Source organism: Parasteatoda tepidariorum, chromosome 4, assembly GCF_982258835.1.
Source record: "Parasteatoda tepidariorum strain Cologne lab strain chromosome 4, Ptep-v5.0, whole genome shotgun sequence".
Taxonomy (NCBI): Eukaryota; Metazoa; Arthropoda; class Arachnida; order Araneae; family Theridiidae; genus Parasteatoda; species Parasteatoda tepidariorum.
In genome coordinates, this window is record NC_141758.1 from 8876892 (window position 1) to 8937839 (window position 60948).

General features: G+C 29.6%; 4 protein-coding genes across 7 annotated transcripts in view; all 4 read left to right on the forward strand.

Moving 5' to 3' along the window:
• The window catches only part of LOC107439236 (protein phosphatase 1 regulatory subunit 16A), an 88297-nt gene extending 79490 nt beyond the window's left edge, over positions 1-8807 (forward strand). For all 4 annotated transcript variants that reach the window (XM_016051756.5, XM_016051757.5, XM_043046235.3 and 1 more), the window contains 2 exons: positions 291-402; positions 6285-8807. In XM_016051756.5, coding sequence (XP_015907242.1) covers positions 291-402; positions 6285-6899 — 727 coding nt within the window. In that variant the 3' untranslated portion in view covers positions 6900-8807. The remainder of the gene's footprint in view (positions 1-290; positions 403-6284) is intronic.
• A 20613-nt stretch (positions 8808-29420) lies between these two features.
• On the forward strand, positions 29421-31367 carry LOC147810629 (uncharacterized). Its single transcript, XM_087160446.1, has 2 exons — positions 29421-29806; positions 30264-31367. Exons 1-2 carry the CDS (start codon positions 29654-29656, stop codon positions 31365-31367), a joined length of 1257 nt encoding a protein of 418 aa, XP_087016572.1. The 5' UTR covers positions 29421-29653.
• Positions 31368-31712: 345 nt separating this feature from the next.
• On the forward strand, positions 31713-33108 carry LOC147810630 (uncharacterized). Its single transcript, XM_087160347.1, has one exon. The coding sequence runs from the start codon at positions 31948-31950 to the stop codon at positions 32983-32985; it is 1038 nt and encodes a 345-aa protein (XP_087016473.1). The 5' UTR covers positions 31713-31947; the 3' UTR covers positions 32986-33108.
• A 9898-nt stretch (positions 33109-43006) lies between these two features.
• LOC107439235 (uncharacterized) lies at positions 43007-60544 on the forward strand. The gene is made up of 8 exons (XM_016051755.5): positions 43007-43471; positions 48964-49143; positions 50160-50378; positions 50486-50721; positions 54700-54959; positions 56005-56150; positions 57504-57625; positions 60342-60544. The coding sequence occupies exons 1-8, from the start codon at positions 43361-43363 to the stop codon at positions 60427-60429; spliced, it is 1362 nt and encodes a 453-aa protein (XP_015907241.3). The 5' UTR covers positions 43007-43360; the 3' UTR covers positions 60430-60544.
• The last annotated feature ends 404 nt before the right edge of the window (positions 60545-60948 follow it).

A 60948-nucleotide genomic window follows, 5' to 3' on the forward strand; every position in this document is an offset into this window, starting at 1 on the left:
AATTTTACTCTAGGTGGAAAAAAGTTGCCAAACTGACTATTTATAGAAAAGCTAAATTAATTTTTGAAATATTTAAGTGATTCGTCTCTTTTAAAGCCCAGATAATTCTTCACGTCAGGATGGTATATATAATTTAAATTTAAATTTTGGTTCAAGTGTAAGGCACTCAAATTGTAGCTTTTTTAATTTTCCTCGGCAAAAGAAATTCGAAAAACCATTTTAAGGTGTTAAACTATGTTTTAAATAATTATTATTTCAAATGAATTATGAATCTGTTCTTTATTTTGCAGTCAGTCTGTAAGAAGGACGAGCATACGAGACAAAACACTGATATCTCGTCGAGAGGCGAGAGAAGAGGCAAGAATCAGACACGAGCAACAAGAACAGAGTGGAACAGACGAGGTAATATATGCGCCTTTCTAGAATATCTGTTATGACGATATAGATTGCTACCACTGCTATTAATGCTGTGTTTTTTTTATTCTTCTTTTGTTTTTTCTCTCCTATTAAAGAATCAAGACCCCAAATCAAAACCGGTTATTAAAGCAGTACCAAAATTTAGAGTTTGATTTACTGGAAAAGGTGAGAATTATACTCACTCTTTTTCTCCCTTATCCCCCATCCCCTCATTTTTTATCTCTGTTGATAATTATATGTTACTGTGAATGACTAAAATGGGTTAACTTCCAACCGGTGAATGTTGACAATCATCTAGTCGCTTTGGTAAATGTTCGAAATATACATTAGGTCTAGATTACCACTGCCCAGTATGTCCTACATCAATGTTTTTTAAGGTCTAGTGCCACTACCCAGCATGCATTTAACCGAACGCTGACGTTTCTCCTAATCTTTCCTCAGCAGATAATAAAATATGGAATCAATATAATAATATCAACGAATCAATTAATATCAAGTATTTCGGACATTTATCAAAACGACCACGTGATTGTTGACACTCTGGGTTGTTCACGGTAAACATATACATAAATGAATTATTTTTAAAAAAATGGCAACTATTTTGAAAATCAAGTGAAAGTAGTTTTAAAATACAGTCTGCCAACTCAGCAAAAAGTCCACTATAAGGGCTCTTTGAAAACATATTGTAACAGTATTGTTAGAAATAGTGATAGCAATAGTACGTACTTTGCTTTATAAATTATTAACAAACTAAATTTGTTGAATCTCTTTACAAAGAAATTTCCTAACAATAAATTTTTTTTTTCTATAAAGAAATTTTTAATCGGTCAGAACATCAACTAGCATTCAAAATATTCACATTTAATGAATTGCTTTACTTTGCTTTATAAATTATTAACAAACTAAATTTGTTGAATCTCTTTACAAAGAAATTTCCTAACAATCAATTTTTTTTTCTATAACGAAATTTTTAATCGGTCAGAACATCAACTAACATTCAAAATATTCACATTTAATGAATTGCTTTACTTTGCTTTATAAATTATTAACAAACTAAATTTGTTGAATCTCTTTACAAAGAAATTTCCTAACAATTAATTTTTTTTTTCTATAACGAAATTTTTAATCGGTCAGAACATCAACTAACATTCAAAATATTCACATTTAATGAATTGCTTTACTTTGCTTTATAAATTATTAACAAACTAAATTTATTGAATCTCTTTACAAAGAAATTTCCTAACAATAAATTTTTTTTTCTATAACGAAATTTTTAATCGGTCAGAACATCAACTAGCATTCAAAATCTTCACATTTAATGAATTGCTTTACTTTGCTTTATAAATTATTAACAAACTAAATTTGTTGAATCTCTTTACAAAGACATTTCCTAACAATCAATTTTTTTTTCTATAACGAAATTTTTAATCGGTCAGAACATCAACTAACATTCAAAATATTCACATTTAATGAATTGCTTTACTTTGCTTTATAAATTATTAACAAACTAAATTTGTTGAATCTCTTTACAAAGAAATTTCCTAACAATAAATTTTTTTTTTCTATAACGAAATTTTTAATCGGTCAGAACATCAACTAACATTCAAAATATTCACATTTAATGAATTGCTTTACTTTGCTTTATAAATTATTAACAAACTAAATTTGTTGAATCTCTTGTAACGAAATTTTTAATCGGTCAGAACATCAACTAATATTCAAAATATTCACATTTAATGAATAGCTTTACTTTGCTTTATAAATTATTAACAAACTAAATTTGTTGAATCTCTTTACAAAGAAATTTCCTAACAATTATATTTTTTTTCTATAACGAAATTTTTAATCGGTCAGAACATCAACTAACATTCAAAATATTCACATTTAATGAATTGGTTATATCCTCTAGTTTGTGGGCAACCTTGTTGTACTAACGTTGATTTGGTTTTATGATGTTTTATTGTTATAAGGGCCTTTTGGCACAAACAATTATAATAGATGTAAAATTTGCAAATTTTGATACTTTGCACTGTAACTAGCAAATTGTAAAAACATCAGATGCTGCCATATTTTGTAATTTTTCAATTTATTTTTATACATGCCTCGGATGGACTTCGTCGAACCGCTATGAATTTTTTAATACTTTCATTTTTCCCAATAATCACCAAATCATGAGTTTTTTAGGTTTTATTTCCGTCTCTTGTGAATAAAGTTGAATTTTAACGGATGCACTTTCCCATGTGCCTGTTTTTTTTTCAATACTAATGACGTTGAACTCAATTCTAATAACTATCAGCATTCTTATAATCCATTTAAAATTGAAAATACCGATTTAAACATAGGGTGAGGAGTACCTAACTCGTATAGCTCTTTCATTTAAATTGAACTTTATAGAATGAGAGGGAAGAGGGGGGTGTGAGAGATTTACGTAGCATAAATTTGCGATATAATAATAATAAACATGATAAGATTCTGAAAAAAAAACGACTAAATTTAATTTGTGCAAAAAGAAAACCTGGATAAGGAAAAAACTATTCACTTTATTTCCGTATGTTACCGTGAATGACGGAAATCAAGAGAATGTCGACATTCACCGGTGAATGTCAACTATCACAAAGTCGCTTTAGTGAATGTCCGAAATATTTGCCATATCAGATTTGATATTAGTTTATTCGTTGATATTATTGTATTTATTCGATATTTTGATATCTTCTGAGGATGAATTAGAAGAAATATCGGTGCTCGGAGTACCGGTGAAATGCATACTGGGGCAGTGGCACGTGACCTTAAAAAACATTGATGTAGGGCATACCGGGCAATGGCACTTAACTAAGCCTAGTTTCGGGCATTTACTAAAGCGAGATTGTCAACTGTGGAAGTAAATAACCATCCATTTCGCTCATTCACAGTAAACAACAAATATACAGTTGATCGAGAGTTGATGAAAATCAATCAATGAGCAGCTTGAACTATTGCATCACTCCCTGGATTCCTCCCCCCAAAAAAACTTTGAAACTGATTAGAATAAATTATACTTAGTAAAAAAAAAATAGTGCGTGGAGTCCCTCCGAGCGGAGGAAGTTAAACTTCGCGAACCCGCGACGTTAATTGTAGAAGAATCAACAGTCGTAGAAGAATCACTAGTTCTATTCAACGACTCTTTTTCCTGCTCCGCTCGCTTCCGTGCTCTGTAATAACGGTAATATTGTGCATTTTTCCCTCCTGGACCTCTTGAACCAGTGGAAGTGCTTGTGGTTGCCTCATCCCTGGAAAATGTATTTGTATTAATAATGTATGTGAATGCGTCATAATGTAATTTCAGAAGAGAAAACCTAACAATCAATTGATATTCACAAGAGACGTACCTTGACATAACCTTATAAATCCGTCGCATTGTTCGTGGGATTGTTTTCACTCATTTTTTACAATTGTTATCCACTAAATTTGAAAATAAAAAATACTACCCTATTAAATTATATGTGTATCAAAACAAAATAAAAAAAATATTTATAGAAAAACAATACTTTTATTACTTTTATGCTCGTGAGAACCAAAACAATATGGAAATGAATGAGGGAAAACTGGATCCTACCACGTGATTTCCCGGCCAATATAAATGTAGCGTTAAACGTTTAACGCAACCTTGTTGGAAGTCGCATAAGAAGTATAACTTCAAAAAGTGGTAGTATTAGCAATTGTGAATTTTTCAACTATGTAGGTACATTATTTCACAATTATTTAAATAGTTATTTTTACTATTTAAATCATGTGTGCCAACTTCTTTTATAAATCACAGAGGTTTTTTTTTTACCATTTGAAGAGATATTAAACTTATTGATAAACAATTTTACTTTTGATTCACAATGATTTCCTCCACCACTCTATGTAATTAATTTAAACAAATGTTTAAAATCAAGGATTGACAATGAAGGTTTGAAGTGCTGGAAAAATGAAACAAACCCTATGAGCCTACAAATATATTTACGATGCAAAAGAATGATAAATAAATATATTTATTTATCAAAAATATTTTGAAATCTTGGTTTTCTTTCTTCTCAAAGCAAAACAAGTCATTTATTGTTACAGATTTCTTTTCATTTTCTAAGAATTCGTATCAATCTAAAAATGTTCCTCATTATTTTAAAAGTTTCGAGGCCTTCCTCAAATGTTTGCTCTAATTGGTTTTTGTTAAGTTCGGGTGCATAAACATCAAACCTATTGTTCTAGGCACTTAACACAAATTGTAACAAAAGCATATTTTCTTCATTATTATCATCAGAAATTTCTATATTTTTTGTTGTTGCTTCGATTAACAAATTAACATCAATTTTTCTTCTTCAAATGTCTGTAGAAATTCTGAATCTTAATTTTGCCTTTTGCTTCCATAACTATGATGACCATTCAATTTTTGGTTTGTCAATGTGTTTTGTGCAAGGATATTTTTATTTCAGATTTTTGAAGTGTTGATTAGTTTACTTTACACAAAGATATATTAAGTTTGTTTATTTTTTGTTTTAAAAATATGCAGTTATTGGTTCTTGCCATTGGAAAAAGAATGTTGAATGTAATTAACTTCTTTGAATAGCCAGATCTATTTACGATTTCAATTTTATGATTTCGATTTCAGTAATAGTTTTGCGCTCGATAGGCGAACGCCCTTACAATTTTCAAGAGTTATAGCATTTTTCATCATCCTTATATTTAATTAATTCATTTCATGATATTTAACTACGACTACTGTATGCATGGCTTCAAATTTGTAAGGTCGACGAGGAAAATTGTATGTCTTTACAATTTAAAAACTCCTTGAAAAAGTATTTTTTTTTTTTTGTTGCAATAATGGACCCTATTGCACAAATTCATAAAAGCGGACCCTGGTTGAAAGAATGGGAGTAATTATTTCACAATTTCACGAAAAACGGACCTTTCACAAAATGTCTGGACACATCCCTGTCTATATAACATACTCTCACTTGAATATTGATTTGTGACTACTGACCTATTCGCTTTTTTTTCATCTAAAACTAAATATTAAGATCGTTTATTATGGAACCCTCTATAAATACCGTGTCCTGCAACGGACTTACTTATTTGAATCTCGTCATCCAAGAATGATAGAAGAATGAAACAAACGATATGGTTAAATTGTAAGAGTTTTATACAAAAAAAAAAAAATTGGAAATCTGTTAAAAAAGTTGCCAATAGATGGCGGTACAAGCCATCTATGACCAGAACTATCAATCTAATCCTTGAAACGTGAAAGGAGACTGTTATACCAGATAATTAGGTACCATGCATTCTATTGAACGCCATGTGCTACCGGAATATCACAGATTATCTTATAGTCCTATGCCATTCATATTCTTTTCAAACAAACTCTGTATAGCGTACACCACCATCTGTTGATAAGTTTTGTAATTAAATTCTAAAACTTAATCTGCATACAATTTTTGCAACTGAAACAATAAGCATACAGTTTGTTTAATTTCTATATCCTCCTTTGTTGATGAAATTTAAAACAGTCAGTCTACCGCTGGGTACAGTGTAACTTCTAGCACAATCCTCATTTTTTATCCTTTTAGTGTGAGAGAATAAAAAAAACCATTTATAAAATTTTTATCCTTTAATGCTGCCAAAATATAAACGAGCTAAATGTCGGAGCAGTCTGTATGTAAGAAATAGGTACCGTGAATAGTCAACATTCATTTTAAGAACTTTTTATATTACAATTATTAGATCAATCCATTTACGATTTTTGTGAACTTTTATTATGATTTAATATATATTCCTAATTTATCTAGAAAGAAATAGTTTTGTTTTAAATTATGACTTAAAATTGTTATTTTTTCTATTTTTGAAATTTTCAGGAGGAAGAAAAACTACAGCAAGACATGAGGACAACGGAAAAACAAATTCTCTCCCCCGGTGTTGTTGATTCCACCATCCAAGACATCCCCTGCAAAGAAACCATTCCATTCGGAATGCACAAAAACAATCGAGACTCCGCAGACGACGAACTCGCAACGCATTATGATCAAAACGAAGACGATGTGGAAATGCACACTCAATATCTGAACAATCTGAACGAAAGCATGAACAATGAGTTCGCGAAACACGACGATTCTTGTGATCAAACCATCTCGACCCCTGTCATCCAGCATGGTCAGCCGGAGTCCGTAAAAGTCGAAATTCACGTGACTGTTAACACAAACCCTCCCTACCCACCAAACCATGGCACTTTGGCAGACCTCAAGAAGCACAGATCGGACATGCGTACCAGGAGCAGTTTAATGCTGACCCCTTCTCAGCAGGAGATAGCGGAAAAGATGGGCAAGAAGAATGGACATGGACACACTTTCAGCACAACCTATGTGTACGACAGGCCACCGTCGCCCACAATATCCTTGCGGCGATTCTGTAGTGATCCCTCTGAGGTAGTGGGTGGTGAAGTACCCAAACAAGGTTGCTGTTTGGTGATGTGAACAATACCGTGCATTTGTCTTGCCATAATATTATCTTTTGTTGTTCTCTTTCTGATCACATGTTATCATTTTATACCAATTTATTTGATGAGGTTAAAGTTGAACTAAATAGATAGATTTGACGACATATCATCCATTCATATGTGGTAGATATCGGGTCATTCTCACTGCATGCGATTCACGCTCATCCGATCACTGGCGAGGGCCAATGAGAAACAGATTGATGAAATCTATTCTCTTGCTAAAAACTCGCCAATCAGTTTCTCCATTTCTCTTGATGATGACTTGAATCGTATGCAGCGGGAACGGTCTCTAAGCTACAATTAAGTGTATAACTGGCAAGTTGTTTGCCAGCTTAACAAGAATCTCCTATAAAATAACTATTTAGTGGACATTTCCCCTTTCATATGCCACTAATAGTTCGATGGACAACTAATAGTTCCATGAGATGAAGGTGACAAGCATAAATAATAGAATCTTATTTAGGAATGTAAATTTATTCGTAGCTTTCCAACAATTTGTTGTATTTAACGAGAAGCATAATTTTACATGTAACAAATTAAATTTAAACAAAGTTGAAATTGGGACAAAAACTGCTAATATTTCAACAATTATATTCCATGTTCGATAGTATTCTACAATTCATTTCGTATACGTAATATATTTATTCTTATGAACAAGAACTATGAATTTTATTGTTAAGAATAGCTCATATAAATATCAATTCGTCCATTATCTACTAGTTGGATTTCATATCAGATATTTCTTTAATTTGTACAAAATTTATATTCTATGCAACACTAATAGCAAAATTGGCTTTTTTTCGCTTAGAATAATGCTACAAAGTGTTTTATTACTACTTTAGTAACAAAATTGGTCTATTTTTCCGATGAGAATGAAGTTAAATATCATTTTATACTACATTCATAAAAAAGTTGTCAATTTTTTTTTCTTTGCTGAGAATCATGTTAAATATTGTTCTATGCTATATTAGTACGAAATTGGTCTATTTTTGTTATCAGAAGAATAATGTTAAACATACACGAATGTCATTTTATTAATTATGTACCAATTCCATGTGTGTCTTAATAGAATATTCTAATTTTATAAGTCTTGATTTAATTCCGTTTGCTATATTGGAGAAAAAAAAAAGACAACTATTCCATTGCTGAGAAGGGCCGATTTTGATTTTTTTTTTTGCTTAAATAATGTGAAAGCTCTTGATGAAAATATTTTTGTGACTTCATTTTCTTTACTAAGTTTTTAAAGAAAGAGGACGATTATGAAAGAACAATTTTTTGTTAAATTTTAGCAGCTTTGAAACCCAATGAAAGTAGGCTTGTTTATTACCCGGAAAAGGTATAAAACAACTGGTAGTAAAAACGCTTTATTTTTTTATTTTTAATTCAGGAGAAGTAAAAAAAAATCAGTCACTATTATTGCTTTCTTAACAGTTATAGTATACTCTGACTTGTTAGTAAATATGTATGTTTTTATAAAGAAATCAAAGTGTTAGTCAGGAATTTCTCCTAAAACAACTGTTAACAATTAAATGTTCTTACTACCAGCTTTGTATCTGTCTTTTTTTTTTCGTAAAGTGTTAAAGTGTTTCGTAAAGTTCGTTTGCTCTGTTAATCATACATTTACTGAAACAATATACTGAAGAACGAATCTTAGAGCTTATTTTTCAATTATTTTCATTTCACTTGGTCAGATTTTTCTATCAAAACTTTTTTGTAAATCATGGTGAAAAATTGAAGAAATCCCTTCTTTTATATTTATTAACCTAGAATATTTACCGGTAGTATTGAAATTCATTCGCTGCAATGTTGTATAATACAAATTGAAATGTTGTTATAATGCATAATCAGTCGTTGTAAGGATTTGTTATTAAATATTTTATTTAAAGAAGTGGCTTATAAATTCACAATATGCACCCAAATACAATGTAGGGTCAATAAACTTTTAATTTTGGAGAGTTTGCGTGCTTTAAAAACATATACGTAGCTCAAAATGTGTTTTAAAATGTCTCGTTTTTATTGAGGCCATTTGCTTGAAATGTGTATTTTATTTTTAAAAAGCGTCCTTCTTTTAATGGACGGTGGCCAAATGTGCGTTTTGGAAAACGGGCAAAACATAAAATACGTTTTTTAAGAAAATGGACATGACTCAAATTATGTATTTTAGAAAGCCAATACTGCCTGAAATGTGCATTTCAGGCAGTGTTTGCTATCGGCAATTTTTTTTCGGAAATTTAACAGCAATGGAACGTTCACTTAAAATGATCATCGAATTTTTTTTTAAATATTACAAAAACAATAGTGTTCATATTAGTTTGAAACCTCGAATAGACTGCTGTAGTCATTTTTCTTAAACATGCATTAGTTTCCATTTTTTAAAACATGCATTTTAAATTATAAATCTTTTTTTTAAATAGGAATTTTGAGTTGTGTGCATTTTTTTGAGTAAGCAGGCCATTATATCCATTTCCTATAAAAGTATTTTGAGCTCTGTGCAAAATGAAAATCTCACTAACCACATATTTTCCACATATTACAGATAAATCAACAGAGAAAATTATTTTAAAATAACTCGTTTTTTACATATCTAAGTATTTTTTACTATTTAAAGGTAATTTTTTTTAAAAACACAATTAGTAAAATTTGCGATATTTACATTGAAACTTAAGTTGTTTTTCCCAACTTTTGAATTGAAATTTATTTTTGACTATCTCCTTCCTATTTAACAAATCAGGAAATTTTCTCTTTTTTATTCAAACTTAAGTTAGCTGATGAAACAATATGCCCTGCATTACATTACTGTATTATGATAATTCTCCGCAATATTTATTCTAATTATAGTTAATTAGGTGACTTTCTAAATCCATTAGAAGTTCTCCTCGCTATGTTGGTACTAAGAGTGTCACTTGTTCATCTATATATGCATTGAATGATAAAAACATTATTATTATTCCTGGAATTGAAATTATTAATCTAATAAAGGGTGGTATTTTTATGTGAAAATAATCATGGATTTCCGATTCACTTTAAAAAAGATAGTTAAAATGCAATAAATAATATAAAATCGATTTTAAGTGTGGTATGAGGAGGTTGTATTATTTTTATCGCTGCATTCATAATGATTCATGAATTTATAATTATCATCGATTTCTTAATTACTTTAAAAGTATTGCCAAAGAGAAATTCAAACAATATAATATCGTTTTTAGGCATGATATAAGAACGTAAAATTATTCTTGAATTATTATCCTGGATTTCGTTGTAGTGACAGGTGTACTCATAAATTCGATTTTAAGTACATTGAGGACTTTGAATTTGATTACAATTTAGATATTTTATGGAATTTTTAGGAAGGCATATGGAAAGATTTTTGACTACAGATGGTAAGAATATTATGTTTTGAAATAGTAATTCTCGACCCGTTAGTGTTCTCATCTACGGTCAGTTTATAGCATACAACTGCAGACCGCACAGTATCAAGCTGAAGCGGACAAAAAAGTTTTATTTCTATTTTATTAATTATAAATGTAGGAAAACATTGAAAGGTGAGAGTGATTAACATTCTTAGCCTTTTTTTTGTTGTTGCGGCACACTTTTAACGATTTCGAAATTTGACGGCACACAATGAAAAAAATTAGATTAAAAGTTGTTTAATTACCTATTTTACACTGTGTTAAATAGTTTGCGATAATAATTTCGAATGTGAAATAAAATAATGTGTACTACAAAAGCACATTTATTAAGGGATTAATTATTTCTTTCGACCCATTTTTTATTAGTTAGTAACAGTTATTTATTTTTTTTGCTAGTTATTAACTGTTAGCTTGTTTTCTATAGTTATTAACTGTTAGTTTTTTTTACATTAACTGTTATTTTTTGTGATTTCTTGTTAACTAGTTTTTTTTGCTAATTATTAATTGTTAGCTTAATTTTTGTTAGTTATTCTTTGTTAATTTGTTTTTTATATCTTTGTTTTCTTAGTTATCCTTCGTTAATTTGTTTATTAATTGCATAGCTTACTTTAGTGATTAGCTCTTACAACATTTTTTAAATTTGTGCGTCACATACAATTTAAACAACCATCTTATTTTAAGACAACCCTCTTATTATCAGAGACAAGACAATCGTCGACAAAGATTTTCACGCGGTTAAAGCGTGGAAAAATAATAAAAAGTATTTATATAGGGGAGAGTCGGGTAGCCCCGCTCACTTAAGGAGTATTGCTTATATTTCTGTATAATACTGAGTAATAATCAACATTTTTGTATGTTTCTATTGTTTTATCATCTAATTAAATAATGCAAAAAGAATAAACCAAAAAAAGAATAGTTAAACTTAAAAAAATAGAAATTTAAAAAAACATGTTTTTCAGCTCTTTTCAAAATGTGTCGGGTAGCCCCGCCCAGTTACAAAAATTGTGTTTTTCGGCTATTTTTCAGGTGTAAATGAGAATGACCAATGTATTGACAATAGATAAACCTCATTTATCATTTTTATCACAAAATTATTTTATTCATTACATATTTATATACTTTTAGTGAATTCTATCATTTAATAAAAACAAATGTCATACTTTTTATCATTATTAATCTATATTAATATATTATAATATTAATATATGTTTATATTAAATATTTAACGAAAATAATTTAATTTAAGTAACAATAATTAATAACAATAGTTGTTTTTCAATATAAACTTATTTGGTTGATCTCTTCTTATAAACTTAGTATAAAATACTTCTTATAAAATTACAAATTCACTTTGTATTTTGATTGCATTCAAATGCTTCTGTAGATTGATTCGTTCACAAATAAGTGAAAATAAATAAGTAAGCAAATAGCTTATCATAATATTTATGATTTCTTGATATTAAATTTAATTTGGATACATCAATTACATTTTAAAAATATTTAATTTTTCATTTTTAAATTTATAAATTTATGTTTCATATAATATTAAAACATATATTTGTTGTTAAAAATGCATATAACATTCAAATTTGAAGCAATAAAATAATAATCTTTGAAACCGTACATTTATCGACGAAATAAAATTGGGCGGTGATACCCGACATTCATGTGAGCGGGGCTACCCGAAATCCAATTTTTTTGTAAATTTGTAATTACTCGAGCAATTTTTTACATACAAACTTCTTTCTTTGTGAAAATTAAACTTAAGACTACATACTTTAATGCTGTAAGTATAGAAAAAAAATATTTTTTTAGTATTAAAATGAAGTTTAATCGAAACATTCAACCAATTTTTCTTAAGTTCATGACTACTGTATTCAACATATTTTCAAAACTATTGTTTACCATGTTTCCAGCTGCATAAATACTTGAAACTTTGAAAACAATCTTTTTGTAATATAACAATTAATGTCCGATGGCCCTTTGACTTGAAAAAATATTCTATACATATGAAATTGACAGTGGGCGGGGCTACCCGACTCTCCCCTATATATATGCACTTTTCTTTAATTTAAACTTTACTCATAATTAAAAAAAAGCATTATAATTTTTATTGTATCATTTCTAATATTTGGCGGCACATTTTAAGAATTTAGCGGCACACAAAAGTGCCGCTGCACAGTGGTTGAGAATCACTGGACTAACAGCTAAAACTATAATACTATCCGGTTTCAACCCAAAGTGACACATTTATGTAGTGTCTCCAGGTTGTATTATGTCTATGTGTGTCATACGTAAGTCTGTTGGTTATCTCATAGAAAAGTGATTGCAAGATTTTGCGAATTAAAAGATGAAATAAGAATTTTCATATATGAACATGCACCTCCATTATCTCAAACATTATTGGATGTTGAAAATTGTGTCTGAGTGAGCTCGACACATCGCTGCGAGAAACAAGCATAATTATTTCCAAGGTACCGAGAAAAAATGACGACACTCTCTTAAAATTGAAATTTCGGGATGATGCATTAAATGTTGAAGATATTGAATGTTTTCCTAATTTGCATTATACTTTTGTATTAAGTAACGCAATTCTCGATCTCTCTAATTCTTTTAAAATTGATACCTCCTAAGATCTTTCTTTTCTGATGCTGCGACAAAAAATGCAGGAAAAGATGGGATGCTAAAGATGACATTAAACTGTCAAAAATAAATATACGCAAATTTATTGAAACTTTCCCCCCTTTTTTTCTTTTTTTTTCTTGACCAAACCGTTTTCTGGTATATGCTCCGAACGAACTTTTTGTCAAAGTGACGAAATAACCTTTGTTACGTCTGTAAAGAAACGAATTACGTCAATGGTAATGAAATATTTCTTCTTTTATTATCTCAGAAAATAATAATAACGGGTGTGCCTAATATATTTGATCTTCTAATAATTACTTTATCGAGAGCTCCATATAGCTGGGTCACCTTTAAAACACAGGAAAGGCAAATATAACAGAGAGATATGTTATACCCATGCCTAAAGTGAGATTTAAACCCCGGATCTTCCTGGTACGAGCTCAACTCCATGTCCACCATACGTCCCGGTCGGTTTATTTCGCAACTTTATTTTCAATCGTTCAAATTTCATCCTAGATTTGTCATTCTAATCTCCCACAATGCACTACGATGAGGCTTCGGGTAGAGTAAACATTTTCGTCATACATTAGAGAGTTCCAGTTTATTTACAAATCTCGTGATTTCGTTAAGAAATAATTCTGAAATTTGACGAAATATATCTCAAGCATTGCTGAATCGGTCAAAAATTAGAGTTTCCTTTCTGAAAAGTTTAGGTAGAAGATATTTACTAATATTCCAGGCTTAAAAAAATACTTAACAAGAAAAGTCATGAAGAAAAAAAGTTCACTTTTTAGAATTGTTATAAATAGAATTGTTTAAATAGTGTTGTTTTTGTATAATATTCATAGTATATATTTCGGGAAAAAAATCATTAATACCGTTCATTATACTACTAAGATGTTTGTATTAAGTAAAAATGAGGATACAATCTTAGGTTTGTAAAATTAAATATAATTAAGATCTTATGTTCTTTTCGGTTTTTATTTTATTTTATAAAAATAGATTCTTTTCTTTAAAAAAACGTTAAACTTATAGAGTGTCTCAAAGTGTAAGACGCTGAATACTCCTGTGTTAATAAAATAGGAGTTTTTAAAAAATTAATAATTTTTAAAAAATAAGTTTTCTTTAAAATCGTAATTCGAACTGAAATAAAATAAAATAATCCTATTTCAAAATTTTTGTAAAAGAATTCTTTAACTTTCTCTAGTTTTACTTCACTAAAAATTTCCCTTTAATTATTCATTTATTTTTTGATAAAAATAAAGATTTTTGTTCTCATTGCAGAAAATTAATATACATTAAAATCTTTCTAATAAAAAAGTATTTCCTGTATTTTAAATTCATATAATATCTTTATTATTATTATTCAACTTAAATTACTATTATTTTGCTTGCGTTTTTCTTCAAGAAATAGGTTTTACAGTCATTAAAAAAAGTTAAGTTTAATTGATGTTTCAAAATAAATTTGTTGTATTTTCCAGAGAAATATTTACTTTTTTTTTTCTTCATGTAAATACACATAAAATAATTTTAAAAAAAAATCTATAACTCATTTTTAAATATCAAGAAATGCGATTTAAAAAGTATTTATCAGTATCAATCTCGCAGTCATGACTCAGATGTCTTAATCATTCGGCCATACATCCGTTTACCCAAGTCGAAATACGTGATGGTCCCATCTAAATATTTTGATGGTTTATGATGATTTCAGTTCGATTTTTGATGGTCCAACAATATATGATGGTCATCAGTTTCCACCAATTTTTATAAAATGCTCATGGGTTTCGGTTTTCCAGCAAACTACAATCATTGCATGTTGGAAATGCTGCTTTAATATTATGATGGTTGACCATCAGGAGATGTTTGATTTTCATGGGTCAACAAAATTCCCACACCTTATGATGGAAAATATTACCTATTGATGGTTGAAATCCTTAATTATATTAAACCACTAATAGAAAGCCATTAAAAGTTTTGCACTTTTAATAAAAAATGATCTAAAACTTTAAAGGGTTATATTATAATCCAGCAGTCGTGTCAGCAAATTCTTAACCCAGCTCAAAGTTTCGTTTTTATAGGAATTTTCTAGATTTGTATTTCACTAGCAGGTAAATATTAGATATTTCGTTATACAAAATTAGTGCCTGTAACATTTCTTTAGACTTTGCTGAAAAGGAATTTATAAGTATATCAATTCCCTTAGGTTAAAAATTCCCTCTATACTGGGTCAAGTCAATATCGAGATGTGAAGCACATTCAAATTTCTAAACAATGAAATAATAACTTTTAATTTTTTGTAATGGTCTGTCTTTCACAAAATATGTACTAATGGTTTAAACGAGTGATCTCAAAAATGCTGATCAATCAGGGTTAATTATTAATTAAGCTACGAAGCGTACTTTCTCTGAATAAATCTACCTTTTTTAAACGGATTTGAATTTTTAACTATCTATAAATAGAGGAAGAAACAGCAATCTGGAAAATATGGTGCCAATAGCTTCGGCAGTTTCGATCCCTTATTGCTAATTTCACTTTTTATGCGTTTCCCATACCTCAAAAATATTTTAAATTATTCGAAAAATTTTTGCATACACTTATAGGTTTAAGCCAACGAAAGCAAAAATGTTAATAGTTTTTTTATTATTTTTATCACTTTTTTAATAAGGGTCGAAAAATATTAAATTATAAGTTATAGCAATTTTTAAGCCATTTCAAATGACAAAAATACAAAATTTGTGCGAAATCGGCTGAATAGCTTCTGAGTTATAAATTTTTAAAAAGTTCTCATTTTTAAATTTATTTTTGAGAAACCATTTTACCGATTTCTTTCAAAGTTTGTATTTGTGTCATTTTAAATTAGATAGTTTAAAATGATATACGTATTGGTATAAAAAAGTTATAATTTACTCGATACTTATTAAACAAAATAATAAAAATGCATTAAAAACTATTTTTATCTTAAGAGAAATTAAACGTATAATTATGTGCAAAAATTTTAAAAAAGGGTTTGATCAGTCTAATGACTAAAAGCTTCCCCTGTATACCTTATTTTTGAAAGAAAAAAAGCATAATGATTAATCAATACAGCAAACAATAAGTAAAATATTTAAGTAAGTATATATTATCATCAGTGTTATACGGGGGTAAGTACAAAATAATGAAAATACTTCTATACTTCTTAAATTTTTTTCATATTTCTCAAGAAATACTTAGAGAAAAAATTAAAAAATTTCAGAAGTGTTTATATCATGCGATTTCCTATAGGAGAGAGTCGGGTAGCCCCGCCCACTTAAGGAGTATTGCTTATATTTCTGTATAATACTGAGTAATAATCAATATTTTTGTATGTCTCTATTGTTTTACCATCTAATTAAATAATGCAATAAGAATAAACCAAAAAAGGAATAGTTTAACTTAAAAAAATGGAAATTTAAAAAAACATTTTTTTTAGCTCTTTTCAAAATGTATCGGGTCGCTCCGCCCAGTTACAAAAATTATGTTTTTTGACTGTATATATTGACAATAGATAAACCTTATTTATCATTTTTATCACAAAATTGTTTTATTTATTACATATTAACATACTTTTAGTGAATTCTATAATTTAATAACAACAATATTTGTTGTTAAAAATGCATATAACATTCAAATTTGAAGCAATAAAATAATAATCTTTGCAACCGTACATTTATCGACGAAATAAAATTGGGCTGTGATACCCGACATTCATGTGAGCGGGGCTACCCGAAATCCAATTTTTTTGTAAATTTGTAATGACTCGAACAATTTTTCACACATAAACTTCTTTCTTCGTACAAATTAAACTTAAGACTACATACTTTAATGCTGTATGTAAGATAAAATTATTTTTTTAGTATTAAAATGAAGTTTAATCGAAACATTAAACCAATTTTTCTTAATTTCATGACTACCGTATTCAACATATTTTCAAAACTATTGCTTACCATGTTAAGAGCTGCATAATTAATTGAAACTTTGAAAATAATCTTTTTTTAATAATGCCCGATGGCCCATTGACTTGAAAAAATATTCTATACATATGAAATTGACTGTGGGCGGGGGTACCCGACTCTCCCCTACATGTCTATAAAAATTAAAGCTTTTGAAAATTTCAGGGATCGACAATAAATTAGAAACAAAAAAAATTTTTAAGCCTACTATGTTAAAAATATATCGATAATAATCTTCTAATTAAATTTGGTTGTTATATTCCATAACTGAATATAATAACCGAACAATTTCGTAAACTTATCTTAAATACTCATGGAGATATGGGCATTTTTTTAAAACTAATTATTTTGACTTGCATTTTCTTACTATAACTATAGAAATATTCAATGAAATTGAAAAATCGTTTTTTGAAAATTTTTTAATGAATTATAAAAATATCATTTTAAAATTTGAAAAAGATTAATTAAAAATTACGCAACATATAAGTGTTTAAAGGAATTATTTCATACTGCGCTTCCGCGGCAAACATTTAAATAAAAATGTTTTCATAATTTTTTCATTTTTTTAATCATATTTAATAAAATAAAGAACAACCTATTTGAACATCTTGAAAATGTCATAAGTTTTTAAAAATATTTAAAATAGTTTTCGTACTTTTTCTCTTTTCTTTTCTGCTAAGGGGTTTTCCATCATTTATAAAATTGTTATATACAACTGTTATATATAACTATTATATATAATAAATTTATTATACATAGTAAATTTTATTTTTTATTATATAACGAACTTTAATTACAAATCATAATGCCCTGAAATGATGATACGGAACAAAATGAGATGATATTAGGAAATAAAACACATGAAATAATTTAATCGGGAAAGATTCTATGTAATGTCTAAGCCATTTTTAATAAATCTGATTGATTGATCAAAATATAATTTGAGGAAAGCCCCTTACCACTAAAAGCTTTCTTTAAATTTTCCTAAACTACTTAGATAACTACTAAGACCTTTTTACATTTTTAAGATATCCAAGTCGGTTTCTTTTCAGAAGTTTCCAAATAGAGTTTAAAATAAATGCATGAAGAAAAAAATTTTTTTTAATGTTTTTTGTGCTTGCACCGTATAAAAGGATTACTTTAAACACTTATATCTTGCGCCACTTTTATTTTTTTTAAATTTTATAATAATATTTATATTATTATCGAAAAATTATAGAACGTTCTTTTTTAAATTTTATTGAATATATTTGCTGTTATAGTTAGAAAATGCAAAGAAAAATAATTAATCTAAAAAAATGTCCAAGTCTCCATGAATATTTAAGCTAGATTTACGACATTTTGTGCATTGTTGCAGATTTTAACCAAAGTAATAGATTTACGTTACAAGTTTATCGCCATAGTTTTTGATATAGAATATTCACGAAATTTGTTTTTTGTTCTTAATTTATTGCAGTCCCCTCAAAGTTTTAAATGCTTTAAACTTTATTGATATGCATGAGAAATTGTATTATGTAAAATTTTCTAAAGTTTCAAAATGCTTCTGGAGAAATAAGAAATGTGTTAGTATAGAAGTTTTTTTTTTATTATTTCAACAACTCCTGTTTTTGTTTTTCTCTTTCAATATTAAGTGTTTTCTTTATTATAATTCATTACAATTATTCATTACTATTGTTCAATACTAATATTCATTACATTTAACAATGAGTTTTTATTCTAGAAAATAAGTCGAAATTCGTAATTTTTGCAAGTATATATATACAATATAAGTACCTGCAAAACCAACCTACCTAAAACGTACCTAGAAAATATGTATACTATAATATATTTACAATAGCAAAAATAAATTTAAAAAATCTCAAGAGAATGTTTGAAACCCTGACGGTAAACGTAAAGATATCGCATTTCGAAATGAGCTACTCTTAAGTAAGTTATTTATTCTGATTTTATTTTTGTAAAAACATGCAAAAGCTTTGAAATTTCTAGACGAAAAACACTCTTTATTTGAGAATTTTTTTTAAGAGAGAAATTTCTATTTAACTATGAAAAACATATAATTTAACTTAAATGTTAAGTTGTGTAGTTTAAGTCTTTAAAAATATTTAAAAAAAAAGAACATATACGTGAAATCTACGATGCTGCGAAACTTTTCTGTATCGGTACAACAACAAATTGAGAAAAATCGAACACTTACAATTTTTAATAACGTAGCTATCTTTAAAGATAAAAAACTAAACCCTCATTTAGTTAAATAGGTTTAATCTTGTTTAGTTAATAGATTTAATAAATAAAAAATCAATAATAAAATATTTTTCATGGTCCTGAAGCATAATAATTAGCATTTTACATTTAGTTGCACCCAATATTATCATCAAATAAAAACATGCACATTATCTTCCTTTCAATAATACACAATAATACAGACAAAAAGGTGGGAGGAAAATTACCACAAAAGTTTTATTTAATATCATATGCATTCTAACTATTTCAAGAAATTTTTCTTATGGATATATAAATTATTAAGGGTTTAACTATTAAGAACAAACATCGTACCTAGATACTAAAATTATGTTTGCGTAGAAACTAGAATTTTACAGAAAAGGAAATTCATGAATAACAAAATATTAGTAGAGCATGAGACGCAAAAACTGGATCTTGCCTGTCATTCAATTAGCTTTACTTGTTTTCTCTTATAAAAAACTGCCTGTAAAAGCCTGCATTTATTATTTTATGAGGAAATATCCATTCATTAAAGCTCAGAAACAAGAGTAAAAACTCAACATTCCATTTTGCATTCCACACTTTCCTGTTAATTCCTTTCTTAAATATCAAACAATTCATTCAAATGTTAACTATTCAAATTTCATCCAGGAAACTTTCTCGGACTCACTTGCGTGCAAATAATTTGAGCATTTAATATAATAGTGAGTATTAATAATGATTTTTATCTAGACTGGAAAAATCAAAACTAATTAGAATTTAATAAATCTTTCAAAATAATCATCTATAATACAAGAAACTAGGTTTTTTTTATGAAGATTAGTCTTGTTAATTCAGATTCTTTTTTTTTTCTCTGTTAGCTCTGAAGAACTGACTTGACTCAATAAATCAAGGCTAATTTCAAGCATGAGAATCAACACGAAGCTTTTTATACAATCCCAAAATATTCACACTAGTTTCTGAAGAAAATTTCTATGAAGAATTCATTCATCTTATGAAGAACTGTGAACTTTTCTTAACAACGCAACATTTTTACACATTTTTAGACATCAATAACTTGCTTAACTTAAAGAACTTGATCTAAAATTAAACCTAAAAGGATTTTGTAAAAAATGAAGGCATATTTTCCAACTAAACTTAAAATAGCAGTTCTACCCGCTAGCAGAGCCATAGACATTGAAAAAATCAACAACACAACCATTATCTCGGGTTTTGATAGTGAACTTATAAAACTATTGTCGCATGCACTAAATTTCGAATATGATATTTTTGTTCCCTCAGACAATTCGTACGGTTCCATGGATGCATTCGGAAACTGGACTGGAATCGTTGGAATGGTCGCAAGAAAGGAAGTGGACATGGCATTCAGCACTATAAGTATTACAGAAGAGAGGTCATCTGTTGCAGATTTCAGCGTACCCTACTACAATCTTGAAAAAACATTCCTGATGAATCACGCTTCATTCTCGCAAAAAACAACAGCATTCGCGTATCCTTTCAGCGGACTCACGTGGATTTTATTCTTCGCCGTACTCCTCATTGTGACAGTGCTATTTCGAGCTTTGATTTCGCCGAAAGATTCCATTATTTCGGTTTTCTTCAATTTGTGGGGTTCTTCTTTTGGACAAGGAATAAGCTACAACCCTCGTTCAATGTCCAGGCGGATACCACTTGGAATTTGGCTCCTTTATTCATATGTTCTGATTCTGGGTTACAGCTCTGTCCTGCTATCGTTTTTGACATCCCCAATCAAAATGAAACAAATAAAAGATTTCAAAGATCTCTACACCGAAGTCAGAAAAGGGAAAATGGAGTGTCTAGCAGCTGGAGGTACCTATGAAGCAAATTATTTGTCGCAAAGCATTGTACCTCATTTGAAAGGATTAGGGGAATACATTCAAAAGAATAAATGGTACTACTATTCTAATATCAGCCACATTGTTCCGGAACACGTAGCAATACTCGGGGCACCCATTCTATTTCAAGTATTTTTGGGGCCGCCAGAAATGTACTTTTATTCGAAAGATGTTTTTGGAAATTTTCTTTCAGGTGTTGCCATCAGAAAAGGTTTTTGCTGCAAAGAGCGCTTCAATAAAATTCTACTCCGAATTTTAAGTGGCGGCATATATAAAAAAATCTCGGAAGATGAAATTTTTAAATTCTTATTAGTGAGAAATTTGAACAGTAATTATTCTCAGAGTACACCTGTCTTACCTTTAGACTTATCAGATTTAAATGGTGTTTTTCTTATTCTTGGGGTAGGCTGGGCAGTAGCTATTTTTACTTTGATAATGGAAATCACTTACAGCGTATGGTCGAGCTCAAAACCTGATATGTAAATGACTTTTTGCTTACACAGCCCTCATTATCACCTTTTTACAAGAACAATATTATTACAAGTTTTGAAATTAAGTGCTACTAAATCCTATTTTAGCTTTCTTTGATATAACTACTACTTGCATCTATAAACATTACTTTCAAAATACTTGAGGAAAAGCTCTTACATCGTAGCTTTTCAAAATCTTACAAATATTGATTTTTTTAAAAAAATAATTGTATTAAGACAAATCTAGTGGATAAATTAGGAAGCTTTTTTTTTATCGGACATTCATGCACAACAGTAATTTCGCTGTCTACTCGTGTTAAATCTTTAAGTCAAAAGATTTTTTTTTCTTTAAATTTTCAATGCAAATTTTGAGCAGACTGTGATTAGACAGCGCAGAACTAAAGTAATGTACAGATGAATAATACATCATAAATATTATAAAATACAAATATTTAGCAGCTTATTATGTAATGTTTTACTTGTTTTTGAATATTTCTTGGAGCTTTCAATGACACTTTGTTTAAAACGTTGCAGAGTAGACTAAATTGTACATCGTTCATGAGCAGTCTTAAAACGGTGCATAGCATGATTTAGGAGGACAACTATTGAACGGGTCATTTAAACCTTACTACAAATGGCTGAGAAATATTTATAAGGTGCCTTTTATCCTTTACTAAATTTCCTACCACGCAATAGAGACTTGTAATGTATACAACAATTGAGACAACATTACATCAATTGAGACAGCATAGCATAACAATTGAGCGCTACAACAATTGAGAACTCTGCTTAACAAGATTTAACTGTTCTGGTGGATCTGAAATTTAATTAAACTGACCTTTTGAGGGCTGAATAAAGAAACGGAATTATTTCAGTTTATTTAAATCCTCATGATGAAATTTATTTTTCTTACTCTCAGGAAGAAAAAAAAATGTGATGAAAAACTAAGTGAAAAGCCTTCTAATTAGTCAATTTATGAAGTAATAATTGTCAATTAGCAATATAACCACATGTCTCAATACCTTTTATGTCAGAGGTTTCAATCAAAAGAATTACTAAAAGTTAAGAAGAAATTTGTATATACATCCCAAAAACATATGCAGCCCTTAATAAAGTCACGCATGAACTTTATAATTTGTACCATTTTGTTCCATTAAAACTTTATAAGCTTATAACATTTTAACTCTGCTTGTAAATTTAAGATCACATTTCGTATTATGCTGTTAAACAACTGTTATATATATATATATATATATATATTACTTAACTTTTTTTCTTAATCATAAATTCACAATAGTTTTGAGGCTTGTACATATAAGGGAGCACGAATCCCGTATTCTAAATCGTACCATTAGCAAAAAATAAATAAATAAATAAATAATAATAATAATATTCAGTACTTACTGCACTTATACGATAACCAAAAAAATAATATAAGTAGGCGTATTTTATTATTAAACTATTTCGAATGTAATATAATAAATGTAAAATATGTGAAATGTTTCGAATGTGTTAATTATTTTTGAATTATAAAAATTGATGCGTGAAAAGTGGTATGATTTCCTCAACATTAGCAGGTTATAGTTATTTTGTAATTATCTTTCAATTTGAATTCTTAAAACTATTTTCAGAATTTTTTTTTCAATCAATATTACAATGCTTATGAAATGAACGTAATAAATATTTACTTATTTATAATGTTGTACCACGTCATAGTGAAATATCTTTTTTACCAAATTAATATTGTGTATCAGATAATTTTGCTCATTTTTTTTCATATTCATGATGCAACCAATTCAAGATGTCTACAAGTCTCAGTTGGTTCGGAAATATTTTATCAGACATAAAGGACTATTCTTATACGAACCGTTACTCGTAGAAGTATGAAAATTTAGACATAGCTTTTTATATTTAGATAAATTTCTCCAAATAATAAAGAGTAGCAATTCTTAATGGTAAAATAAATTATCTCATGTAAAGAATTTTAAGAAACAACTTAAATTTTAGATCGCATTTTATTCTCTTTTTTTTTTTTTTGTTCTATGGAGTTCATCAATGTGTGCAGTCAACGGCTCATTAAATGATGTAATCTAATTAAAGAAAACAAAAATCTAAGAAATGTTTTTGTTACATTAAATAGTTTTCTACGAAATGAATTATAACCTATAACTTATGTAACCCTCTTTGATATTGTATTGATGTTTTAATGTACTTGCCCGCTACAAGAATTGCTAATGTTATAAGCATTTTAATATCCGCTACAGCAATTATAAATGGTATAAGCCATTTTTAAGTTTTATTTGCGTTTCCATGTAGCAGCATGCTTCGGGAATTGCTAATGATATGTGTGTCTTTTTGATGTTTTAATGTATTTACCCGTTCATAGGAATTATAAATGATGTAACCCTCTTTGATATTGTATTGATAATTTAATGTATTAGCCAGCTTCGTGAATTGCTAACGTCATAAGCCTTTTTGCTGTTTTAATACAATAATCCACTTTCAGCAATTATGTATGATATAAGCCATTTCTTAACTTTTAATGACGCTTCAATGTACTAGCAAGCAATTGCTGGGAAACAGCAGCGTACGCTTGTTATCGAAATCAAAGAATTCGACATAAAGAGTTTAACGAAGGAGACCTTGTTGTTGTTTTAATTCCAGATAGTGATAACAAAGTTTATGCCAGATGGAAAGGTCCTGCAACTATAATTAAAAGATAATCTACGTAGAGCTACTTAGTGCAACTTCCCGACGACGACATCAAACATGTTCACGCTAATAAAATAAGAGAATTCAAAGCATCAACAAATAACGTAGGAGTTATTTACGATGCTGATATAGACTTTAGTGACATAGGAAACGTCCCGAGGATTGCTCTAGTAAATCCCGATCCAGTCATTGATGTAGACCTAAAGCATCTAGATCCAGATAAGAGAACGGACATACTAAAAATTCTTTGAAAACATTCCAACCTTAGGTCTGGTGTTCCACGAATCGCAAATGTTGGAGAACATAACATTAAATTAAAACTAGGAAGTGCTCCTAAGAAACAAAAACCTTTTAGGATTCCAGAAGCTTTGAAGGAAGAAGTTGATCGCCAAATAGAGGAACTACTACAACTTGGACTGATAGTACCATCCGAAAGTGAGTATGTGCATTCGGTAGTATGTGTCTCGAAGAAAGACGGATCGGTTCGTTTGTGTGTTGATTACCGATATTTGAATGCACAGACTGGAATAGATTCATTTCCAATGAAAAATTCTACTGATTAGATTTACCAAGTGTCTAAAGCCAAGTACATCACTTTAATAGACCTACTGAAAGGTTATTGGCAATTGAAGCTTAACCCTGCTTGCCAAGACCTGACATCATTTGTAACTCACCGAGGACAGTATGCTTTCGTTGTTCTACCATTTGGACTAGGTAACGCAGCTGCTACTTTCCAAAGAACTATGAACAAGGTACTCTCAAAACACCGAGACTATGCCGAATCTTACATAGACGACATAACGATTTACTCTGATGACTGGGATACTCATCTCAAACACCTGAATGCAGTTATGACTACTCTAGAAGAAGCAAAATTTTACCGTTAATTTCAAAAAGTGCGATATACGTACCTTGCGAGTTTATATAAGTACCCTTTTTTTATGTTTATTTTGATATCTATTAATATGACTTGAGTTAAAAATTTATTTTCTTTAACCTGAGTTGTGGTTTAATGTTAAGTAAAACTGTTCTATGGTATATTTGAAAATGCTTAAATCATTAACATAAGATTATTGTCTGTGAAGTGATAATTCATACGTAACTAATTCATTTATGAATGCTATAAATTTTGTTTTAAACTATTACTAGTTTTTTTTTGGGGGGGGGGGCAGCTAAAATTTAATTGTTAAACGAAAAGTAAACAATTGTTTTCTCTTTTTACGCAGTTATTGATTGAATTTTGCTATATTTTTGTCATACAAGTAATTTTATGTTAATTTTTATGTGTATTAATGTTTGTGTTGGTAAATTTTTAAGTATGTGTTAGTAAGTTCTGTAATATAATAAATATGATGTGTTTGTTAATACTAATTTGATTTGTCTTCAGGAAGACTCAGAGGAAGGGAGAAGGAAGGGAGGTGTCGGGTAACTCTAGCAGCTCCCCTCCTCTGCGCGCATGCGCATTGTCCGATCCTCAGTAGTGATGGGCAATAGTAGGTATTTTCGAATAACAGGTTCCAGCTGTTACAATACAAAATAATACCTGTTGCAAATACCTGTTCCAAAATAACAGGTCTAAAGAAAAAAATTTCAACTTTTTTACATTTGAAAGATAATTTAATTGTTGTTGTTGTAGTTAATTTACGCTGCACTAGAGCGGCACAATGGGCTATAGGCGATAGTCTGAGAAACATCCCTGAAAATGATCCGAAAACAAGCCATTACAATTTTGATCCTCTGCAGAGGGGGTGTCACCTCTGCTTCGGTAGCCCAACGACCTGCACGCGAAGTCGAGCGCTTTACAGTAGAACAGTTTAATGAGGACCAATACCGCACACCCCGTTCCCTACGCACACTGATCCAAGTGATCACCCACCCGCACACTGACCGCAGCCAGAAATGTAGTTTAGAATGACAAGTATTTTTGTAGCAGATACATATATTTCTATTAATTTGACAAAATTAGGAAATACATATTTTTCTTTCTAAGAGTAAGAAAATATCGCGAAGTTTGTTCTAGTTCTTTTTTAAGCAAAAAGAAAGAAGTTACACATTAATTTCTCTTTTATTCTCTACTGTTTAGGCTCGGTGAAAAAATTATATTTCGTCCTTTTTTATGTATATAAATATTTTTCTTTTTGTGATTATACTTAAGATCAGGTAGTTTAATTTGGTTAAAAACACTTGAAAAGCATTTTCGTTAGTGTAATCAAATATAATGAATAATAATAGATACAATAATTTTTGTTACAAAATATAGTTCTTTTAATTGCATTTTAGGAGAAATGAGTGAAGCAGAAATTTTTTTTTTTACAAAATTTGCCGCTTTTTTACAAGTATTAATTTAGAAACAGATTTATTACTTGTTTCTAAAAAAAAAGATATAGGAGTTCACTATTACATTTTGTTTGACGATATAACCAGAATCTTTTCATTTCTACGAGAGGAAAAAAAATGGAACTTTAATATTGAGATAAATTAGAAATTTAAAAAAAAAAAAATTCTGAATTTAAAATACAACATAGTGTATTATTATTTTTAAATAAAAACAATTTAGGAATAGCACATTATATTCTGTATATGGGAGAAAATAACCAGCATTTTTTCATTTTATATAAAGAAAAGAAATAGGGCTTAGTTGTCTTCTAGAATTTTAAGTTGACAAAAATGAAATTAAATATAACCTAATACCTAAAAATTATCTAACTACATGCAGTGCAACCTTGTCGCAACTTTTTAAATAGTTCGAATAACATCCTTTGATAGTTTTAGGCTAAAAAAGTATTTATACTAAAATGTAATTGATTGAGATTTACCAATTTGCACCAGATAAAACATTTAACTAATTAAATATAAATAGAGCATAATCCCAGACTTTTAAACATTTTTTTAAAGTAAATATTCAAAATAAACACCAGTATACGAATTAAGCATAATTTTTAAAGAAACAAATCTTTTTAACAATTCTTAACTTTTCTTGGATTATTTAAATAATATTTTTCTTTCAAAACAATTATCACATTAATATCAAAATATCACATACTATGTAGCCTTAATGGTAATTTTAACGTCAAAAGAAAATTCAAAACAAGAAAAAAAAGAAATTTGCCAAATTAACTGTAATAGACTTTTTCCATTCCTGCAGAATATTATCATTTAAAAATATATTATTTATTTTCTTCAAAAATTCAAAGTAAATGAATCTTTTAAGCAACAAAATAATAGGCAATGGCAGAGAGACATCTATTTCTATGCGAGTGGATGAAATTCAACTCAATTTCAAATCGCTCTTCACATAGAACACTGATTAAATTATTACAAGTAACTACGAGGAGGGAAGTAAAGGACACGCTTTCATGCAAAGACATGGAGAGAGTCAATTCGTAACCTCGAAGGTCACGGTCGATCTCGACCTCGAAAAGGAAGCCGCCGATAGCAGCGAAAGCAAGGGTGGTGGTCCGAAAGTTAGGGGACCAATGGCGTAAAGAGTTGTCTGGATTCTCAAAGTAAACTACTTGATTAGATGTCCCCCAAATGACGATTGTAATTATTACAGTAGATACAGTAGGCGGAAAAAAGAGACAATAAAAAAAATTGGAGCATTTTTATGTAAATATAGGCCGTAGTTACCCTATACTAGGCAATTCACTATTTCAAACAAAAAATCCTGAATTTTTCATTAAATGTATAAAATATATAACTTTAATGACCCCTAAAACTTTATAACTAAGCTTCATTATTAAATCACATTCATAAAATATTTTGCTTAAAAAAATATTTACATATTATTCTACTACCCTTCATCTTCTCAGTACTATTGTACTACCCTTCATGCTTCGTCATAAGTTCAGCATTTTAAAGTTGTTGTTATTGTTAATTTACGTCGCACTAGAGCTGCACAATGGGCTTTTGGCGACGGTCTGGGAAACATCCCGGAGCATTTTAAAGTAGAAGATATAAAAAAGGATAAAGATTGGGCGGAAAATATAGTGTTTGATAATATAGATTTCCTACAAAGAAAATAAAGTGCTTAAATATAGCTTGAATTCGCATACTAAATATAGTTATAACAATTTTAACACATCCATCTTATAAGGAAATAAAAAGTTAAAATATTTATTGCCTTGAAAAAAGAAAGAAAAAATAGGTGAAAAAGAGAGAGAGAGAGAAAGACTAAGGAGAGAAAAAATGAGACAATAAGACTCTTATTTTGTAGGAAATTTTTTTCTATTTTACAATATCAAAAAATTAGGAAAAATATTTAAATGCTTCTACTTTTTGCATCGCAGAAAAAAAATTAAAACAAAAAAAAATGCAATTATTACCAACCGCCCCCCCCCCATATGCCCGAGCATCAAAAGAGCAGGGGGACAGGTCACCGCTTACCCGACATTCCTATAAATAAACTTAACCTGCAAAATAGTAAGCAAAGCTATCACAAAATTCTTACCTATTCCTGAATACAAATTTGTTCAAAAATACTAACCTGCTTCACCTGTTCCAAAATACTAGCCTGTGGCGAAATACCATCGGTTCAAAATACTGCCTGTTCCAAAATACTAGCCTGTGACAAAATATCGCCTGTTCCAAAATACTAGCCTGTGACAAAATATCGGCTGTTCCAAAATACTAGGCTGTAACAAAATATCGCCTGTTCCAAAATACTAGCCTGTGACAAAATACTGCCTGTTCCGAAATACTAGCCTGTGATAAAATAACAGGCTATCTTTATATAACGTTTGTTATGGCTTCGAATGTTGTTGAATTAACATTGATAAAGTCTTCATAGAAAACAAAAACAATATTTATTGGTAATATAAGTACACTTGTAACTTACTACATTCACGAACAAATCGTATAAACGTTCTACAAAATAATAATGTTTACATCACGAAATCGAAACTGAAACTAAAACATAACCTCTGTTGCCATTCTTCGTTTTTACAATATATGTGCGCTTACGGTGGCCAAGCAATAAATTTTCTGCAAGATAATTGAATGACAATTTTTGACTAGTATTTTAGAACAGGCCTTTGGAAGTAACCTGTTATTTTTATAACAGGTACGATTAAATAACAGGTGACAAATACCTGTTCCAGAAAATATTGGCCATCTCTAATCCTCAGGCAGTTGCACGAGGGATACGGAGGCAAGCCAATACCTGCTAGAGGAATCAAGCCCCACAACGGGTTACTATAGGCGATGATGACGTAGTAGAGTTAGGCCCAGATGAAAACCAGTCAGGGTAGCTATTTTTTCGAAAAAATCCGAATCTGATCAAACGAGCCATTGGCGATATTCTGAAGTATTGTAACCTGTGTACGCATTCAGCCAATTGGCGAATATTTTTGATTAGAATTTGTAAACAACCGTCGGTGTTATGATGTAAACGTTCTTCGTAAAATTTATATTTATTCTACAAATGTTATAAATTTCAGCATTAATTTAATTCTTAGTGTTATGAATAATGGTATTTAAATGTTGTGTACCAAACTGTAGAGGAAATTACAAAGTTGATGGTACAAAAGTATCTGTTTTCGGATTTCCCAAAGATGAAGAATTACGTAAGAAATGGCTTGCCGCCATACCAAGAGATTTTGAAGTTACAAAGAATTCTAAAGTGAGTAATATTTGTTTTTATTTTTAAAAATGTAATTATGATTCTTTATTATATTTTTACTTAGAGTAAATTATTTTAAATTGTGGATAAATTAATCGTAATAATTAAGTTGTTCTTATCAATCATATCGAAACTATTGTAATAAATTTTGTGTATAATGACAAAATAACTATATAGCTATTTATATATATATATATATATAGTTATTTTTATAGAGTTTTATTTTATAAAAATATTAATAATTTTAGTATTTTATTAAATTTTTGCTCAAACTTTAAAACATTTTTATTTGACCGTAATATAATGTAACTGCTTAAAGCAAATTTTTTTTTTATTTGATTTTGAAATTTAAATCTCTTAATTTTTCTACAAAAATCTATTAATTTTTCATGCATGAATATAGTATATAATATTTATTTTAAATGCACATATAAATAATGTATTCATTTTGTTATAGGTATGTGAGATGCATTTCAAGGAAAATGACATTAGGAAAGCTGTGGAATTTGTTTGTGAAAAAACTGGAAAGAAAACAGTTGTGCCCTATGAACAACCAAGGTTAACAAAGGAGGCTATTCCATCTATATTTCCTGGATGTCCAGAATATATGACCAAAAATGAGCCAATTCGAGAAGAGCCAGAGAGAAAAAGAATAGAAATGTGCCAGTTGGAAAGCGTCCTTGCTGAAAGTTTAGAACTTTATGAACAGCATAATGTAAAATTTAAAGTAGATACTCTAATTGAACTGATAGAAAAATCTAGTTTAGTGGATTTAAATGATGTTTTTAATCCGGTAAGTATTGAAAATAGTTTTTCTTTTGTGAAAATCAAATTTGTTGATCAGGTTCCCACATATATTACTGTAATAGTTGATCAAAATCTATCTTTAAGTGTTTTTATTGATAATGTAAAGATTAAGAAACTTCATGATTTAACATTTCCTCTAATCATCAGTAATGTTCAGCAAATTTCAAATGTTTTATGTTATTTAAATAAGTCTAATGATCTAAAGTTTGATAATATTCCAAATCTTATTAACTCTATAACTGTCCAACTTACAGAATTAGAAAACTTAAGCTCAGATAGTCAAAAATTAGGTATTAACTTTCTAAAAGAGCAGCTATCTTTACTTTTTACTCAAAAAAATCAAAACCGATACTCTACAGACTTTCTCATTTTTTCTTCATTGTTTTTATCTATATCTCCTCATGCATATAATTTTTTGAGAAGCAGTGGTTATGTTATTCTACCGCATCATTCAACTATAAAAAAATTGATTATGTCATATGATATTAGTCCTAAAAATGAATCCACTGAGGAAAACTTCTTATCTTACATTAAACAGAAATTTGATTATTTAACTGATGCAGATAAAACCGTTACTGTTATGATAGATGAAGTCCATTTAAAACCTTTTTTTGACTTTAAGGGTGGCGATATATTAGGAGCATCATATAATTCTATTGAGGCTGCTAACTCTGTATGTTTATATGGTGCAGAGTGTGGAATCAAGTTTCAAAGATGTTGTAGCAATAATGCCAGTAAAAACCGTGAATGCTGATGCACTCTATGAGTTTATTAAAAAGACATTAATTGGTCTTGAAACTATAGGTTTTCATACATTTTGTGTCATAAGTGACAATAATTCTATAAACCGCAAGGCAATGTCCAAATTTTCAACACCTCCTAAAGTTCAGGTTGAATATCCACACCCATTTGATAGCAGTAGAAAATTATTTTTTATTATTGATAGTGTTCATATAATTAAGTGTGTTAGGAACAATTGGCTAAATCAAAAAAATTATAATTCTTGTATGTTTTATCCAGAATTTCAGGTAAATGTTACTAATGATATTGACACTAATGATAATGTAAAAAATGTACCATTAAAAACTGCTTTATTTCAAGCTTTACGTAAGTTACACGAATTTGAAAGGTCTAATTTGGTTAAGTATGCACCCACATTGATTACAAAATCTCTTTTTCCTTCTAACATTGAAAGACAAAACGTAAAACTTGCTTTAAATATATTCAATAGACAGTTAATAGGAGCTATAAATTCACTTAAGGAAAAATGTAATATTTTAGATCTAATATCAACAGCAGAATATATAGAAATTTTTGTAAATTGGTGGGATATTATGAATGTTAGAACAGTAACTAAAGGATTTCATGAAAGGAATGAATATCAAAAGCCCTTGAGATTAAAAGATTTTTCTTTTAGATATTTAAGCGCATTTCTTGAATGGTTATCATTATGGGGCAAAGCTATTTCTGATACTGGTAGATTAACCTCAGAAACTCACTTAGCTCTATCTTTAACAACACAAGGCATACAAAAAATTTGTCGCTATTGCACTGAAGAGTTAGGTTTAAAATTTATACTGGCAGGTAAATTTCAAACTGATAGTTTAGAAGCAAGATTCGGTAAACATAGACAATTAGCTGGCGGCCAGTATGATATATCAATAACTCAATTATATGAATCAGAAATGAAGCTGAGGCTTCAATCTACTTTGCCATTGATTTTAAAATCAAATGTTTTTGGCTATGTTAAAATAGATTTAAACAATATTGAGAACGAATCTGAATTTCTTAACAGTAATTTACTATGCAATAACAAATTTGAAATAAATGTAACAGAAGAGGATTTGCAACAATCTAATAGAATTATGCCTGTTATTGTTTACCTTGCTGGTTATGCCGTTCATTCAACATTAAAATTCCTTAAAAATTGCCCTTTTTGTAAGTTATTGTTAACAAGAGATGAAGAAATGCTTTATCATGAAAATAACATCTTGATTCACCATCAAGATCGTGGTGGACTAAAGTACCCTGTGGAGGAAGTTATAACTATTGGTTTGTACTCTTATGTAATTATTTCAAAACTATTAACTGAATTTGAAGAAAATTTTTTAAAAGTTCATAATCAGAGAATTATTTCTTTAAACATAATCAAAGCTGTATTGAATGATGAAGAGAAACACTTAAATTTTGATTATTGTGATAATGAACATTCTTCAGATGTTGTCATTCATTGTATTGTAAAGAAATTTGTAAACATCTTATTAAATAACTATTGTAAATTGAAAAATGATAGCATTTGTTATGCCTCCCATGCAAAAGCTAAAGAAAGAAAATTAAAAACACTTATGAAATCCACTAAAAATCTAAGTTGATAGGTAAAAATTATACTTTTTTAAATGTTACTCAAAGTTTAACATATTTCAGTAAAATTTGTGTTTACATTTTATTTATCATTTTTTGAATTTGCTACTTAATAAAATATTTATTATGTAAGGTTGTGATGGGTAAAAATTATACTTTTTTAAATGTTACTCTAAGTTTAACATATTTCAGTAAAATTTGTGTTTACATTTTATTAATCATTTTTTGAATTTGCTACTTAATAAAATATTTGTCAAAGGTTGCTTACTTTATTTTAATTTATCAGTGTGATGGGTAAAAATTATACTTTTTTTAAATGTTACTCAAAGTTTAACATATTTCAGTAAAATTTGTGTTTACATTTTTATTTATGATTTTTGAATTTGCTACTTAATAAAATATTTGTTATCTAAGGTTGCTTACTTTATTTTAATTTATCACTTCTAACAATCACACTTCCACAGGAAAAAAATACAAATTATAATCATGCTTTTGATATGTTTTTTTTTCTATCTAAACCTTGTTTGAAGACTGCATTTGATTTTCTAAATTTTCCCAAGCTCATTTTATGTCATTGTTTAGATACAATTTCTAGTTCTAATAACATGCAAAACATAATCATTAAAATCCGAAATAATCATCTACTAAAAATTTAAGTATCGTATTATAAAAATTAGATCCCTTCTTAGTTTTATGTCAAAACTATAATAATAATAAATGTGCAAAATCCCTTGAAAAATATATTTCTTTGTTTTTAATCCATACATTTTAAAACAAAAAGCTAGATAAAATTTTCCAATTTATAAAATAAAACTGGTATTTAATGCTTAAAAATATATTTTTTTCATTCACACATCAGTTATTTTTGTTAGAGTTGCTTTATTTTTATTGTTAATCATTTCTGAAAACAAATAAATTAAGCATTTTTGCACAATTTAAGAACATTTAATCTAGACAAAAAAAAAAAAATATATAGAATAATTTGTAGCAAGTAAAAATTAGTAGAAGAGTAACGAAAAAGTGTCGAGAAACGGAAGAAAAAAAAACCCGTCATCGTCAGAAGTGATCAGCGAATCTGGGCCTAACTGTATGAGTCATCGTTTTGCGTCCTTCGGCTTTCTTCCCATCTAGGAGGTATTGGGCAAGCAGACGTAATCAAACGCTCTGCTTATGCTACGATGATGTAGTTTTAATGTACATATTTTATCTTCATTCATTCTTAATAAATACCTTTCTTTTATCTGATATTCGCCATCATTTCTTCCTATTAACAATTTGAAAAAAACCCTATACTATGAAAACTTAATAACTTTTTTAGAAGCTATGCCAGAAGAAGAACTTTCTCCCAAATATTGAATCGAAACTTTTAGATGAATATAGAATATAAGTGACTAATCGAAGCGCAACCGTCTGATAGTTTGATCTGAAAAATGCGAATTTCAAAATTAATATTAAAAAAAAAACATGAAATGTCCCAATAAATACTGGAATAGAAAAGAAGTGTGGATTTTCAATTTGACTGCCGATTGGGAAAAAAAAAAACTTTTTGTGGCGAGAATCCAGCTGGAATTAAATACTGAAGACTCGTTGACTACTTAAAGTGCTGAAAAAGAAAAATAAGCATCCTCAAATTTAAAAATAAATAAATAAAATAAACTAAAAAAGTTAAAATAATGGATTTAGAGTTTCCGATAAGTGTGTGTCACACGCAATACGTCAGGAATTTTCTTTTCGAACGAAAATGTGTTTAAATAAACAAAACGATTCAAGGATTTTATCATCCATTAATAAAGTTTTCCTCAACTGACGGTGTTGTGTGAAAGATATAAATTCCAAATATATAGGTTTACATAAATTTCGATTCAACGAAAATCGGTTAGTTCTTAAATTGTCTCGTAAATTTAATATGGAATCAGCAAATTAACTATTCAAGTTTTATTTATTTATGGATTTATTTGCTTCACCATTGTTTTTTGTTTTATTTCTGAAATAGTATTGATTCTTTATCAAAATTTTCTATAACAGTTGAAATTTAAAAAGAGAATTCATGCTCATATTGTGAATAATTTAAAATGCAATGATATGGTTATTACAGTACTATTAGCATTTATATTTGATAATATTTCTATTTATTGATGTTCAATAGTTTACCATATTATTTGGTTTAAATTAAAAATATATTTAAAATTTAAGGTTTTCATATTTTATTTAAATACATATATTTTACTTCTGATCTAGTAAAATCCTTATCATAATTAGTATCGAAATTATTGAAAGGAATTATTATCTTTTTATTGCATTATATATCACGTTATTTATAATTTATTGATTGTTTGGGTAAAAGTAAAATTTTGTTTTATTGTAATAAGTAAAAGATGTTAAATAAGTAAAAGATATATAAAAATATAGATAAAAGAAAAATATAAATAAGATTAAAAACTAAATATTTGAATTTTAATTTCTATATGTAATATTTAATTATCGAGCTTTATTTTTAATATTTGAATGTCCTTAAATTACAGAAATTATACATTTAAATAAGTTATAAATTTTATACGGATTTAACTGCAGTATCAGAAAATGCAGAGACTAATTAAAATAATTTGGAAGATGAATTAAATACTTGTTCACTAAATTTAAGTATAAATCAAAATAAACAAGAAGATAAACCAGATATATTAAACTTTGAGCCCGACATTGGTATTCAATTCACAGCCTGGCACAAACATTTCGGGAAACAAACAAGAGATCCTAAATTAAATAAAAAATAGAAATTAAATAATGTTCAAAAATTTATAAAAGGTTCAGCTTTGAAATTATTTATTAATAACTGTTTAAATTGTCCTTCTTTTCAGGAAATAGTCGAAAGTTTTCAAGAGAATTATTTTTCCCCACCTTGTGGCTTTAATTATTTTCAAAATTTAAAATTTTCTCACCAAGCTCAAGACCTGAATTCATATTTTACAGAAAAGGTAGAGTTAGGTCAATTGTCCCTACAAATTTAAAGACGTTTAAGAACCCCAAATCCTAATTGTTTCTAAAATGATTCATGAGATCCCCACTCTCTTACCCCAAATTAAAACTAAACAAAAAATATCGGAATCTTAATTGAGTGGGTATAGACAACAATTTCAAGGATGGATACCAAGAAGGTCATTCATTAATAACTCAGTTAGTTCAAATTATTAGAATCCGAGACAAACTTTTTCTCTGCCAAGTCAAAGTTTAAACCAACAACCCCAAATTAGACCTAAATTTAATAAATAAAGTTTATTAAACATAAACAACAAGCACGTCATTTCGCCCAGGCTTCTCAGGAGCTACTTCCTAAGCTATGCACATTTTGTGATAAACTTGGAATTACCAACGTTTATTATTGGGGCCAAAATTGTGTAAATAAAACAGTTTTCTTTACTGCTGAGAATCTAACCCAGCAAAAAAAAGAAAGTGACCAACCACAAAATTGACAGTATCCGAATACATCCAAAATAAAAATGAAAACAGTAAAAATGACAAATACCCGATTGTGGCTAATAAAACTATCTTGTATGTAATCGTAAAAAACTTTTAATAAGCAAGATAAAAATTAAATTATGAAATCTAGTTAGTTGTGTTTTTGCCCTGGAACTCACACCACTGATATTCCAAAATTAATTTTGCTCTAAAAACTTAATATTTAAAAAAAAAAAAAAAATCTTTAGAATTAAAATTCATAAGGTTCTATTTTCTCATAAAAATAAAAAATAAAGAAGCGATAATCATCACACTTCTAGATGGCTCATATATAAAAATTAAAATTACGGAATTTGAATCTTTAATCAGCTGTTAAAATTTAAGAATTTTGCAAGTATGGAGTTTAATTATCTTTAAAACTAATTAAAATAAAAATTGTTTATGTTACTTACCAAAGGCAGTGCTTATAGCTGAAATAAGTCTAATTTTTGTTTATTTACTTTTTATAAATAACAATAGATTAAATAATTTTTTGACTTGTCCACAAAGTATCCCCATGACATGTCTACTCTAGTCCCTAGTCATAGAGCTATTGACAAAAACATCCTTTTTTTAAAAGAAAAAAAACAGTATTTACTAAAATAAACTATGTTTCATTTAACATGAAAATAACCCTTTCAAATTAAACGAAATATCCGATCCATGCAAAATAATGATTCATACGCTTTGTCAAATAAATTTATAAAAAGCAGTCACTCTAGCCCCCTCTTCCCTACATCGTAAAATAACCCCCACGATACGTGTGCGAGCTCCTTCGTCACACGAATTCTCCCCCTCTTCAGTGGGCGTAATCCTTAATCAATCTTCAACTGTCAAAATCGGAGAAGGAAAATCGGAGGGGTGAAGAACTAAGATGAGGCTTGGAGAGGGGTGCTAGAGGATTATCCTTTATCGCCTTTTATTTGCAAATTATTTATAACAAGCTGATTATAATGCTGATTAGTAGAGGAAAGCAAGTGCTTTTTTGAAAGTTATTATCTTAAAATTTCAAAAATTTATTCTTGATTTAAGTTTATTAATTTCTTATTAATTATTATTAATTTCTTATTAATTATTATTAATTTCTATTAATTATTATTAATTTCTTATAAACATTGCGTAATGTTTCTTAAATATAAGTTCTCAAAGGTTTTAATGTTGGTTTCAATTTTTCCTTGGTTTACATTTATGCGCATTTTAATTTTTCTTAGTTATGATACTCAACTTATACCAGTTTTTTCATTATTTCGATTGTAACTTAATGATGTTAATGCTAAGTTCTCCTAATTGTAGTTATTTAGTTTAATTTACGTACAATGCAAATTTTTATAAATTATAGTTATTTTTTATTAACATTTTGTAAAAAAATTTGAGGAAAATTTTCAATTTTTTAAATGTCAAAAGTTTTCATTATTTTGATGTCATGTCATTTAAACTTATTTTTTATCTCTATCATCTTTATTTATTTATTCGCTAATTTACAATTATACTACTGTTTTATTAAAAATATATTTTGTGAATATTTGGATTATATTTGATTTTTTATTATTTTTCAATCATGGCTATGCGTGGAAATTTAACTGTAGCATAACTCTTATACGAATAATTTCGTAATCTCTTCTTAAAGAAGTATATGTTAGGGAAATCTGTTTTTAACGGTTAACAAAATGTATTAATAATTATACGAAATACATATAAGAAATACACATGGAAATCGAGAAAAAAAGTTATATATTCATTTATTTAAATCGAAAGTCTTATCTCTTTACAGGAAGGGTTTATAAAATGAAAAATTATGCTCGGGCTTTCAATAGTTGCACAATATATACATCACAGTATATGTCATGCCCTGCGAAAGATTTTATTCATTGCAAATTTTTCTTGCTGAAAAGCAGAAAATTTTGTATTTGCTGTTATTGTATTTGTTTATTATGCTACATACATACATACATACCTTACCTTTGAAAAAATTTAGTCAATAGATATTTGTGTCAGTAAGTATTACAAGTAAGTACAGTCAGTATTTTTACAATATAAGGCATATTTTAACGAACTCTCAATCTTTAAAAATGACTTTTCATTTCAAATCTTAAGGATAATAATTAATGTAGTACAAAAACTAATCGAACCTTGTTTCTTTATTATTATTAATTTTTTTCGTCGCCATTAGGGTATAATATAATCTTTTACTAACAAAAACCTACTTTTTGTATTAATTAAATTTTCTTTCCTATTGCTATAAATGCTATAATTATCTATTAATTAGTATATATTAATGTTATAATTTAAAATAATATTTTAATGTTATAATTTAAAACTGAAAAATAAATCTTTATTTATTATTTTCTAAAAAAAACCATCACTGCTTTTGTCCAGTAAGTGCCAATGCAATAGCCAAGGTGTATACAATCGCCGATGTCGACAGAATAATTTCGTCAACAAAACTTTACGTTAATAAAATATACAAAATAGAATATTGCTTAAAATTAAATTTCTTTATTCTTAGTTTGCATATATTTCTGGTTTTACATACTAAAGTTAATTATAATTTTGAAAATTTAAATTTTTTACATAATAGATTTATCAATAGGGTGAGATGAACACGTGCGAATATATATATAATATATATTATCAAAATAAAAGAAGAAAAAAAATATATAAAGAAATTTTGATTATAGATATTTCTAATTTCCGTTAAAAAAGACTTCAGATATTTTATTTTGATTTTTTTGATTGCCATTATTGATAGTAAAGTCGTACCCCAATTTTCACTAGCATACTACTAGCATTGCAATTTTTAGCTGTACACAGGGCTGACGATTCTAAGATTGCTCAGTAATCTCTTAATTTATTCCTTTCCTTGTGCGTCAGACATAGTTTAATGCATTTTTTGTCAGTATACCTGGTGTAGTAATTATTTTTGTCTGACTTTATTACTTTCTACATTTAGTCGTGTAAATTTGAAATGCATTTTCCTCACATTTTAATTTTCAAACTTCGTAGGTTACTTTGATTTTTTGTTAGTTAATGAAAATCCGAAGAAAATGATATTTTTTGAAAATTTCTCTATAATAATTTTTATTCCTCGGTCTTTGTTATTTTTCAAACATTTTTAAACTAAATGGTACTTTTTGCTCATTTTTGGGATTAATTTTGTAACCCGGAATTCTTAATTCTTATTAATAAAATAAGTCTTCGTGAAAACTCTGTAATAGTTTTAAGGAGTAAAACAAATTTTTCAGATTTATTTCTTGTTTAATTGTAAATATTTTTTTAAAACTTCATTTTCATAGGATTTTAACTTTTACATTGTTTATGTTAATGATATTTTTGTAAATTGTTTTCTCTATATTTTTTTAGAATAATTTAAAGTCATTAAATATATTTCATTCAATTTATACTTGAAATTTTTTAAATATTTTAAAAGTATATAACATAATTTCCCAATATAATTAGGTTTTTCAAATTTTTTTTTAAAATTTTCATTAGTCTTTTTCGCTATCTAGCTATCCAATTTTGTTTCGAATAGCTATAATTCGAAAAATAATATTACATTGTTAAGTTAAAAAAAATTTTAATAACCATGTATAACATACAATATACACTAATATACAATACACTCTAATATACAATAAATGTTAGGTTATAATTTTAGAATTAACAATGTGTTTAGATTATACTTCGTTAAATAAGAAGCATATTTAAATATGGCACGCTGGAAGATATATATACATATATTTTAATTTGTGTAAATATATATATATATATCCTTTTATGTAAGCTTAATTTTTATCTTAGACTAAATCAGAGAAATCAGATGACTTGTTAAAATTAAAAGTCATTTTAAAATGAAAATTAATTCCTTCATTTGTTTTAATTTTTTTCATCCCTTGTCCTTTATCATGAAAATTGAATTAATTTTTCTCCTTGGAATAAAGCAGAAAAATCTGAAGACTTGTTAAAATTCAAAGTCATTTTAAAATAAAATTCAGTGTGAGAAATCAATCTCTTTTACGTCCTTCCTTTGTTTTATTTTTTTATACCTTGTGCTTTATCATTAAAATTAAATTAATATCATAAAGTTAATTTTAATTTTTTGTATACTGAAAATTTATATTCATGATTAAATTCAAATCTATGTCAGAATCAATATGTAAATCACAAATTATTCCAGATTCAATATGTTTTTGCGGAGCGAAAAACCATTTCATGTCATTATGATTAGAATGCATCTACAAAATGTCTTGCTCAACATTAACAAATTTAAAGGAGTAAAATTACAAAACTAAAATGCACTTTTTTCTTTTTAATTTGTTTTCGATTGATAAATAATTTTTTGTTAACTAATTTGTTGCTGTGAATGTAATAGTTAAATCATAGTCATAAACAGCGGAAATAATTTAAATAATTACAATTAGTTAATTACAATATAAATAATGCAACTAATTTTAAAATATTAGATCGGACGAAGTTTATGACTTTGCATTCAGAACATGCCCTTAAAAAGTATAACCCTATAGCCTCTGTAACTCTGTGGGGGAAACATTTTGAGCGTGTTAGGTGGGTCATCTTGACCATCATTTACTAGCAGGTGTTCCTTTGTAACACTCCTTACAATGCCCTTTGTTCATTTTGGGGGGAATAAGTTTGTGACGAACCGTATCTGTCATCCCACGATAACTTCCCCACGACGTAAATATAGTACTTTATTGACGTCACTCTAGAGCTGCCCAATGAGCTATTAGTGGTGGTTAGGAGAAAAACAACGAAGATGATCCGAAGACATCACGATTTTGATTCCCAGCAGAGGGGATGACCCCTTCGCTTTGGTAGCCCGACGATCTGCATGCAAAATGGAACAGTTTAACAAAGACTGATACCGCGAACCCTCGGTCCCCTCGCAGGCTGATTAAAGTGGTCAATCATCCTTTCACTAACCTGAGCTAATGATGAATGATTTTAGTGATCGACTGGGAGTCGTGTCTTATAATCCGTCTACAGTGACACCGCGTATGTATGTGCTTAAATAAATAATAGGAGAGTAAAAACGTAAACAGATTGCGACAGAAAGGGAAGAAAGTCCCAAAATTTCTGAAGATTCCCAGAACTTAATAAGATACAGCATACAATCACATGATTAAAATATGGCAATTTTACCAGAACTTCTCTATATCTTATTTTTACATGCACATTAAATTGACATCGGGCAATATCGATATTTGTTAACAATATTCGAAAAGAGTTCTCGCGATGTATCATGAATATCGTGTCTGACAATAATATCGAATGCATTACAGTTAATAATGATCGAATACGATATTATACAGAAAAAGGAATTTGGAAACTGAAAATACTGACAAATTTTGAAATATTGAGGTATCTCGTAAAAAAATGAATACTCGTATAAAAATGAATAAGACGTATACTGCAATATTGAAATTATGATATCATCCAGAACGAACTACTACAGATTTATTTGTTTAATACATACAATTGCTTACAAAATTCCGATAAATTACAACAAATTGACATCAAAGATACATTAATCGTGTATATATATATATATATATATATATATATATATATATATATATATATATATATATATATATATATATATATATATATATATATATATATATATATATAGTCCCGCAGTGGACTGATCGTTAAGACACGGTTCCCAGCAGATCACCGAAGTCAAGCATCACTGGCTATGGTCAGTGTGCGGGTGGGTGACCACTTGGATCAGTCTGCGTAGGGACGGAGGGTGTGCGGTATTTTGGTTCTCGTTAAACTGTGCTACCGTAAAGTGCTCGACTTCGCGCGCAGGTCGTCGGGCTACCGAAGCGGGGGTGCCATCCCCTCCGTAGAGGATCAAAATTGTGATGGCATGTCTTCGGATCATCCTCCGGGATGTTTCCCAGACCGTCGCCAATAGCCCATTGTGCAGCTCTTAGAACATTCTCGACTATAACTAATATAAAATGAGCAGTAATATTTTATTTAAATAGGGCAGAAATAGATTTCGAATTGAGTGTCCAACAAATAAAAAAGGGGCCCTTCCTGTCCTAGCGGTAACTCCACCAAAAGCTGTGTGAAGCGTGGAGGTGGTGGGTTCGAATCCCGTCGTAACACTGGATGTATTCTGCGTGATGTCTTTGTCCCGCAGTAGACTGATCATTAAGACACGGTTCCCATCAGAGCACCGAAGTCAAACATCACTGGCTGCGGTCAGTTTGCGGGTGGGTGGCCACTTGGATCAGTCTGCGTAGGGAACGAGGGTGTGCGGTGTGGGTCCTCGTTAAATTGTTCTACCGTGAAATGCTCGACTTCACGTGCAGGTCGTCGGGATACCGAAGCGGGGGCGTCATCCCCTCTGCAAAGGATCAAAATTGTGATGGCATGTCTTCGGATCATCCTCAGGGATGTTTCCCAGGCCTTCTCCAATAGCCGATTGTGCAGCTCTAGTGCGACGTAAATGAACTACAACAACAGCGTGATGTCCTTCTCTGGATTGTTCTATCTGTCCTTCTTCTAGGCAAAGGTTTATAAGCCTAAACTAGCACACAAGCCTGCAAATGTATGTAATTTCAATAAAGCAATAACCGATAAACAAATCCCAATTGAAACGCAGTGCAATAAGTAAAAGCAGAGAGCACGTCGCACTTTACTATACTCATACTCATAAACAAATCCCAGCCGTTCTTTGTGAAGTGTATCAATGTGTGAGTAAATAAAAGTAAAAACAATCGAATCCCTTCTAACTAATTAGCAGCTTTAAGTGAATTTCAAACAGATGTTAATGTTTAAATTCAAACTAAGAAGCAATATTGTGTTTTAGTCAGGTAGAAATACTAAAAGGCTGCAATTGACAACGTGAAATTTTGGGAGATGATTTTATCGGCACCCATTTTGACTGTTATTAAGTACAGCTTCCTCGGCCTTGTTGTTACCGGTGCCGGATTTTTAATTGCAAACACGGCTCTTACTTTGCGTTATAAGGTATGTGAAAGTTTTCATTCTTTGATTTAAATGTTGCGTACAAAAGACAGAATTGTTTTTATATTATCTTATCAGATTGGTTTTAATGTAACATCTTCGAGTAAGCCACGCTTCCGTTTTGAATTGCAAAAGATAAAATTGTTTTATACGTAATTGTACAAATATGTTACGTACAAACTGTTTAATTTTTGTATTCTGTTTCAAAATTAATAGAAGATAATAAATGTAAGATCTATTCTCTAAGAGAAACCTGTTCAGCATTAAACCATAATATCGGTACCTTGAATTATAATATAGTGCAAATTTTATAATTTAGGGCAACTTTCTTTTTGAATTTAATTATATTTCCATGGAATCAACTTTAAAACGTCTTGTAATAGGGTTCCAAATGAATACTCTATGAAGGTTGCAGAAAATTTGAAGCAGAGTAGAAATTGAATTTTCTATCATCGGCGGTTATGTCTTTCAATTTTGTGTATAATTTCAAGTGTCGATTATAGTTGTGGAGTTTGCTGTTGAAATCTTTACTTCGGACTTTCCTGGAAGCTCTACTTCAATTTCCACTCACACTCAATTAAATTTGCATCAAGTTCCGGAGAAGCATTAATTGATTAGATATAATATTTTTTGTAACGTAAATTTTTTTAACGCTATTAATTTAACAGATAATTTAATTGCTATTCAAATACTAATAGAAAACCTCTATCCACTCTTTTATAATAGAGTAGATAAGCAGATTTATATAAATTTCTCTAGAAGCATGCAATGCATATGCATCGATTTTCATTGTCTTTATCAAATTTACAAAAGTGAGAAAATATTGGCAAAGAAATAAAAAACCAAATTTAAAAAAGAATGACGTTATCCTAAGATGAAAAGATATAAAATAAAATAACTTTGAAAATTTTTTAAAAATTTCTAAGTTTTTTCAAGAAAAAGTAAAAAATAAAACGTTGAATGTATCTTTTAAGAATCGAGTTGATATTGTCTTAGATAATTTTCCACATTTCATCTAAAGCTTATCTCATATGGAGCGAGAATTTCTTATAAAATGTTTGAAGAAAGCATAGAAAAAGTCGGTGGTTTTTTAATAACATTAACATCAAATAAATCGCAAGGACCGTGATAAATTCCGCATCCGTTTTGCACCGACCACAGTGCTGACGTTAACTATACTCAGTGGTAGACGGATCATGCGTTAGATGGGTTGCGCAAAATAAAAAATGGTTCACCCTGAATAACTTTTGATCTAATGTTCGGATCTTCATGTTCTAGGATTCCATCTTAATGGTTTGATGGGGTGACTTCAAATATGGTAATAGTTGCGGATGACATTTTTAGTTAAATCAGGCACAAAAACGCACTTTCTCTGAAAAAACATACCTTTTCGACGGATTTGGATTTTTGACTCCCAAAGTATAGGGGGTAGCAGCAATCTGGTAAATAGGGTCCCCATAGTTTGGTCAGGATATCGATCCAAAATTTGGAACCCCTAATGTTAATTTTATTTTTTCCGTATTTCGTTATATCTCGAAAATTTTCTAAGCGAATTGAAAAATCTTTGCACGCAGTTATAAAATTCGCCTATCCAAAGATGCAAACTATAAATTTTAGTAAATGTTTACTATTTTTTATTTTATATATCGAAAATTTTTTTATAAGGTATAAAAATTTTACGCGACATTAAAGTATCTATTTATATCTGTATTGTTTGAGGGAAATTGGTTGAATAGTTCCTGAGAAATTGAATTTAAAAAAAAATTGTATATTTAAAATTTGATTACTCAGGAGCTATTCAACCAATTTCCCTCAAATTTCGTATTTTGCCATGTAAAATTAGATACTTTAAAATTATGCAAGAATTTATATACCTTACAATTCAAAAGTTTTGCTAACTGTTATTAAATAAAATAATAGTAAATACTTACGATAGTTTATTTTTTGCATGCATCTTTGGGCAAGCGAATTTTATAATTTTGGACAACAATTTTTCCATTAGCTTTAAACGTTTTCGAAATAAGGTAAAATACGCAAAAAATAAATTTTACGTCAGGGGGTCCAAACTTTAAATCGTTCTCTTGACCAAACTATGGGGGCCCTATTTCCCAGATTGCTGCTCCCCCCTATATTTTGGGGGTCAAAAATCCAAAGCCGTCGAGGTATGTTTATCAACTGAAAGTACGTTTTTGTGTTCGTTTTCATAACTTAAAATATGTCTTCCCTAATTAATTAGCATATTTGAGGTCACCCCCTCGAGCGATTAAGATGGAGTCCTTAGAACATGAAGATTCGATCTTTAGATCAAAACCTATCCAGGTTTTTTTATTTTGATCATTATACATTTCTGTTATGAGTCATGATGTTCAAGCATCCTCATACTCTTTGCACATGGAATAGACTTTTCAAGGTTTTCCACACTTCTTCATTACCATGGTTTCTGCAAATATTGCTTTTACCCTGAAGCAGTAAGTTTCAGTGAAAAGTTATGGAGTAAAGAAAAAGCGAAATTTGTCGAAACCATAATAACAGGAATAGAAAAGTGGGAGAATCACACTACCTTGAGACTCCTTAATATTTACTAAATGCATAAAATTGTTTAATTATTTTGCTACATTTTAATGTAGATTTTAGAGAGAAGAAGGTAATTGGCATTTTTAAAAATTTTGAGTGAGACAACGTATGAAAAAAAAATGTGTGTGTTTTGGATTGTTACTCATAGCTCTTAAATCATTTTGATAATGACCGTTTAACTGTAATAGGGAGATTTCCAGTACGTAAGGTCTCAAGTAATTGGGTATGACCACTTCTAGTGCGTCAGTTCTGGTGAAATACGCTTGAACCCTTGAAAAAATATCAAACTTATGTCAGTGAAAATAAGAGATCTTACAGAAATTTGTTAGTTAAGAACCACCTCTAACTCATTTTAACTTCGACTACAAAATCGAAACAATTAAAATGGCTTTTTAAATCTACGGCATACGATTCAAAATGCTTTATTTTCGCAAAATGGCGGTTCTGTAAGAGGAAAAATTTGGTAAATTATAGATTTTGATGAATTCAGCGATTAAAAATGCAGCTTATTATTAAAAAATATTTTTTAAAAATATTACTGAACTTCTATTGATTACTTAACTTCTTTTAACTAAATTGCATAGTTGAAATTAATGTAATTTATAGTTTCAAATTAGAGAAAATGTATTTAGTTTATTATGGAACTAGTGCAATTAGACAATTGTCATAATGACAAAACTAAACAAAAACCAATAAAATCATTTATTGAATGAACCAATTTCTGTAAGATCACACGATTCATTTCTAAATTTCATCAATACATTTTTCAAATTCGCATTTCCATGTTTTTAGTTTGAAGCACAGCTATAAAAAGCGTGCTTGTAACTTTGTCTTTGTAGTATCAATCTTTGTAGTATCAATCTTTGTAGTATCAATCTTTGTAGTATCAATCTTTGTAGTAACATAGCGTTAAGTGCGAAATCTCCCTTTTGAAAAAGCGTCGCCACTGACACCACAGTTGTTACAATTGTTTACTTTATTGTTTTCTTTTACTGCGAAAACTATAAGATTCAGAAACGTGAAATTGCAACAGAATATGAAGGAATACAATGATATATATAAAAATTTATACTTTTTAATTATTTTAAGAATTATTAACTGGTAGAGAAAAATACCATGCGAGCATACCCGCTCTGCAGTCAGCAGGAAATCAGTTGCAGAAATAATGAAAAAACCATTTTTATTTATTAGGTGGACCGGAAAGTAATGTCGTTTCAGCTCATTAAATAGTCTAGCTAGTCTTAAAACCCAATTCATTTTTCTTCCAATTCATTTTTGATCCGCCATTGAAAGGTTGTTGCTAACGTGGGTGCTAATTCTTAATAAATTTTTATTTAAATGAGTTGACTTTTTTTTAAAAAAAAAACTTATAAAACTAAAGACTGAAAGGAATCTAATGTCTTAAATAGGAAGATTGTCCACTTTCAGTCGATTATCTCAGATAAACTAGATTTTACTGATTATATTATTTCCTGATTAATATTTTAATTATTAATAGATTAATAATAAAAGTTTCAATACTTTGATCTGAAATTATATTTGATCCATAACTGCGATGTTTTAAAACTGGGCAGTTGTCAGCTCTAATAAAAGATATCAACATTTGCAAAACTCAAGAACACCGTATTGTTATCCCAAAAAATAAAAATATTAACAAATCAGCCAAAACTTGAAAAGGTGTTCTAATATCGAATAGTATCAAATATTTTAATACGTATACATAATTGTTAGAATCCTGGATTATAGTTATTTTATAGACAATTTTAGGATTAAAAATTTTTTCAAAGAATCAAAATTTATGATTAAAAATTTTTTTATAAAATACAAAGTATTCACTCGCATTTGTTGAAACCCTTATAACTTCTAAACTACTTGTTCTCGAGAATGTCCTGGTTTTATTCAATTCAGCGTGAACAAATACATCAGAAACAATACATCACTTCCCTGTTAAGAAAAAATTCAATTTCCACCAATCACACTCATTTTCCTCGAAAAATGTGAGACGTACTACAGAGGAGAGTTTTCAGGCATCGTTTTCGAAAGTTCCGTTGTCATATGAAATGATACTTTTTTGTGAATAATATGCTATTTTTATGACTACTGAGAGTTTGTAACTGTTACTCGTGAATGTTAGGTCGAGTTTAGCCTATCTAAAGAAAGCATTACCTACGCTTATTTAGAAAATGGCGCACAACGTCAATATCTAGTAAAATCTAGTTTTGTGAAAATTAAGAGTTTATTGCTTATAAATAGGAAAGAATAAGGTAGTGATGGAGTATAAAGAATAGGGTAGTGATTTCGATAATTTGCATCTAGGCGGAAAATGTCGACAAATTGGCGATTATTAAGAACTTTTAGTAACTTTAAGAAATTTTAAGTTATTTATCTGTTCTAAAGCCCAGATAATTCTTTACGGTGAGAGTTTGAAATCATCGCATTGCTTCAAGTGTAAGGCTCTTAAACCACGGTTTTTTTTGTTTTTATTTTCCTTGGCGACAGAGCTTCGAAAAACAGCGTTAGAACTTTCTGTCAGAAAATACTTCTTCCAAATAAAATTTTTTTTTATTTTTTGTGCGAATTAGCGGATAATTTAAAATTCAGCAAGAAAAAAAATTTAACACCATTCCATGTTCGCCCTACATTTTATGTAAGTCCTCGAGTTACCAAGGCGGGGGTGCCATCCGCTCTGCAGAGGATCAAAATTTTGATGGCATGTCTTCGGATCATCCTCCCAGACCGTCGCCAATAGCCCATTGTGCAGCTCTAGTGCGACTTAAACAACAAAAATCTTTGCATGCGTAGATTTTTTTTGCTCAGTACACCATCTCCTACATTCGCCTCTTCCTTTTGTATGACTTTTATTTTATACTTTTTCAAATAAAATGGATTCATATTGGAGGAATATATATTTTTTCTTTTAGAACGAAAAGATGGAACACTTACCTTACAGAGGGCAACTCTTTCCCAGAAATGTATCTTTGGATAGGAATTCCCTCTTCTGCTTGACTCATCCCAGAAAACCATTCTGTCTGATGCCAGCCAAGAAAAGAGAAAAACTCTTAAAGAGCATTTCATCGGGTGAAGTCAGAGAATCAGGAGTCGTAAGTTTTCATTCTCAATGAAAAACATTTTGCCCAGTAACGAATCATCTTTATATTGATTGTTTGTCTTGATCACTTCATATGGATAACTTGACTCGGATCCAGGGCTGGATCACCCACTAGGCCAGATTAGGTCTCAATGATTACGGGCCCATTAAAATGGATTTTTTTTGAAAATAAATTTTAAAAGATTAAAAAAAAAATTATTTTTTACGTTGTTATTATTTTTTAGTTCTAATTTAATGAAATAAAGTAAAATATAATTTATTATTATTTATTTTTATTTTAAATATGTTTTCTTAAATGAAAAGATATATAAATATTTTTTATATTTGAATAAATAAAAAATAAACGAGAAAAAAATTTAATCTAAGGGCTCCAAAAATTTGAATGGCCCTAGGGCCTCGGTTTAATCCGGTCCTGCTCGGATCACATTGACTCAAGCCCCTTTTGATATGGATCATTTGATTCAAATCACTTAATACCAAATTAATAATTTTTCATTATGCTAATCTAATAGAAAAAAAACAGATTAATGAACACCTTTGAACAAACATTGACGTATTTTTAATTTCATATTTTGCGGCTGATATTTTGTAGTATAGGTGGCTTTTTTTTTTTTTTTGATTAAAGGAATGTTTTAATTTTTTATGTAAATACAAAACGAAATTTAAATCTTAGTTAAGAGAAAAAAATGCTATACCCGCTTAAACTATGCTAATTAAATGATTAAACCAAGCTAAAAATATTTATAATGATTGTGATTGAGCTAATCAAATTGCAGATACTGCAGATCACTCATGCAATTAGCATTAGTTTGGAAAACTGATCACCATTCCTGATGGAATGAAATTTCATCTAACCAGATGACCAAGTGATTTCAAAACTAGATACTCAGTTTGTGCACAAATGGCGTGACAGTGCCATCTATTCAAATATTTTTTATTTTTCTTTGATTGCATTTTCATACTGCTAGTCATTTTGGAGACAACCCTTAAATCTAAATAATATTTCAGGTTCGCCCTTTTTATTGGTTCATTAAAGACTTTGTTGATTTTGCGAACCACTTTAAAGTGGCTCCGATATTGTTGGAACCTTCTATTCTTTTCTGCATGTTATCCACTCTACAGAAATACTTATTGTTCACAAACAATCTGCAGACGAAGATCCTGCACGGACCGCCCCACCATGTCACTTTTGGCATTCTTGAAAGAGAATCAAGAATATTCACTCATGTAAGTCTCATGCATTATATTTTACCCTGTTATAACAATTTTAAACCGTTGATTTGGTACAACAAGATGTTCGTTAAGCACCGCCCTAATAATGTTGGTATTTTTAGGAAACTTCTGTTAATAGATCGGCAACACTGGGTTTCGAGTTTTCAAGGAGTCGTGGACAACTCTATCAGAATGGCGAGTTTGTTGATACGAGTTTCTCCTTCAGCCGTCGAAACTTAACTGTGACTGTGATCGTGTTTTTCGAGAGAGAAACCTTTTACTGGCATCCGGGTTTATTGGAAAATAAATCCTCTGCATTTCTGCCTTTACAGTTTGCAAGAAGTCAAGCCTACGAGAAGTACATCTTAGTTTACTTTTCTTGCTTTCAGTTTAAAGATTTTTTTTTTTTTTTTTTTTTTTTTGCATTATGTAATGTTAAAATTATTCAGGAAGCTTTACTGGAAAATCTTGCTTTCAAGGTTTTTAATAATTCTGCCAACATTTTTAAAGCCTGACCACGAAAGAGTTAGAACAAAGTGATGTTTCATATGAACTTTTGAATTGTTTACTTGTAGTGAAGAGAAGAAATAACTTTAAATCAAATTCCCAAAAGACATATAAATTTATAAAACACACTTAAATCAAATTTATAAAACAAAGATTCAACATAAACTTAACTAAAAACCAAAGCGTAGAATGCTGATAGCCCTGTGTAGTTCAAAACATCCCCTATTTAATAGTGTTTAATCTTTGTTTATATTTTGCTCCACAAGGGTATGACGTAATGACCACTCTTAATCTGTATTTAAAATCATTGTCTGAAATAAATATGCAAATTAATATTTAATTGAGAAGTCAAACTCAAGGCTGTTCCAAGAAAAGAATTAACACGGGAAGTTCATTTCTATCCTGTTTTCAAAAGGATCAATAATTAGGAATATTAAACATATTAGTTTTAGACATCAGTATACTTTTTACAAAACGGTGGCTATAAAAAATTTCTCGTGTTATAATTTTAAATAAAAACATAGCAAAACGAATATTTTACTGTCAGAAGAACGTCAAAAGTGAACCTCTTTACACTTTTCTGAGTACCTAAGTTATAGTTCTGACTATTTCTACCTATTATTAACAGGGCGGCCTATTAGAGTAATTGAAACAGTTTAAAACTACTTTGCGTTGAGACATTTCTTAGCGAATGACAAATACATCCCACTGGAAAATAAACTGTTGTAACTGTTGTTCAATTTCTATTGAGCTATAGAAAAAACACTAAAACTAAGTAATTGTTGGGAGAAAAAATTAGAAAAACTTGTTATAAAGAGAAGATTAACCTCTTCGATCTAAGTTTCAAATATTTTCAGTTTTTACATTTTTTAAAATTTAATGTTACAATTTAAACTGATGAAAAACCGACTTCAATGTTGGTAAAAAATTTTTTTAGCGTTACTTGCGTAAAAAGATATTTATCGAAAATCTAAACTGATTATTGTATACAATTTAAATATCTTTCAAAAACTGTCGAATTGAGTATAGATATTACGGTGAATGACCGAAATCTGGAGAATGTCGACTCTCACCGGTGAATGTCAACAACCACATAGTCGCTTTGGTGAATGTCCGAAATATTTGTCATATCTAATTTTATATTAATTTATTCGTTGATATTATTATATTTATTTGATATATTTATTTTATTCTATATTTTAATACTTACTGACCATAGATTAGAAGAAACATCAGTGTTTGGAGTATCGGGCAAATGTATACCGGGCAGTGGAACTTAACCTTAAAAAAACATCAGTGTAGGCTATACCGAGCAAATGTATACCGGGCAAATGTAAATGTATGGCCCGATACTCCAAACACTGATGTTTCTTCCAATCTATCGTCAGTAAGTATTAAAATATCGAATAAATGTAATTATATCCACGAATAAATTAATATCAAGTCGGATGTAATAAATATTTCGGACATTCACCAAAGCGACTACGTGATTGTCAACATTCACCGGTGAAAGACAACAACCACCAATTTCGGTCATCGATCTAAATTTGTCCGAAAAAAACATGAATTAGAGAATTAACATCATTCGGAACTGAAATCACATGGTTGTGCATAATTACGTGACTGCGCGTGGCGTGTTAACATTACAGCTTTAGGCTTCATTTATTGCAGGGCTGTCCAACTGGCGGCCCGCGGGCCGCATGCGGCCCTCCAACACATATTAAGCAGCCCACCAACTTCTTATTCAGGCTGATTGGCCTCAGTTTTCCCATTAAAATGTAAGCAAATTGTTTTATAATCCTTCTGTTCCATTGTTTTATAATTAATAATTCAACTATTAATTGTTATTGTATAAGAGGTAAGAGGTTATAGTTCAACTTTTTCAAACTGCGGCCCGCCAGGTGATCAGTGACCGGAATTCTGGCCCATGGGCTCTTTGCAGCTGGACAGCCCTGATTTATTGTAACCCTGGATCAATTTTCGGATCAGACTTAATTTTATGCTTGCAAGCGACGTGACATGATTATAATTGATCAGACCTCACGTTAAACCTGATTGGATGCTAAATCATGACATAAGCAAATGCAAAAGATTCATCAAAGGGTTTTGTCGCTTGCAAAAATCTAATTGAATAAAAATTTCTCGACTTCTGCTACTATCTCATTGAATAAAATGAGAAATGCCGGGTTTTTTTTTACGCCGGAAAGCCTGCAACTGAAAGTTTAGAAAAGTCAGGACTAAAGGTTGGAAGAATATGATTAATAATTTTTAATTAACACACCTCAATGTTGTTTAAAATTTTTTTATTGGAAGCTGACAAACTGTAAGAGCGGTTTAAAGCAAATTTTGAATGTTGTCACTTAAAATGAAGTAGTTTAAAATGGTGTAAAAATGCGTTTTTATCTGAAACTTATTGATTTAAGAAAAAATATTTTATTTTATAAGGGTCGTCGTTGAACAGTCGTTGAACCCAATTTTGGGTTTACGACTTCTCATGTTCAAAGTGTTATTTTGAACTTATCTCCTGGATCAGTATGACTTGTTATGGGAGCATGGAGGACTTTGTGACTCGACAGACTTAACGTGCATCAGTCACCATCTTCGGTCGGCGGGAATCTCTTGGCCCAGTGCCCTACCGACCAGACTATCTCGGCTTTAAGAAAAATATGAAAAAAATTTCAAAAAAATGTCTTTGGGAGGCAGCTTCCAAGCAGTGCTGCTGGTAGCAATATAGTAATGAGATAAAGAGCTCTGGCGTACGATGAAATTACTTAATGCTTTTGATGTGCTCCTTATGACCCTGTTTTTCAAAGTTCTTTCATCTTATAAAACCATAATTTAAGTGACTTACACTCAAGACAATACTATAATTTTAAACTATAAATAACATTTTGCAGTAAAGAATAAATATCCTTTTGACAAGTTTTTTTTTTCTCAACTAGATGAAAATTTATCAAAATCAATGAAGAGTTTTTAATTTTTGCTTATTTTTATGAGCCCAAATAATGCAGTTTCTAAATTACTTTGCAAATAATAAAAAAATTTGAATACAAACTCTTTTTCTTTTTGGAAAACTGCGGCTTTTCTTATTTCATATTTTATTTTTTATAACATATTTAAAAACACTAAAATAATAATTTAAAAATGTTTTTTTTTCTTCATTTCTTTCGTTCTTGTTTAGAAGAATCTCTTATACCTTGTGATCGCTTATTATTACTTTCTTATTATATCTTATTGTATTTAACTTTTCTCATCGTTACTGTTATTTTGGACCATTTTATGGGATTATCATTGAGAGCTCTGGGAAAATATAGGATCAACTTTACCTAACGATCATGAAAAACTTGCAAACTCACAGTAACATAATTTTTACAAAAAGATTGAGAGAACCACTGTGGCTCAGAGTGTTCGACTTCCAGCGAGGTAAAACTGCTTCGAATCCCAGCGATGGCTGGTAGATACGAATTTCGCATCGAGCTTCCACTGATCACAGTGGTGACGTAAACTATCCTCAGTGGTAGACGGATCAGGGGTTAAAGTCCCCATTGGCGTCTGGCTGACCGTGGGTTGTTTTCGCGGTACTTTTCTTCATGTAACGCAAATGCAGGAGAGTTCCATCAAAAAGTTTTGCACTGAAGCAAATTTCTCCCAATACCTGATCCAGGATTTCCCTTGTCTTCTGGATTGGGTTCAACACGACGAGGCTACGGAGTTGTAAACTCAAAATGGGTTCGGCAGCTCAACGACGCTTATAAAATAAGAGAGACGAAAGAATCTTAAAAAGTGTGTCGCAAGATACATTCTTTTAATGACCCCATTTTCATTTCAGTTTCACGGCAGTTCCTTTCATACTTGAGGATGGTCGGCAGAGTGACCTTCATCTGCCATCAGAGGTCACTCACTTCTTGCTTCAAGTCCAAAACTCTGAATTCGAAGAATGTTGGCCACTCTCTGTCAGTGAAGGGCTCTCACACCCGACTCTCTCTCGTGAACAGCTCTTCAAGAGGGCACTCATCACAATCCAAGAAATGAAATCAGTCCTCAGACCTTTGTTGGGCACATTTTGGCTATGGAACAACACACTTTCTGGTGAGTGAAGCCATTTCGTAGGATGATCAAACGTCTCACAGTCAGGCTGCGATTAGTAAGTGGGTGGGTGACCACTTTGATCAGCCTGTGCGAGGGTACGCGGTATCGGTCCTCGTTATACTGTTCTACCGTATAGTTCCTGCTTCACATCTCTGAGTTGCCGAAGCAGGGGCACCATCCCTTCCTCTGTAGAAGATCAAAATTGCAATGGCATGTCTTTGGATCTTTCTAGGGATGTTTCCCAGATCATAAGCCATTGTGCAAATCTAGTGCAACGTAAATAATGTACTACTATTACTAAACTGTATAGGGTTTATTTCGTTTTAAAAATCAAAATTTTTTTACCTCCAAAAAAGACTATTTTGTTTCACGGTGTGGCAAGGTGGATCTCTACATTTTTCGGACTGATCTAATGGAACTCATGAAAATCTTGCGTGTATTAAATAACCGTTTAATGTTCTCCCGCGTCATTTGATATGCCTTTGTCTTCTGTGTGAAACGTTTGGTACAGGGATCGATCAAGACAAATTTAGGCCCAAGGCCCACCAAATTTCCTGGGCCCCTTACGAAATGTTTTGAAATTAAATTACTGAAGAGTAGTCCTAATAATGAAAAAGTATCTATTAAACTGCGTGATTCAAGATAAACATTCTAAGAAATTTTGAAAGCAGACAATTGAAGATTATTTTTCTAAGATAAAACTTACGTATCTATAATTTAATGCAAAATATAAAAGAACAAAACAATGTTATGTCAAAATAAAAATAGTTTGGTGACCACAAGCAATTGAAATCAGTGAGCTATAATTCACTGATTAGCTGAATTATTTTTTATTGTAAGCTGTAATTATTTTTTTATTTAGTACATAAACCAGCACGTAACTAGTCCACCTTACATTAGACTTTTTACTAATTTTTGAGGCCCCTCAGAAATTGTGCCTATTGGGCCTTGGCTATAATCAGGCCCTGGTTTGGTAACTTAACATACTTCATAAATATCAACAAAAGAAAAAAAAAACAATGACATCAATTTTCATTTCTTTCAGGTTGGAACGATAACTGCGACATTTTTCAGAAGACTTTAGACTTTCATATAGCTGTAGCTCTCCCTGTTTCAGCTGATCGGAAAATGGATCTGAACAGCATGTTTATGAACAACGAATATTTACGTCCAGTAGAGTACCATAAATGGGTAAAACGATCACTTGCATTGCAAAAATTTCATTAACCCACAGGATACAACAAACAAAAACTTTTAAACATGTTGTTTGTTCTCATACATTTAATACATATCGTACATCTCATACATACATTAAGGGCAACTACGCTGATTAATCCAATCTCACTCGAATTTTAGATTAATATTTTAGCACTGTACTCGTGCTGCAATTGTACAATATGCAAGAACTGACTATTCTGATTAATCTTTTATTCTAATGATCGGGTTTTCATGTTGTATGACTCAATTTTAATGGTTCGAGGGGGTGACTTAACGAATATGCTAGATAAATAGTGCAGACGCTATTCTAATTTACGGAATCAGACACAAGAACGTACTTTCTCCGAATAATTTCTGTTCCCCAAAATATAGAGGGTAGACGCAATCTGGATAATGGGGTCCCCATAATTTATTCAGGAGAGCGGTCAGTTTGAACCCCTTAATGTTATTTGTACTTTTTTTTTCCATATCTAGAGAAATTGTTCAGCAAATTGAAACATTTTGCACTTAGTTATAAAATTCGTTTACCCAAAGATAATTCAATGCAAAAACTAAATTTCAGAAAATATTTATTATTTTATTTAATTATAGCCTAAAAGGTTTTGAATTGTAAGGTATACAGTTTTTTACATCCCTTTTAAGTAATTTTACATTGCAAAATACAAAATTTGGGAGAAATCGGTCGAATAGTTTCTGATAAATGAAATTTTAAATATACGGCTTCTTTGCAATTCGATTTCTCAGGAATTATTTCTTGATAGGATCAGAAATCCGAATCCGTTGAAGAAAAGTGTGTTCGCAGGTATTCAGAGAAAGTATGTTTTTGTGTCTGATTTTGTAACTTAAAATATCTTCTACACTTATTAATTAGCATTTTTTTAAGTCACCCTTTTGAGTCATTAAGATTGAGTCCCTATCATTAGCTCAAAAGTTACTTAGGGTGGCATATTTTTCATTTTGCGAACTATACAATGAAATGGGTATCACTGTTACCTCCAATCAGACGTTAATTTATCTCATATCATTCGCTTGGCAAAGGGTTTCTTTTTTTTTTTTTTGAAAAAAATAAGGGAAGAAAAGGAAAATATATTGAAGTCTATTGCATATCAAGACCAATTTTTGAGACTAGACGTAGATTAATATTATTCTTTGCGTTCAGGTGTTTAAACATTGATGCAAAATCTTGGGTTTTGATACTTTAAACTTAAAGAGAAAGTTAATAATAATGCAAATTTTTTTTCAAGCCAAGTCCAAACCCTGTTAATAGACTAAGTTGAGTAATGAAATTTGTTTAAATTGAATCTTACTTTGAATTCTCTGTTTCAGGATGATTTTCAACTTCACTTAACGTTGGATTGCTACGGACTGCGCATTCATATTACTTTAATTTATGCGGATCATGAAACAATGTGGAATTACGAAAGGGACAGAACAGGAAATTTAATAAAGTAAGAAATAACTTGATGCTGTTATTCACCTCCCGAAGAAAGGGAATTAATTAACTGATAAGTAAAACTATTTCACTATTTTTTATTTTGAAGCAGACGTCAATTATACGTGAATTTCACCGGTGAATGTCAGCAATCACATAGTTGCTTAGGTGAATATTCGAAATATTTGTGAGATCCGTGTCGATGTTAGTTGATATTTTATTACTTATTTGATATTTTAAAATCCAATTAAGGTAGATAAGGAAAAGCATTAATTTATATATACGAAGGCAAATATATACGGGGGGAAAATGAAAATACGTAGCATTCTCTACACTTCTTTTTTTAAATAAGAAATCTTTGTTCGGTATTTCCTGCTCTGATGTTCTTCTAAAAGAGAGTGTCATTACCCGGGAGAGAGCTACCCGGCATTTAACATTCTGTAAACGTTTACCAAATAAAAAACGAAATTCCCTTTAAAACTTATATCAAATCGGAGTTTTACATCTAAAACTTGGTGGTTCCAGGTACTAACCAGTAATTACGTTAATATACACTAACTAATTAGTGCAGTAGATATTTAAAGCTTAAATATTTAAGATTGTGCTCAACTTCGCGCTCACGTCGTAGGGCTACCGAAGCAGGGGAGTCATCCCCTTTGTGGAGGATCAAAATTGTGATGGCATGTCTTCGGATTATCCTCTGGGATGTTTCCCAGGCTGTCGCCAACTCCCCATTGTGCAGCTCTAGAGCGACGTAAACCACCAACAACAGATATTTTAAGTTACGAAAACCATACGCTGAAACGCATTTTCTCTGAATAAACAAATTTTTTCCGACTCATTTGGATTTTGGACCCTAAAAATATATATAGAGTGACCGTTATCAGGAAAATAGAGTCCCAATAGTTTGATCACGAGAACGATTGCTAATTTGAACCCCTTAATGTTTATTTTACTTTTTGTTTGCGTATTTCGCCCTATTTCGAAAATTTAAAAAATGTTTGCACGTTGTTTATAAAATTCGTTTGTCCTAAGCTTATTCCATGCGAAAAATAATTTATAATAATTATTTATCATTTAATAATAGTCTGAATGAAGAACAATTAGCTCAATTTTTTCCTTTCCCTTATCAACAAACTTGAAATCGATAACTTCCGATTTCGTAATAGCATACTGTTAAAGATGTGTGTATAAATGCATTTGTTTTGTCTTCGATTCATTATAAATTAAAGGGAAGTTATTTAATTCCACGTTGCTTACTTCATTTCAATGAATAAATGAGATTTCAGAACGAACTGAACCGTAATAGTTATGGAACATTCTTCTTTATAGAATAGTATATATTTTTGTATCTATATAATACGGAGAAGAATAATAAAGAGTCATCCGAATTACTTGAAATAGTATCATTTGTGTTGATTATTAATAAATTTGTATAGTTTTCTTCTCAAGAATTTTGGTTTTTTGAATGCTTAATTTCAACTATAATTTAGCTATTCTGTTTTTAAGTTAAATAAGGTCGTTGCGTTTAAGTCATAGAAATTCATAGCGAGATCTTACAATTATAAAATTTTATCGAGAGGTATGTCATCTTAAATAAATGAAGGGATAATCTAATGTTTGTATTATTTGAGAATAAAATTTTCAATTGAAGAACATTTCAATTTAGAATTCTCCGGATATATAAAGCAACTAAGTGGTATGATTTTTATAATAAAAAATTTACTTGTAAATAATTTGTGTTCTAATTCGATGATAATTCTCTACAGAATGATTTTCTACGTTTATGATTAAGAATTTTAAGACTTAAAAGAAAAAAAAATATGAAAATTTATTTCAATATGAGGAATTTTTTGAATAGTTTTTTTAAAACATAAGCATTCTTTATTTTACGTTTATAAATAATGACTTTTTATTTAAATTTTTTGATAAAAATTGTTGTCAAATTTTTTTTTTGCGAAATCTAATGATGTAACATTATGTGTTTCTGTATACTTTTTGCGTATTTTAATGTTTGAAGTAATATGATTCAGAAAAGTATGGAATATGAAGTTTAAATAGACCTTTGATATTAGATCATTAAATTTAATAGAGCGATTTCGCAGGCATTACGTTTTCTAATATGAAACATATTTTTTTCTGTTTATTTACAAAAATTTTTCCGATGTGTTTAGGATGTTTCTTCCCTAAAAAAAGCAATTCCATTTTGTGTTGGACACAATAAGGAAGGAACGTTACACTGAAGAAATATCCAGTGCAACTGAAGATCATATTGTTCTGCTAACAGTCTCAAATAACAAAACTCCCTTGCATTTGAGAATAATCATCAGAGTTGTCATCCCAAATTTCTTTTTAAAAAAACTTAAAATATAGTTTTAAAAAATCTGAAGTTTAAAACACGTTTTAGTTTAGATAGGTACGAAGACCTATAGGTATTGTTCTGCACATGTCGAAAAAAAATGACCAGACCGAGTAAAAGATTATATATTCACCTGATTCCCGAACACGGCAGAATTTTAGTACTTGTAATGTTTACCATATTTTGCGAAATGCTTTACAATTAGTTTTCTTAGTTCTTTAAAACTTTCAATTCTTGAAAAGTGGAAGAATTTCGTACTTTCGCTCTACATTTATTCAGTAGCACTTGTCTTTTTTTTTCTTTTACAATTTGTTCATTAAACTAATAATTATAGTATGATTTTTTATTCGTATTTAAAAACATTTTCTTCCAGGAATAACTATCCAAACCTGCAACTTTGTTCTACTTCTGTTCTGGGACAGCTAGTTCACAAACCATGCTCCAATCAAGCAGCTCTTTAATATATGTACTTTTTTTCTATTGTTATACAGTAATGTAATGTTTGTTAGATTTTTATGCAATTTTTACGTTGTTGAACAATGTTAGATGTTAAAAAAATATATTATTGTTTTTTAAGTATCCACGTTTTCTTTAGCCGATTCTGAGAATGTTATGGAGGAGAAAAAAAATCTCTCTTACGAAATATATCTCAGGCGTATACACTTTAAAATGAAAAAGAGAATTGAAAAATGATACGGATTTTTCAACACTATACAAGGTGTAAAAAAAAAGAAAAAGAAGAGGAAAGTGTGGAGAAAGTGGGGTAGAACCGGAAACTGAATTGTTTGGATGTCAAATTTAATCAGGATATTTATTGTTGTGTTCAATATATATCATCCTTCAAAACTCATAGACGTTATATAAGTAATTTTTTATTCTAGAGAAAGTCAAATCTCCTGGTCTTACCCCACTAATTCGGTAAAACTAGATGCACATGTTAACTTTATGTAAAATTTAGAAAAAACTAGAATGTCAATGAA

Excerpts from the sequence above, each read along its gene's own strand:
- LOC147810629 (XM_087160446.1), top strand. The coding sequence starts at position 29,654 with ATGGTATTTAAATGTTGTGTACCAAACTGTAGAGGAAATTACAAAGTT. Across the intron at positions 29,807-30,263 it reads AAGTTACAAAGAATTCTAAA|GTATGTGAGATGCATTTCAA; the intron begins GTGAGTAATATT and ends ATTTTGTTATAG.
- LOC147810630 (XM_087160347.1), top strand. The coding sequence starts at position 31,948 with ATGAATGTTAGAACAGTAACTAAAGGATTTCATGAAAGGAATGAATAT.
- LOC107439235 (XM_016051755.5), top strand. The coding sequence starts at position 43,361 with ATGATTTTATCGGCACCCATTTTGACTGTTATTAAGTACAGCTTCCTC. Across the intron at positions 49,144-50,159 it reads AAGTCAGAGAATCAGGAGTC|GTTCGCCCTTTTTATTGGTT; the intron begins GTAAGTTTTCAT and ends ATAATATTTCAG. Across the intron at positions 57,626-60,341 it reads AGAACAGGAAATTTAATAAA|GAATAACTATCCAAACCTGC; the intron begins GTAAGAAATAAC and ends ATTTTCTTCCAG.